Here is a 72,089-nt window from a genome sequence, read left to right as displayed (position 1 = left end):
TTGACGAGTCTATGTTTGTGGAATGAAATACTCTCTGTTGTTCTTTCCAGGTTAGCGCATAATTTGCTCTTTGTGACGCTAAAATAATAATCTGTATATATGGTTTTTGCAGATATGGAGAGAAGGAAGGAAAATAGCTGATTTGTTTTTTTAAAAGTTCGTTTGTGCAGGCCACGTGCTCGATGAAATTTGTAAAGGTGACATGTTTGAAAGTGGAGGGTGAAGGGTTGCGTGGAATGTTTAGTGCACCGATGCTTTTTGTTGCAGCCTACTCAGCGGTAACCGGAGCTGTATGCTGTAACCTGGTGTCGCGGAGCTGTATGCTGTAACCTGGTGTCGCGGAGCTGTATGCTGTAACCTGGTGTCGCGGTGCTGTATGCTGTTGCTGCTGCTGGGATAACCGGTGAGGCCGTCACAGTCTGCAGGGGTCCTCCGGCAGGCAGTGACGTCACCTACACGACCACCCGTTGTCTTCAGCAGCTGAGTGAGGCACCTGATTCCCCCACGATTCCCTGTTTCGTTCCACGCCAGCCGGCACTCCAATTATGAACGAAGCAGTAGTGGGGAAGGACTATTTACGGGTCGCCCACTCCGTAACTAAAAGCTAAGTGTACCGTGCCATTGCGCCCTTTTACCACCAAGTCATCTTTTACTGTTTGTGATTATATTTGAGTGGTGACGACTTCTTCTTTCTTCTTCTGCGTTCGTGGACTGAAACTCCCACGTACACTCGTGTTTTTGCACGAGTGGAATTTTACGTGTATGGCCGTTTTTACCCCGCCATTAAGGCAGCCATACGCCGCTTTCGGAGGAAGCATGCTGGGTATTTTCGTGTTTCTATAACCCACCGAACTCTGACATGGATTACAGGATCTTTTCCGTGCGCACTTGGTCTTGTGCTTGCGTGTACACACGAAGGGGGATAAGCCACTAGCAGGTCTGCACATAAGTTGACCTGGGAGATCGGAAAAATCTCCACACTTAACCCACCAGGCGGCAGCGACCGGGATTCGAACCCTCGACCTTCCGATTAAGAGGCCGACGTCTTACCACCACGCCACAGCGCCCGTCAGTGGTGACGACGTGGGTTGTGACAACTACATTTAACCAGCGCTTTTACAGACAGCTATCTTTCCTGTCTTTACACAAGATCAGCGTGTTATTATCATTTTCTAAACTTTAACTGGCATTTTTGTCAGTGACCCTTTTTTACATTTAGTCAAGTTTTGACTAAATGTTTTAACATAGAGGGGGGAATCGAGACGAGGGTCGTGGTGTATGTGTGTCTGTCTGTCTGTCTGTGTGTCTGTCTGTCTGTGTGTGTAGAGCGATTCAGACTAAACTACTAGACCGATTTTTATGAAAAAACCATCCTTTGGAGTGAAGTCTCGAGGGAGGTGGCGAGATAGTATATAAACAGGCGTCTGAAACTTATACTTTTGTTGATTCTATCTATTTGTATGACTGCGAGAGTGGATCGTGGTGTGGTTAGTTAGTTAGCAGTAACTAACCGTTCATAATCACCTTCTGTGATCTATTGAAACGTGACAGACGTCAAAGGTAACTCCTTCGTGGCTTTTTTTTTCAGTCTAAAAATGTACAGAGCTGCCATCATATTTGCGAGTTCCGTAGGTTTTTGGCATATTCCTTTTTTTTAAAGTTTTGTTTATGACTTTTCGTCCTGCATTTGCGATTACAGAGATAAGTTACAAATCGACCATGAGTCACCGCGGTAATTATCAACATTGATTGGGTCTTTGAGAGTGAATGCTTACAATTGTTGTCCTCGGAAACACGAATCCAAAGCCGCGATGGTTCCACACATCAAACAATCAGCCTGATTGGGTTTTACTTTGACTATGAACGTTTCGCCTGAAAGCTCAAACCCATTTACCACCTCGATTTGTTACATCATTTTGGAACATTGATATTTTTTTCCAGCTCGTTATGAATGAAAACTCGTGAAAATGATGACAATATAGTTCGTTTGACCCATTGGCATCCAAGTTGACAGGATTGATATTGGGCTGGTCAAGACAAAAAAATGTGTACTCAGACACTTGAGTGACCTGATTTCTGACACGATGACATCATAGCATGATGTCATCTCCACTAGTCTAGCTAAGACTGAAACACCCAAGACACAAAGCTGCGACCTCAAATCAAACAAATACATTACCTGCTATTCAGACTTGGTCGTGTGACAGACGTTTTCTTCCACACGAGATTACGTTGATTGTCTAACAAAGCCGTCAGGCGTATGTGTGTGTGTCGTCTGGGATGCCGTTCTCAGTATTCTCAGCGTTGAAGAATTTGTAAAGAGAAGAAACGATAACAGCAGGAGAAATAAAAGTCGTGTGTGCATTTTGGGGCTTTTGGAGGGACGATTTCGAGTTTGAATCTGTTCTTGCACATGCTCCAAAGCGTGTAACATACATTATTCCCCCCTCTGCTTCTTTACCTCTGTAAACTTGTAGAGCTAGTTATTTTTCGATAATGACCCAGCAACCAAACAAATAACGAGCCAGCAACAGCCTGAATCCTCGATAGTGCAATGGGTTGAGAAGCTGTTCTGTTTCGGTACTACTTTTGCGACTGAAAAGTTCCGAACGCTCTATACGTACGAAGTATACATCTCTGGAGCAAACAATACAAACATACCGCATTTAAATTAACAACTACAGGCCTGAACACATGAATCTCCATATAAAATCCATGAGTTCGGTTGTTTTCTGAATCTAGATCTGCCGTGCACAAACCGTTCATCACAAGCGAATTCCCAAGGCAAGTAACTCATACTCTAGCGACAAGAGTAGTTCCCCTTCTTTTAACGCAGTATCTTCGACAACACTGACTGCAATCCGACGGTCAGTTTTCAACAATATTTCATTTTATAAACAGATCACACGCAACCAAATGCACACATCTCATCAATTTAAACAACATAAAGCGGTTTCATACACTAGTTTCCCCAGAAAACTGAACTTCATACAGTAATTAACGTTGGAACACGGGTGCAAAAGTTCGTCTGCTAGTCCCATTTGACGAAAGAACATTATCCTAAGATAATACTAAAACATAAACAGAACACACAATATCTGCCTTTACCGCCATAGCAGAATAACAGCATATCTGTGTACTTTATTTTAGTCCAAAACAGGGAAACTGACAAGAAGTGTTAACAGAATGGAATGATTTGCACGGAACTATACAACCGCGCATTAATCGATCGCCTGCGCAGGTTGACTGGTTGAGTGATTCGGATTCGATCAAACTTTCGCACAAAAACTCCTGTTTTCTTTGAATAACTGAAGAAAGGAGGAATAAAGAGGTTACACACCTCGTCTCAGTGATTATTAAAAATAATGGTCTCAGTTCGCGGTCATGAAAAAGCTCGCTGAAGCTCGCATTTTTCATGATCCGCTAACTTCGACCATTATTTTTAATAATCACTGAGACTCGGCATGTAACCTCTACATCTTGCACACGTTTGCTTTAGTAGTGGCAAAGAAGGAAAGCGTGTGACATCATTATGATAATGTGAGGACGTATTTTCTTGACAGCTCAGTGAATATTTTTAGCAGTGATAGATCTTCTCCAGCAAACATTTTCATGCTGTGATCTAATTTGACCAACACCAGCCAGATGCGTGTCATGTTTCACGGTGTGTCAACTGATTCCGTTCATCCACCGGATGTTTCCGTTCATCCGCAGGATGTGTCCGTTCATACAGCCCCATTTTCGTCACTTGCTTCGGGAAAAACGTTGTGGTAAGTCGTGTGGGCAGCGCGCTTGTGTGATATTAAAAGAATAAGGTAGCGAAATGGTTGGGCTATGTATACGATAAGTACAAAGGTGCTAGTGAATCCTAATGATAACACACGGGGGCCGAACGTGGCAAAATTGCCTGATTTTTTAACATTTTCTTGTTTTTCTCGCTCTGTTATCGAATCTGACCCTTGATTTGCACATGATCACCAAAACCATTGCCTGTTACGACATTTCGCTTGAACAGAAGTTTATAGAAACCCATGGCTTTTGTACAATCACTTGTCTTTTGAAAACATACAGATTCCGTTCATACCCCATGTTTCCGTTCGTACAAAAATGCATGTTTCCCTTCGTACGAAAAGCGTTTCCGTTCATACACATTCGTTAGATCAGAGTGAAACAGGCCCCCACTACAAGTTCTGTGTATTCCAATCGTTTTCAAATAGCACAAAGTACGAATGCGTGTGATATTGGACCTATGTGAACCATAAGACGAATTGAATTTGCAAAAAACAGTTTTGTGTCCGTTCGTACTGATTTTGACGGGAAAATGTGTCCGTTCGTACCACTTTCATCAAATTGTTTCCCTTCGTACCCTTTTCACTGTACTGATGTGTTCAGTGACGGAGCTTTCTGTGTGTTTTGATAAGAACGAAGATTGATTTGTGCAGTTGTGCTTGCTTTGCAGCACTGCAACTAAGACTGAACTAAGTAACATGTACATTTGTATGTTACTCCTATCATGCCATTTGCTTCACCTGTGATAATCATGAGCAGAATTTAGACAAATCAAGAAAAAACATTATCCAGGCTCTATCAGTCCTTTTTACATTTAGTCAAGTTTTGACTTAATGTTTGAACATAAATGGGGAATCGAAACGAGGATCGTGGTTTATGTGTGTGTGTGTGTGTGTGTGTGTGTGTGAGTTGTGTCTGTGTGTGTGTGTGTGTGTGTGTGTGTGTGTGTGTGTGTGTGTGTGTGTGCGTGCGTGTAGAGCGAAACTACTGGACCGATCTTTATGAAATTTTACTGAATGAGAGTTACTGGGATTGATATCCCCGGACGTGTTTTTCTTTTTTTCGATAAATATTTTTGATGACGTCATATCCGGCTTTTTGTAAAAGTTGAGGCGGCACTGTCACACCCTCATTTTTCAATCAAATTGATTGAAATTTTGGCCAAGCAATCTTCGACGAAGGCCGGACTTCGGTATTGCATTTCAGATTGGTGGCTTAAAAATTAATTAATGACTTTGGTCATTAAAAATCGGAAAATTGTAAAAAAAAAAAAACCAATTTTATAAAACGATCTAAATTTACGTTCATCTTATTCCTCATCATTTTCTCATTCTAAAAACATATAAATATGTTATATTTGGATTAAAAACAAGCTCTGAAAATTAAAAATATACAAATTATTATCAAAATTAAATTGTCGAAATCAAATTAAAAACACTTTCATCTAATTCCTTGTCGGTTCCTGATTCCAAAAACATATAGATATGATATGTTTGGATTAAAAACACGCTCAGAAAGTTAAAACGAAGATGGTACAGAAAAGCGTGCTATCCTTCTCAGCGCTACTACTACCCCGCTCTTCTTGTCAATTTCACTGCCTTTGTCATGAGCGGTGGACTGACGATGCTACGAGTATACGGTCTTGCTGAAAAATTGCATTGCCTTCAGTTTCATTCTGACAGCTTGACTAAATGTTGTATTTTCGTCTTACGCGACTTGTTTTATAAATGTCTTTGATGACGTCATATCCGACTTTTTGTAAAAGTTGAGGCCGCACTGTCACACCCTCATTTTTTTATCAAATTGATTTTAAAACTTTAGCCAGGCAACCCCCGTACTATGGGATTGCATTTCAGCTTCAAAGCTTAAAAAATGATAAAAAAAATTTGGTCATTAAAAATCTGAAAATGCTAAAAGACTGAATGTCTAGGTTTAGCTTGCAGAAAGCATATTTTGAACAGGTTTCAGATAAGTTTAGATCTTTGAAATGACATTGTGTAAGGAAACTGGAAGAAGACACACTTATCAAAATGTTTGCTCTTCAGTAAGATTTTAAACAGGGATGGTATTGCACCAGAAAAGCCACAGTCGCGGGTTGTTGCACTCATGAACAACATGCATTATGGGTTATACATAAGTCGAATTACGGGTATTAAAATGCTAATTGCACAAGCTTTCTACCAAAAATCACAAACGTCATGAAAAGCGTACGAAGGGAAACATGATGAAAGTGGTACGAACAGACACATTTTCCCGTCAAAATCAGTACGAACGGACACAAAACTGTTTTTTGCAAATTCAATTCATCTTATGGTTCACATAGGTCTAATATCACACGCATTCGTACTTTGTGCTATTTGAAGACGATTGGAATACACAGAACTTGTAGTGGGGGCCTGTTTCACTCTGATCTAACGAATGTGTATGAACGGAAACGATTTTCGTACGAAGGGAAACATGCACTTTTGTACGAACGGAAACATGGGGTATGAACGGAATCTGTATGTTTTCAAAAGACAAGTGATTGTACAAAAGCCATGGGTTTCTATAAACTTCTGTTCAAGCGAAATGTCGTAACAGGCAATGGTTTTGGTGATCATGTGCAAATCAGGGGTCAGATTCGATAACAGAGCGAGAAAAACAAGAAAATGTTAAAAAATCAGGCAATTTTGCCACGTTCGGCCCGCGTGTGTTATTATTAGGATTCACTAGCACCTTGGTACTTATCGTACACATAGCCCAACCATTTCGCTACCTTATTCTTTCAATATCACACAAGCGCGCTGCCCACACGACTTACTACAACGTTTTTCCCGAAGCAAGTGACAAAAATGGGGCTGTATGAACGGACACATCCTGCGGATGAACGGAAACATCCGGTGGATGAACGGAATCAGTTGACACACCGTGATGTTTGAAGATCATCAAAACCTAGAAGTGTGTGAAATTTGGTGACTTTAGCTCAAAAGAACATCAGAGAAATCCTCAATGTTAAGATTGTTTGAACAAAACATGACCCCGCTGTGACCCCAACATTGGACGAGGGTCAACTAAACTTGGGTCATGTCTGGAGATCATCAAACTATGGAAGTGTGCTAAGTTTCAAAGCACTAGCTTCAAGATAAACACAACGTTAAGTTTTGTCTAAGGACGGCCGGTGTCACGAACTGAAAACTGCTGAACAATCCCTCTCAATGCGGTCAATGCGCATGCGTCAATCTTGGACTTAAAAAATGCGACCCTTTGACCGAATGAACTATGGGTTAGGGTAAGGGTTAGGGTTAGGTTGTTCACCACCTGATTAATCTCCCCATGTTAGCGCATGCGCATTGACCGCATTGAGTGGGATTGTTCAGGCAGTTTTCAGTTCGTGACATCGGCATAACGTTAACACTGCTCATCCCTAAGACTCTGCTGATCACTCAGTGGAGTCAAACACCGGTTAATCATCATCTGCCGAAAATGTTATGCACGTTAATCGAAAGTGTGTTGCGCAACTAACGACACTCCCCCCCCCCCCCCCCCCCCCAACCGCTGTAACCAACAGGCTAAAGTTGACTGAAAGCCAATAACAGCTGACCTGAAATTTTAAGCGGGTTGCACGTGTCATAGGCAATGGTGACGTCCTTGTGACGTCTAGGGTTGTGTGTGCAGCCCACCACACATCTCAGGCCTGCCCCTCTGTGTCTGGTGCTGTCCACCGTGAACCTGGAACAAACTGGTGTGTCACAGATCAAGGCGCGAGTGTGTGTGTGTGTCTGTCTGTCTGTCTGTCTGCGTGCGTGCGTGCGTGCGTGTGTGTGTGTGCGTGTGTGCGCGCGTGTGTGTGTCTGTGTGTGTGTTCAAGTTGAGATTTTTCCAATGTTCATTGTACATGATTTATTGTGAGTTGTGCATCCATTGCATGGTATTGTCCATAAGTCTTTCTTTATTTGGTGTTTAACGTCGTTTTCAACCGTTCAAGGTTATATCACGACGGATTGTCCATAAGTGGATAATGTGTTGCTGAAAACTTATTGTTAAGTTATTTTGTTAGAATGTTTATGTTTTTGATGCTTAAATAGTATGGTTTTACTCATAGTTAATATGTGAAGCGCGGAGAGCATAGCCGGTTTACTGTGGTTCGCGCTATATAAGCTGTCATTAGTATTCATATTATTATTAAACATCATTTGTTGTCAAGTTCATGGCTGCTTCAAGTAATGTCATCTATCACTAGTTGGCAAGTTAATGGCTGCTTCAAGTAATGTCATCTATCACTTGTTGGCAAGTTAATGGCTGCTTCAAGTAATGTCATCTATCACTTGTTGGCAAGTTAATGGCTGCTTCAAGTGATGTCATCTATCACTTCTTAATTGTCAAGTTAATGGCTGCTTTAAGTAATGTCATCTATCACTTGTTGTAAAGTTAATGGCTGCTTCGAGTAATGTCATCTCTGGTAAAAGTTACGGAACAGTCATCCGGGGAGAGCAGATTTTAAAACATTTCAAACTGAGCTCTTCTAATATCAGACACAAGCCAGAACCTCTTTATGTTAGACGACAACATGTGTATCGAGTGAAAATAACTTAGACGCAGTCAGCCACTTCCAAACGATGTTTTATCGACAGCTAAGCAACGTCGTATAAGCATTAATTCAAAGCAGTTTTTGAAAGTGCAAATGGTGAATGCGCTCAAATTCCGAGATGACATAGACATTGACATAGAACACTGTAAAATCACAAAAAGAGAAATTCAGGTGCCTACATATATCACAGCATCAGACAACATACATCATCATCATCATCATCATCATCATCATCATCATCATCATCATCAATCACAAAATACCTGACACACCTGTAAGTGTAAGTGGACACAGGAGCCCCGCTTTGACCAGTGGGGCGCTGAGGACATTGGACACTGCCGAACGAACGAACAAACGATAGAACGGACGAACGAACGAACTAAATAACTAACTGACCAACCAATCAACTTACTTGTACGTGTACGTGGACACAGGACCGCTGGCCTCGTACTGAGAACACTGGACACTATTGTTCCACTTGACCGCTGGGCCACAGCTTGACCCGTCCACCAGCAGATGCACCCCCTCCCACCCGGCAAAGGAGTCGGACATGCTGACCACCGCTTGGCGGTTAAGGAACTCGAACCTCACTGCGCGCTCGTTCAGGTTGTCTGTCGATTTCTTCGTGCTAGGAGAAACAAGATAAGCAAATGCTTACACGACTCGCCTTCGTTACCCCCACCTCCCCCCCCTCCCTCCCCCCCCCCCACCCCCAAAATAAAAAACCCAACACCTTACCCCAGAGAAGACTCCCTCCCTTTTAAGACCCCCAACCCCCGATAAGACATTTTCAAGACCCTGTTTTCTCAGATATTCTGTTCACAACCTCTGTAAGTTTACCCCCATTGTAAGACCTGATTTGCCCAAGGTTTTGTACATCTTAAAAGGAGGATTCCACCACATATGACCCCCCCCCCCCCCCCCCCATCCTGAACTCAGGTCAAAATGAGTTCGGCTCATTCTCTCCCTGACAGGATGCCTTGAGTTTTCTTGTCTGGCATGGAAACCGATTTTTTTTTTTTTTTTTTTACATATTTAGAGGTTTTTTTTAATGTATTAATGATACAAGCAGATTCGCGATCGTCGATAATGATTTTTCATGGTGTTTTGTAATTTTTAAATTACAAAGGAATTGATATGTGAGACAGTTTCAAGCGAGCTATTTTTCGCGGCTGTATTTACTGTGCAAACAACTCTAAATATGGCAAAAGTGTCACGTAATAATCAACCGTTTGGTTTCCGCGCTCACTGGAGCAGACGATTTTTGCTGTAACCAGTTGACAGTGACGAAACCATATATTACGGTCTCCTTGTTTTGACCTTAGAACGATGTCTTTAACATAACTGTGAAGAACAGAACGGAGATCACTGTCGAAGTCGGCCAATCTGCAATCATTTTCGTCTCGCAAACACTAATCTCGAGATCATTGCTCGCGAAAACCATATGGGAGATAACTCTGTATTTTTGTTTTGATAGATTCGCGTAGGACTATAGCGTCCGGTCAGGGAGAGAATGAGCCGAACTCATTTTGACCTGAGTTCAGGATGCCCCCCCCCCCCCCCCCCCCCCCCACAAAAAAAACCCACACACACACAAACAAACAACAACTGTTGAAGCTTATTAAAATAATGTTCAAGAGAATGTTCACGTCCGACAGATTGACACAAGAGTGGAGAGTCAAGTTTGTTTCGGAGACGGTTTCAAAGGGTGTCACTAAAACTCGAAAAGACGCGAAAAGACGCGAAAAGACACCTTCTTGTAACAATCACCTCCTTACTTTTCTTTTCTTTATTTGGTGTTTAACGTCGTTTTCAACCATTCAAGGTTATATCGCGACGGGGAAAGGGGGGAGATGGGATAGAGCCACTTGTCAATTGTTTCTTGTTCACAAAAGCACCAATCAAAAATTTGCTCCAGGGGCTTGCAACGGAATTCGCTATCTCTTAAATGAGGCTTTGATCTGAGCGCATCAAACATTCCCACACGAACGTGTTATCAGCGGCTACCCCGGGTAACTCATAAAAGTTACGCAACTGACCACACGCCAGCTGAGCTGGTATTCTATCCATCCGATCCGACAAAGGAATTAACATCTACTTGACAAAACGCCGATTCCCCCAACATACCCAGTCAAGCTGGCGGCACATTACATTACGACCACCTGGGGCCCAAGCGATCCGTTTATGGCGAGCTTTTCACAAATGACCGCCCACTTCAAACAGATAAAAACTTCCTTCACCCAAAGGAGACTGTTAATTCAGTGTGCAGCTGGCTGGACCCGGCTAGCGAATACCAACACACATCCACACACACACCCTCGTATATACACACACACGCACACACACTTACACACACTTACACACACACACACACACACACACACACACACACACATGCGAGAGAGAGAGAGAGAGAGGAAGAGAGAGAGAGAGGAAGAGAGAGAGAGAGTGTGTGTGCATGCTTTGATGATTGTTTATATTAAATCACCAATCTCGACTAAAAACAGTTACATGTACCAGGACTTTTCGCGTCTTTTCGCGTCTTTTCGTGTCTTTTCGCGTCTTTTCGCGTCTTTTCGCGTTTTAGTGACACCGGTTTCAAAGCACAATGCTTTTGTGTGAGTGACTTCGTCAAGTTAATCGGTTAGTGTGTTCTGGCTTGTCATTGCTTGCTTAGTTGTCCGTTCGGTTAGTTATTTCGTGAACCGGACGCCTTTCAGTAGCTAGTTCGTTAGTCAGTTAGTTAGTTACTAAGTAAGCCAATTAGTCAACTCACACATGGACAAACGCACGCACCAACGCATTTTCGCACACGCACACACACACACACACGCACGTACGCACGCACACACACACACACACACAAACACACACACACACACACGCACGTACGCACGCACACACACACAAACACACACACACACACACACACACACACACACACACACACACTACGAGTACCTAGTTAGTTACTTATTTAGTCAGCCAAGTCAACTCACACATGGACAAACACACACATGTACGCACACACACACACACACACACACACACGCACGAATGCATGCACGCACGCACAAACGCATGCATGCACGCACACACACACACACACACACACACACACACACACACACTAAGAGTACCTGGTGACTGGTGGACAAACGTAAGAATGAGCCTTTTGACCACTGATCAGACAGGTCACACCTACCACCTGTCCGTTTTCAAAACCTGTTTCGGAACAGGTCAAGGTCACGTCTGCTAAATCGGAAACTGTCAGAACCAAGAGAAACAGAAAATGGTATTGGACCGAAAAAGAATACAATTCCCACAAGCCTTTGTGTTCCTTATCTAAGGGCTAAGCGATGCCTTGTAGCCTAGCTTCGTTGCATGCAGTTAATTAATACGAAAACACACACACACACACACAAGCACACCGGCACGAACACACGCACGGACACTTGCCACACACACACACAGGAAGAATCAAAACCTGATAAAGATTACGGAATATGCCAATACTATTAGTACTATTGCATTTTTGTAAGTAGAAATTAGCTTCTTACAATTTACATACCACCGAGTCTTACTTCCGCAGGCCTTTCTTTGCAGAGTGTACACCTACTATCGATAAAACCGAATAATCAGAAGCAAACAAACAAGTATTTCGATCGTTCTCACGCAGGAACATAATATTTCACATAAAAGCAATACGTACCGTGGAAGAGGTTTTCAACTAGAATAATGATAAGCAACCTGCAACGACCATGACACGGAAGTTCCAGCATAATTGTTGTGGGGTTTTTTTTTTTGTCATCTCACACCGGTGCCTTCTTCACACTGTTTCAACTGTTATCAGTTTTCCTAAGCTTCAATATAATGCAAACCAAAAAAGGTTTCATAACCTTTACAGAAGGCATGACAATCACGAAGAAAAATCTCCACCAAATCACATGGAGATAATAAAAGACTTCTAATAACTTGAAGAAAGGCATGTGACGTAATCGTCTTTGACGTAATCAACCAATCAATCAATCAATGACGCTTATATCGCGCATATTCCGTGGGTACAGTTCTAGGCGCTCTGCAGTGATGCCGTGTGAGATGAAATTTTATACGGCCAGTAGATTGCAGCCATTTCGGCGCATATTTACCTTTCACGGCCTATTATTCCAAGTCACACGGGTATAGGTAGACAATTATTAACTGTGCCTAAGCAATTTTGCCAGGAAAGACCCTTTTGTCAATCGTGGGATCTTTAACGTGCACACCCAATGTAGTGTACACGGGGGGAGGGTTCGGACACCGAAGAGAGTCTGCACACAAAGTTGACTCTGAAATAAATTTCCGCCGAACCTGGGATCGAACTCACGCTGACAAATCCAGCGCGCTACCAACTGAGCTATATCCCCGCCCCGTAAGAAGCATGGCTGACCAATCGATGTCGAGGACTATTTAAAATTTATACTTTTTGTGTTGCACTCAAAAGTCGTGGTCAACAGACCACTTCGATGACGGGAAACATAGTGTCGACCAGCCCATGCCGACCACGACTGAAACTGAGGAACCGTGCTGTACGGAACTTGCAAATTCTTGACCACTGCAATCGGATTTGGCCGTCCGAAGCTACGGGGAACTTGACTATAACGTGTTTTGTTTTGTTTAACTTTGTAACAATTTGAACGTTCCATGAACGTACCCTCCTTGCCTTTTGTTTTGCTGGGTTTTGTTTGGTTTATCATTTGTGTTGTTTGAAAATGAACAATCTTGAGTTCATAATTCTTCTCCGTCGACCGATTGCTTATTTGTTCCTGTGTTTGTTGTTGACTCACGTTCCATCAACAGTAAGTGTAGCCTATGCGATGATAAACTTTGTCTGTCTGTGCGTGCGTGCGTGCGTGCGTGCGTGCGTGTGTGTGTGATAGAAACTTTAACATTTCCGAGTCTATGGATAAAGCTCGCATAAGAAGATTACGTCTCGGTCAAAAGTGTTTGACGTGTGTGATAGAAACTATTTGAAGACGTCACATTATGGCGTAAGAGGGTTAGACGTCACGCGAAGGAATTACTGAAAGTCTCGGTCATTGTTATCTTGATTTTGAGCGGGCCGAGACTAGTTGGCAGTCGTGTCGTAGGTATAGTACAGCGCACCTATGATTGCTGCTTACTTGATGCTCACAATAATGACCATAGATTTGATTTTAATTGTATTACACTCCTCAGTGTCTCTAGTTTATGCTGTAAAAAGTCCCAAGGAATCTTCGGATAGATAGTATTGTTTTTTTGCCTGTTTTGTTGGGCCTACGTCTCGGTGAGCGGACGCTCTTGTGCGGCGGAGATCGGAATGCGGTCGCATAGTTTTACTGCAACGCGCGTGCAGCCGGGAGTTGAGTATTTTTATCCTCCGTCCCATAACACCATTTCTGGCAAACAATAGGGCTTTGTTTCCACTTCTTTCACACTGTGAAGATATCTAACACCATGTATGGGCTAAACAACACGTTTGGCGATTGATTGCTGTATAGATCTAGTTGATTAGCTCAGTGTAGTGATTTGATTTGACTAGACGACTCCAAAACAAAGATGGCTGCCGAATCTTCGAGCAGCACATTTGTTGAGTCATCGACGAACAAAACAGAGGTAAGTGAGCACATTTTACGATTAATAGTGCATTACAGTAACAATTGAAGCAAAGTATGTAGAAAAACTAACATGCATACGCCGTAAGAAGTTTTCCGTGCTTCGTACTGTACTGTTCAAAGTGATTCTGAAACTGAAAGTGAAAGACGAACACAGCACACTCATGTGTACACGCTTTCTCGCCCTGTTACAGACACCCATCTAAATTAATATCTAAGAAATGGTATGGTATGGTATGGTATATATTTATAGTCACGGCAGAGTTCTCTGCGTGAAATTCGGGCTGCTCTTCCCAGTGATAGCGCGTCGCCATAGTACGGTGTCACGATTTCATCTTTCGCCTGTGTACATATTTCCCCCTCGATATATACTCAAGACTGAAATGTTGTTTCCTAGTAAAATTAAGAAGTGAAATTATGTATGGACGAAAGGCATGTCAGTTTCTTGCATTTGAAGAAAATTGGTGGTGAAATTTAATAGATTTCATCCCCAAAATCGATTTCTTCGAAAACGTGTACCGAGTGGTTACGTCCCTTGAGTAAGAAGGGAAACATTGTGGGATGAATCAAATTTCTAAGTTAAATAAAACAAATTGGTTGGACAAATTTGGCCCCATGAATGTAAGGTACACAAGGTCGCTCATCAGTACTATCGAAGGGTGGTTTTTTGTTCAGTGTAGAGTTTATACTAGATCAACGAGGCCGAGAATCGAAATACAGATCAACACGGCGAAAGATGAAAACGTCACACCGGCACCACCCCCTTTTTTTTCCCTGTGTGCATTGTGTATTTGTTTACCTATTAGGTTGGGTTTTCTACAGAATTTTGCCAGGGACAATTTTCTTGTTGCCGTGGGTTCTTTTACGTGCGCTGAATGCGTGTTGCACACGGGACCTCGGTTTATCGTCTCATCCGAAAGACTAGCACCCAGACCACACCACATCTGGTCTAGTGGATGGGGGAAAGGTATAGGCTCCAAACAAGATTCGAACCCATGACCCCTCAATTTCTAGCTGGGTGCATTACCACTAGACCACTATGCCACCACTTTCAGGGAATGGAGTCAGCACAAATGTTAACTCCGGGAAAATATCCCCCTAGGCAGATTCGAACTCTCGTCGTCAGATTACAAATCCTGCGCACTACTGACTGAGCCCCCCCCCCCCCCCCCCTGTATGTAAATATAACTGTGTATATTTAAAATCTGAGTAACAGGCGCTCAGTTTCGACTCATCTATTCGTCAAGCGTCCAGCATACTGCTGATCATTATTGATTTCATTTTTCCCCTTGTTGCAGAACATTCCGTTGAACCTGGACTGTGCGATCTGTGAACAAGCGACAAAACCAGGGGATCATGTGAAATTGACTGAAAAGGGCTGCTCTGGGATAAACTCTGCTAGCATAGAACGAGGGGACAACCTCCAGGTCAAAGCAGGACAGCTGGTTCACGCAAAATGCCGCAAGGACTACACTCATCACAATTCCATTGCAGCATTGAAACGGAGTGTGAGAGAAGGGACCCCCTCCCCAGTTAAGAAGAGGAGAAGCCTCCGGTCTCATCATAATTTCGACTTCAAGGCTTAGTGTCTCTTCTGCTGCCAAAGCACAGAGCCTTTGAGGAACAGAAAAGTTGAGAAACTAATTCCAGTAAGAACAGACTGTTTTCAGGAATCTATTGTGAAAGTGTGTGGGGTGAGGGGGGATGATGACAAATGGGCCAATGAAGTCAACAGTCGCCTGGCATTTGCGTCTGACTGTTGTGCCTATGATGTAGTCTACCACAACGTGTGCAGCACTAATTTTCGAAAAGGATCTGGAATTCCTCAGTCTTTCTCTGGTGAAGCAAAGGGGAAGAAGCCAAAAGGTCGTCCTGAAAACCCAGTGATAAATCGTGCTTTTCAAGATGTTGTCAAGGTTCTGGAATTTGGAGATTATGAAGGTCTCCGTGATGCAGCAATCCCTTGATCAAGTTCATTCTTCTTCTGTTTCATGTCAAGTCAGACATGAAGGATGTGTTCTTCTCCTCAAGCAGGGCAAGTACAACAAGACTTTGGGACATCAGATCAACGCAGAGCCGTCTTGGCCCCAATGTGTGCAAGAATATCTTATTTGCGCATGCATTTAGTGGCTGTGACACAACTTCTCGGCCTTTCAGTGTCGGAAAATGTGTCCCAGTGAAGAAACTGCAAAAAAAGAACAAACTGTTTGAAAATAGTGCCAAGGTTTTCCTGCAGACTAATTCGGATCACCAGATGATTGCAGAGACAGGAGAGAAACTGTTAGTCGACATCTACAAAGGAAATGATGGTGACACTCTTGACAAGCTTCGGCTGGTAAAGTACCACGAGAAAGTGTTCACCGGCTCTAAGCAAGTTCAGCCAAAAGTCCTGCCTCCTACTTCAGCTGCAGCCACAGGGTCTTTTACCAGGTTCAGGAGTGGGCTTGTTTGGGTACCAGTCTGGAGCTCATGCCTGAAGAATGGGGGTTTCAGCTTCAGCGGGGACAGCTGCTTCCTGTTCACACTGACATTCCTCCAGCCCCTGAGGAGTTAATGAACATCATCAGATGTGGTTGCACTACTGACTGTTCCTCACAACGCTGTAGTTGCCGGAAGGTCAGCCTTAGCTGCACAACTGCCTGTGGACAGTGCCGTGGAATAAGTTGCCTCAATTCGATGCTTCCCATGGATGAAGAGGAGGAGGAGACTAATATTTGAGGTAGGAGTCACTAGGACTGTAGAAATAGAGTCAGATAGGTATCTAGGTTGAATTATGCATCATGTAAGGGATTTTCTTTGTTATGAAGCTTTTCGTCATCAGGTATGATCACCGTTACCGCGGGAAATAAAGTTCTTACTAAATATTTCATCAGCATTTGACCGGAAATGGATTTTATTTTAATATTCTTGTTATTCAGCTCAAGCCCTTTCATTTGATATGCAGCATGATAGGGTTCTCATTTTTTTCCAAGAAATTGCTAATTTATTTTTTTTAAATATCGAAAAAGCCCGAAAAAAAATTAATTGTTCCAGTTTCTCACCGGGACTTTTCATATGTGGTTTTTCTTGGTTGGTACTATGTATTGTGATATAAATCAATTCTATGGTCATTATTGTGAGGTGAAATCATAAGTGGCCTGGACTATTCTTGCACAGTTTCACCTATGCTTACTGTGTGTGTGTGTGTGTGTGTGTGTGTGTGTGTGTGTGTGTGTATGTGTGACGAAGTGATTGAGTTTGTGTTACTGTTTGTCGATTTCTTACGTGAGCCTTGAAGGCTTCGCCTCTTGTTTGTTTTATTTTGTTTTGTTTGGGGGCCCGGGTAGCTCAGGTGGTAGAGCACTGGACTTGTAATCGAGAGGTCGCTGGTTCGAATCCGGGCCGGGACGGACACGGGTCAACTTTATGTGCAGACCCAGAGACGGTATCCATCTCCCACCCCCGTGTCACCACAATGGCACGTTAAAGATCTTGGTCATTCTGCCATAAGTGCAGGTGGCTGAATACACCTAAACACGCAGACACCTGGGTAGCGCGACTCCGTTGCTGCTAGCTTTCCACTGGGAGGAAGCGACCCGAATTTCCCAGCGATGGGACAATAAAGTAATGAAAAAAAAAATGGAAAAAAAATGAGGAAAAAAAAAGAAAAAAAAATGGAAAAAAAAATGAAATGAAATATTTTTGATTGTGTATGTTTTTTGTTATTCTGTCAAAACACACACACGCACACACACACACCCTCACACACACACACACACTAGCGCATGCGCACACGCTTTAAAGACTGCAAACCCTTTCGAAATATCAGCTTCTTTATATTTTTAGAAAACAACACCAGTCTTAACAAACCCGGACGACGGCGACATGCAGTTTAAATCCTGAGTGTGAGTGTATGCCTCTCGGCTTGCCTGTCTGTGTATGTATGCATGTCTCTGTGTATGTACATGCGTATGCGTACATGGAATGACATTGCGGGTTACCTGAACATTGACAATGACGAAAGAAAGATTGTGTGTGAGTGTGTGCGCGCGCGTGTGTGTGTGTGTGTGTGCATGTGTGTGTGCGTGCGTGTGTGGGTGTGTGTGACCATGTTTGAATTTATTCGGATTTAGTTCTCTTTCCTTGTTTGTATTATGATTGTGTAAGTGTAAAGCGCTCTGGGCTCGTCACCACGAGGTTTACGCGCTATATAAGTAATCGTTATTATTATTATTATTATGTGTGATTGTTTCTGTGCATGTTTTCCAAGTCAATATCTCTGCTGCACAAAAACTAAATAAATAAATCTGCCGAAAAGAAGGTTGCTACAGTACAGCACCACATGTTCTGACTGAGTAAAACTTATAACACGTGCTATGGGAAAAATGAGTCAGAATTAAACGTGCTCAGGTATTTGCCTGTGTCTACATGTCATACATTGTCTTTGTCGCACAAAATCCAGATAACTTACACCGTCTGAGGAAGAAAAATGTCTTTGATCAGGTGTTTGAATGTTTGAATGTTTTTCCTGTGTTAGTATGCTTGCAGCTTGTATTGATGTAGTGTTTTGTTGTTCACTTGTGTGCTGAATGCTGCTGCACATGCTTTTTTTTTGGTGCATTGCTTTGTATGTTTTTATGTATTTTTTTGTCATTGTAAAGCGCGTAGAGAACGTAAAGCGCTCTATAAATCTCCCATATTATTATTGTGACAGGGGAGGCTACCGCTCCTTTCACAGCAGACTCTGCACCCGAGTTGTTGGCCTTTAAGTCAACACCCGTGGTTTGTGGAAATCTGTTTGTGATGAGGTCTGGTGGTTTCCGATTGTCTGTATGTTCATGGAAACCTTCGGGTTTGCATAACAGTTTTTATAGGGCTAAGAAATTAGCCCTAATATTTTCAAACCTGTTTGATTGCACTTCGCTTCCCGAGGTGATCGTAGTGTTTCGGCACACGGTTACATTATTATTATTATTATTATTATTCCATAGGAAGCGTGTTATAGCGGCACATTTTCTGAGTAAACATCATCATAGACACCGTACACAGCCTTCATGAAACTGATTCGAACAGAATGACACGAATTTCGGATGAGACGAAAAACCGAGGTCCCTTCGTGTACACTACATTGGGGTGTGCACGTTAAAGATCCCACGATTGACAAAAGGGTCTTTCCTGGCAAAATTGTATAGGCATAGATAAAAAAAAAAATGTCTACCAAAATACCCGTGTGACTTGGAATAATAGGCCGTGAAAAGTAGGATATATGCGCCGAAATGGCTGCGATCTGCTGGCCGATGTGAATCATTTGCGTGATGTATTGTGTACAAAAAAATTCCATCTCACACGGCATAAATAAATCCCTGCGCCTTGAATATGTGCGCGATATAAATTGCATAAAAATAAACAATATAAAAAAAATAAAAAATCCCTGCGCCTAGAACTGTACCCACGGAATACGCGCGATATAAGCCTCATATTGATTGGTTGATTGAATTTCGGAAATAACTCTGTCGGGTTTGTATGGGTTTTGAAAGAGTGAATACTCTTGCTCGTAGTGAGGCCGGTGTCACGATTTCATCTTTCGCCTGTGTACATATTTCGCCCTCGACATATACTCAAGACTGAAATGTTGTTTCCTGGTAAAATTAAGAAGTGAAATTATTTATGGACGAAAAGCATGTCAGTTTCTTGCATGTGAAGAAAATTGGTGGTAAAATTTAATAGATTTCACCCCCAAAATCGAATTCTTCGAAAATGTTTACTGAATGGTTACGTCCCTTGAGTAAGAAGGAAAACATTTTAGGATGAATCAAATTTCTAAGTTAAATAAAACAAATTGGTTGGACAAATTTGGCCTCATGAATGTAAGGTACACAAGGTCGCTCATCAGTACTATCGAAGGGTGTTTTTTTGTTCAGTGTAGAGTTTATACTAGATCAACGAGGCCGAGAAGCGAAATGATCAACACGGCGAAAGATGAAAACGTCACACCGGAAAGCTTTCTACACGTGCTCCTTGTCACGCCACGTGTTTCAGACACACCCTTCGTGATAACTGCCGGGATAATAATTTCACGTCGGGAAGTTTGAACGTCAGAGCCAAGCAAATAGACGATAGTGTGTGTGTGTGTGTGTGTGTGTGTGTGTGTGTGTGTGTGTGTGTGTTTGTGTGTGTTTGTGTGTGTGTGCGCGCGCGAGCGCGAGCCCTTTTATTTGTTGCACACTTTTACGCGCCAGATATCAAGTACCGCATGATTGAGTTGTCGAACAGGAAAATATAAACTAAAGGGTGATAACGAATGGGTCACAAATGCGTACTGCAGTTGCTTCCCTTGAACCGAGAAACGCCACTCGCGAAGTCACTGACTTGGTCAGTCTTCAGTTCCTTTCAAGCATGAAATTAGTGAGGGAATAAAACGTTATTGGTAACCAACATGACGAGCTTTCATTTTGTTGATTCTACTGCACAGAAAGACTTTTGAAAACTAGTACGGCAGTAGGCCTGCTGTTCGCGCGTGCAAAAACTTCAACTTCAAGTGTAGGCTCCTACTACAATCTACAGTATACGTTCGGGAAGGCTACAAAGGCTACTACATATTTCTCTCGTTCGGATTGAGAATTAACAAAACTCTATTTATTTTCATGGTGAACATTCAACAATCGCAACAACAATATTCAAGTCAACACTGATTCAGCTCCCCATGAAAAGAGCTTTCAAGATTGAGAAATATGCCATTTAGTAAGCACGATTTCTTCAGGCGGTTCGGTAGTGTAGTGGTTATCACGCTCGCCTCACACGCGAGAGGTCCTGGGTTCGATCCCCAGCCGAACCAAGTTTTTTTCTTCATGATTTGTTTTTGTTTATTTATTCTTTTATTTATGATTCAGATATATTTTTTGTGCATGTTGCTGATTTTAAATGCAAGTGAATAATTAAAACTAGAGACTGATGAATATATTTTACACTCATCATGAGTGAAAAAGAATGAAGAGGTGAATAGTAGCTGAACGATCGAGGTAAGAATTTTGGAGATTTATGTTACTGTTCCTTTTTGAGCACGGTCAAACAGATCCAGTGGAAGTTTAAAGAAAAAAAAGTCTCGTAAAGCGAAATTATTACATTTACAGAATGAAACTGAATGTAATGCGTGTTTGTTTTACCAAGACTTGTTAGCTGAGAAAGCGCAAGACGGGTCACGCTCGTCTCCGCGAAGCATGCGAACGTAGTGCCTAACTAATCTATATTATTTAATTGTGAGCACATTTTTAGAGAAAACATAACATATATATTTTTGGACTCGGAATTTGATAAGAAATACAATCTGTTCTGAACATTCGATTTAACGATTAAACTAGTTATGTAATTTTTGAAGCTTTCGAGCTGAAATAAAGTCCCATCGTCCGGACTGAGTTAAAGATGGCTTCACCAAAATGTCAATCGATTTGGTAGAAAAATGAGTGCATGGCATGCAGTGCCGACTCAACTTACATTAGAAGCCGGTTATGACGTCATCAAAGACATTAACGAAAAAATGGTACATATGGGGATCTCATTTTGAAGACAAAATCCACAGGAGCTTGTATCAAATCGCCGGTCGATCATTATTTACAGTCCACTACTACGACATACTACTAGTACTATATACTACAAGGAATATAACGCAGAGTGCTCCGCACTGCCGACTCGCTCCGTTTCAAGCTTTCTACATCACTTTCTGCACCCCCTTCCCGAACGCACGAAACTCACACACAAACAAAAATGATTAAGCTTTCACTTCATGCAACAAACTCGAAATAACCATTCACCAACTTCGAGAAGTTTGTCAAGAACGGGCTCGGTGTCCACACCACTCCATGAGAGGAACCTGGAGCCTCGACAAATCGAAAGTGCAACTCGCGCCGATGTTTTCCGCTTTTCGTACGCTCTCAAGGGTGTACAACATTCTAGCGGCCTGCAATTAGTCCACTACAACTGACGAGTTACACAGCAGCCCCCAAACACGTGAAATGATACACAAAACATTCTCTTTGAGCTTAATATTGAGACTCAGCCGTTTCCTTCGGACGAATACAGAAGGTCATTTCCGCCAGCAATCGGCAGTCAAAAAGCGCGTGACGTTTCGATTGGTTAAAAAGAATAATAGAAAGCTTTTTTTGATTGGTTGTAAATAAATCGAAAGGAAAAATTATTCGTGAATGGCCATTACTTTTGATCATCAAGTTATCATCGAAGCAAGGATGAAGTTATTAACATGGCAAGTACTTATGTTAATGATTATGATGTGTGTGTGTGTGTGTGTGATCGAGTGTGAGTGTGTGTGTGTGTGTAGCATGGGGCAACCATATTTTTCTTTGGAATTTTTTCGAACTTTTTATATGTAACTACATTCTCCAAAGAATTGTAAAGCAGTTTAAATTTTGAAGATCAGTACATATTTGATTTTTTTTTAAATTGCGATTTTAGGGCTGCTGAAAAATTCTGCTGAAAAAATGACCGGCACCCTTTACAACCTGTCCTGCACACAATTTCAGCTAAATCCTGTTGTAATTGATTTAAAGGGCTTTCTTGTCATAAATACTATACAACAGAAATACAAACAAGTACACAAACAAAAATCAGGTATTTTTACATGATTTAGTAAAGTTTTGATTTCTATTGCCATGAGTTATCTTTTTTAATGTAAGTCTCCATTTGGCTTAAATAATCTTAATTTGTAATGTTGTTTCATTTTTTAATTATATGAAGATATGTTGAGGCGTGTGCTAAGTTAAAACATCTAGGCTATTTCATTTTTCAAATAATGAAGATTTCTATGTCTAAGTGTTTTATAATTACACATTAATTAACATGCTTTCATTTGGAATTTCGAGGTTGTCATCGTGGATTGACGCCCGACCAAAGTTAATTGAAGCCCGACGGAGCGATTATGTTGTAATTCAATCTGACGACGATCTCTTTCCTGCTTTCATGCGATGGTAAACAGACAGAATTGGTTCTGTTCTGTTCACACACTACTTTCAGTCCACCTACCTGCAACTGCAAGGGTCAAGTCCCAAGAAGTATGTATCTGTATTCCTATCTTATCACTCTGCTCCTCTTTTGTTTTCTTTCACATACATTTTCCCTTCTTTTTCGACGGGTTTCTGGACAGCTAACTCAAAACAAATTCTTTTGATCACAAAAGCGATCTTTGGAACTGACTGATGTAGTCCGGAAGAATTCATGCATCAACTTAAGGCACGTATTTGACATCATCACTTTGCATACCTTATGGTCTCGGTATTTCGCTGGCCTTCATATAGTTGAGGCTGTATCAATGCGCCTCGCCAGCAGATAGCTAATGGCTTTTTTAGCAAGTGGCTATCGACAAATAGTGACCGGTAATTTTGAATGAGTTGTGGCATTCTGACCAATCACAGGATCTGTTTTATTAAAACGCAAACTTGATTGAATTACAATCTTCTTTAATACTTTACCACAAAGTTAATTATATTTGTTCCAATTAAAACACAAAACACAATTCGTCCAACCATTCATTTAGACAAGACACATGTAATGTTGTTTCTGTAGCTGAATTTAATTTTTGCTTCAGCAAAGGAAATGAATTTTAGAATATTTTGAATAACAAACTAACAAAATAAAACATTTCTTATCAAAGCAAGGCAGATAATCCTTTCACACAATGTAACTTCACCACTTACTACTTGCATATTTCCTAACATTCTAGAACCCCTGGAGCAATTTTTTGATTAATGCTTTTGTGAACAAGAAACAATTAACAAGTGGTTCTATCCCATCCCCCCCCCCCCCCCCATACAGACCATAAAATAATGCAGCATAGTCCCTACACTGTAGAGACCTTATGTTATTTCAACATAACAATAACAATAAAAACACTTTATTGTCCATTAAAATGTTACATAAAAATGGAAAATGTTCTTACTGTTAACAAATAAACAAGATTAATAAATGGTCTTTATCAATATCATCATTAACAGCTATTGATTTTGCAGCGTAGCAATAGCTAGGTTCCAATATTTAGACGAGTCAAAGATGAGTCACATTATACTTGTTCGAGTCTAAATATATATTAGACCTTATTGTTATGTTGGAAACACAATAGCGTTTATATTGCTATTCTGCCATTGTATTCTGTGTTGAAAACATGTTTTTGTCAGCAACAACTACCAGAATGGACCATGTTGCCTTTTGTGGACAACAACATGTGCATGTATCCACGGAAATCACTGAACATTGAAACACTCATGGACATGTATCATGGAGAAGACAAGAGAAGCTCTGAATGTTTGGCATTATAAGTCAATATGCCTGGTTTCATGCTTGCTTACTTATTATCTATAAATTGTTCAAAAGTCTGACTTTTGCAAGGTTTGTTCTTGTTAAAGAACTAGATTTTTTTCCATCTGCTCTTTTTTTTATTTCCTTTATATACACATAAACATAGTATAGCAGACATCATACACCGAGTTTATCAACAAAGCGCATACACACGTACATACCTAGACAAGACACAGACATAGACAGTAGGGTGGGTTGTTGAAAAGACAGGGGATATGGAAGGGGGGGGGGGGGGGGTAACTGAGGTTGTTGGGGGGGGGGGGGAGTAACTGAGGTTGGGGGGGGGGGGGGGAGGGGGGGTAGGTGGGGACGGTGGTCACAATTTAGCCTCCAAGTATACATGGGGTTTAATTATCGGCATAAAAGTACTGTATAACCTGTTGTGAGTAAATGGGTCAGGGGGTATCACATTCAAAAATGTTCATACGAAATCAATCAATACAATTATCCTATAGCATCAATGAAAAAAGTGTCTATATAAACACCACTCTTTTTCAAATTTACCATAATAATTATTTACACTAGCATTATACTTTTCGATCAAAAACCTTTGTTTAACAATTTTCACAAAAACATTTAATGTTGGGACTGTTTGTTTGTTTATTTGTTGCTTAACGTCCAGCCGACTACGCAGAGCCATATCAGGACGAGGAAGGGGGGGATGAAGGGGGCCACTTGTCAAGTGATTCCTGTTTACAAATGCACTGACCCATTACTTGTGTCCCAGCAGGCTTTAGTAAAACTAAATTAATACCTACTGGAAGATTACCAGTTTCCAGTATGTTAAAATAGGCTTAACCTATCTACTGCTGGACTTACATCAGAACACTAACAGATTAAACTATACATGAATCGCGAGACAAGCGGCAAGAGAAGAGATTTTTGGAAAAAATACAGGTGAATGAGCAAGAAGGCAGAAAAAAGAAAAGAATTCATGAAGAAAAAGAGAGCATGACAGGAAAGAGGAACCAAAAATCTACCTAACAGCAAACTAGAAAGCTCCTGCGGTTCCAAAAACAGGAGGGGCCTTTAATTTCATAACCGCAGTGCCCCACTGCGGGATTGTTGGGACTGACTTATTTAATTTGGCTCCAAATATACTTTGTTTGGCAAGGAGAATAAACAAATCAAAAACAGCATCCGTATGAAAGTTGTCTAAATACCCTAAAATGACAAGCTCTTTTGACAAATTCAAATCCGGGAACGTAGAAGAAGAAGAAGACAAATTCAAATTACTGCAATGTGTGAAATTTTGACATAACAATTCTGTGAAATCAGACCAAAAAAGCTTAACTCTTGTGCACTCCCAAAACAAATGTTCTAAGGTTTCCTCTTCCTGTGTACAAAAGCTACATAGTGATGTGTCAGAAATTTTCATCAAAAATAACAGGCGTTGAGTGGGAAAAATTCTATGTAGTATTCTATATTGGAACCACCTTAGGTATGTGTCTTGTGTAGTTCGCCTTATTGTCAGAAATACCTTTCCAACATTTACATCAAAATTTAATAAATCAGCCCATTTTTCCATGCACTGTAAATTGCCATCATTTTTCACAAGATGGGTATATTTATGTTTTACTCCACCTTTAGCTATTTGTTTCCATACAACATCATCACCAATATGAAAAACATTGTTTAAAACTGCATCTAACTTTAGTCTTTTATGAAAATTCTTAACTGAGCGCATAACGCCCTCGAAAAAAACAAAATTCAGTTGTAAATTTGGATGTTTCAATTTAAAATCGTTATATGACAAAAAACCCATCGGCTCTCATCAAGTGACCGACTGTAATAAATAATGCCGTTTTCCATCCAATTCCTGTTAAAAATAACCTTTTTATCTATGCAAATATGTACATTATAATACAGACGCTCTGAAGCAAAATCACTCAAGGAGATGGGGACACATTTGCATGCAAAATGTTTATAATGTTTGAAAACATCTCTCCAGAAAGAATTTTGAACTCTTTGCATCACTCACCAAACTCACCTCCTCTCTTGTGAATGTTATGTACAAGTGGACACAGAGCTTGTAGAAGTTTAGTTACTTTTCCTTCACTACAAAGGACTCGCTGTGACAATGATATCTTCAGAGCTGACAAAAAGCATTTCAAATCCACCATTTTAAGCCCCCCCCCCCCCCCCCCTCTTCAAACGACTGATATGCTGTGTTCTCTTTATTCTATCTTTCTTACCATTCCATAGAAATGAAAAAAATAACCTATTCAAATCAAACAAAAACTTATCATCAGGGTCTGGTAAACTTATAAACAGATGAGTTAACTTAGACAGCGCCAAACTCTTGATAATAAGAACTAGATTTTACACAGAATGTATTTCACCTACAGTAAGAAACAAAATGTGCAAATTGCATCGTCTGTCGACCAGCCACAGAAGCAAACCTGGCCATGTATACGTGTACCTAATACACATCCAACAACCCAGAAACATGCGTCTTTGTTTTTTAGAATGTGAAAAGGATATTGAGCAATTTCCTGCGGAATATGGCCCATTATGATTGCAGTAGGGCTGTTTGAGCCAACCCTATCACAACCCCCGAATCCCCCACGTGCCTACCAGAATAGCAATATATAAACATACCTATTATTAAGTACAAAACTTTAAAATATTACATAATAATTGAAAAATTCTGAATTCAATATGGTACACATGTAACAGAGCAAAAATCACTAAGAACATCTAGCATGAATACAAATTAACAAGAAGAGCAAACGCTCGATCGAGTCACTTTCGCAGTTCTGAATATTATACGAGGCATCAGATGGACAGGAAGAAATTGCTATTCACAACACAATGAGTCACGTTCACATAAAATTTGAGCCCGGTCACTTTTATAGTTTCCGAGAAAAGCCCAACGTTAAGTTGTGTGTTGCCGAACAGAAAAGGCTAGTTATCTCCCTTGTTTTTCTGATAACGTTCGTAAAAGGCTACAGATGTAAATACTTTGATGTAAAGAATAATCCTACAAAGTTTCAATCACATCCGATGAACTTTGTCAAAGATATAAAATGTCTAATTTTTCCTTTGACGCTGACCTGTGACCTTGAAAAAGGTCAAAGGTCAACGAAACCATCGTTAAAGTGTAGAGGTCATTGGAGGTCACGACTAAACAAAATATGAGCCCGATCGCTTTGATAGTTTCCGAGAAAAGTCCAACGTTAAGGTGGTGTCTACGGACGGCCGGCCGGCCGGACGGCCGGCCGGACAGACTAACACTGACCGATTACATAGAGTCACTTTTTCTCAAGTGACTCAAAAAATGATTATACAGTTAACTGCAAAATCATAAGAACATTATAATTAGAAGTAGTGTTGACGGAGCAAATGAAGGGGGATAGGAAATTGTAGATAATATACCCGTGGAAACATCTAAATAGCAATTCACATGGTAGTAAGTACAGCAGATTATAACAAACAATCCTCGATTTCAAATTGTTCAACTAGCACAGGAAAGAAGCTGCACACAGCCAAAATTCATAATCAGCAGTTCAGGGATGTCGTTAGGCATCGGACATCGGACAGACCGATTCAGAGGCTCAAATGTCTGATTCACAGCCGCATGGCGGTCACATGTCCTATCTTTTTGAACTGAGCGCTGACATTGTCCGATAAGAACTCAATTCCTTCGGACAGCGCGATACTCGTTAATGTTCCTTTCAAGATACACATTTTCAAAAAGCGACCAAGCACTCTCGCGTATAGGTGCACTAAAGTTGTGCAATGCGGATGTTGCGTTTGGGTGACACCTTTCTGCAGCACATTAAAGTTAGGAGTATGGAAGACAACTCCAACTGACTTAGTCTTGCGTCTGCTTTTGCTTCAGTTCGAGACATTTTGACGAAGCGCACTTAGTTATGCCACCGAAAAATAGAAATAAAACCTGCCAAAGTTCAACAAAAGCTGAACACGTTTGGCTATTCAACGGCATCCTGTGCTACATTAGGGTAACACGGCGAGCGTCATTCTTGAAAATGAAACAATTCTGATGTCCTATTGAAATTTCTGAAAGCGGTCAAATGTCCTATTGATGCTGAAGAGCTAGGAAATTTGTCCTATAGGGATGAATATGTAGCAACATCCCTGGCAGTCTACCACGACCAATGAAAATTGACGCTCTCATTAACTTGATTAAGACTAAGTACAATTTTTCACGCAACTCAAAAGTTATGAAATATTCTCTTAATTTCTCTCAAACGTTGTTGCTGTTCATTATTAAGATTATTTAGCTTTTTTCACCTGCACAAAAAGGTGTTTACTTCACTGTAAGCAAGTTAATTTTCTTGAGACAAAAGTTAGTCGCCAAGTGAAATTTTGTAACGCTCCTTTCTTAAGTTCTGACAACATTTTGTGCCCGACTCCAAATGGGTTTTCAGTTTGTAGTTTATCAACCTTGAGTATGCATCACTTTTGTCACCCCTCTGTTAATAGCATGCAATACCAAATATAATGTAAAATGATGACATTTCATAATAAGTGACACTACAAAGGGGAACATCAAATATGTACTGTACAAACAATTTCAAATACTCTGAGCAAGCTTTTTTGTGATGCAGAGTATTGAACACTCACATCTAAAACCATCAGATATTCTCAATATCTATATTTTCAATTTTCATTCAAAATATTTTTGCAGCACAGTTCGATCATCATGCAATGCAAATATTTTATGCATTTTATGCATGTAGTTATGACTTCATCACCTTCAAAGTGTCTTTGCACTTCAGTTATAGTATCACTCATTTGCACTATAGACTTTAACAGAAAGACAAAGTTATATAGAACAGTTTCAAGTCCAGATATATATCTAAGCTCTTGAATTGGGGCTACACCTGAAAGAAACGGAGCAAGCTTGACATACTACAGGATGCCTGCAGTATCACAGTTTTTGCAGTACCATTTTGCCCCTTGTTCGCAGTAATGTGACCAGTCTGTGCTTTTCCCCATACCAGCACATTTTCTGTGAAACCATGCACGACAAGAATCACAAGTGATCCAGTGCTGTCGTTTCTTGTACTGGCCCTTGCACAGATGACACTTTGAGGGACTTGATGAAGGCATAACTGTTTGAATCCCTGAACCTATGTCGATTGCACTCTCACTCTCAGTTCCGGATGTACTTGGCATGGAAGGACCAGCACATGCCATACCTTCAGCTACAGGTTGAGTGCAAAAGTCCTTCAGCTGTTGCATGAGATCGTCTTTCTTCATTCGCATTGATGATCTAACTTTGTAGAAATCACAAATTGTGACCAATTGATTCTTGGTAAAGTGGTCGCAGCTGCCCCCTGACTGCAACACTGCCTGCAGTCGATGCAGAAAGACAATCTTCCCATGGGAAGCATCCTCATCAAAGTAATAATATGATAGTTGCGCTTCTTGCTTTGTTTTCATTTTCTTTATTTTTATTTGAATTCTGTGTGCAGCTTCTTTTTGCACCTGCAGCTGATGTAAGAAATCTTTTCGAAATTGGTTATTCAAAATGTTTAAAGAAATGTGTACAATGTCCCTGAACAGCCCTGTGAGACATTCAACTCTGTCAACCACCCTCTTCAAGACACCTTCTATGGAGTTTTCATTATCTCCAAGTCTTGAAGATGGTGGGGCAGAAAAAATGTGTGTCCACAGACTGAACAGGTGTACATCATCAATCACTTTGTCAACTACAAAATGATAGAGGAGCTTCCCATGGTCATGAAGATTGTCTTCCGTTTGTAAGGACAAAATGGTTAAAACAAGACACTCAAAAAACACATACACAGTGTCGGTGACATGCGTCAGGCTCTGCCTCACATTCTGCTTGCGTGCAGTTTCGGACAAACTATCTGAATCTGACGTCAGAGCTGATGCCTCGGATTCAGTAAGACTTGCTTGTCCAAGGAGATCAAGTGCGTTGTCAGCGTCACAAAGTGCCTGCTCAGCTGCTTCACCTTTCTTAAATATATTATTCATGAGAGCTTTCCGCTTCCTTTCGCGCAGTTTCGCAATACAATATCCGGCTACGTGGCGCACCTTGGCCCTGCAGTCTGGTGCATCGGAGAGGTCTGGTTGTAGTCTGATGTTCGACTTCTCTGCAGTGCCAGGAACGTTTGGTTGTCTTCTTCTGGCTTCTTGGTGGACGACGAGTTGTCGGACTTTCAACACCAGTGCGTGAGCAACCAAGAAGTTCGCATCGGTAACAGCAGCTTCACAACCAAACAAGAAACGGCAGAGGACAAAGTATTGCCTGGAAGAAAGAAAAGCATGACACTCTGAATAAAATATGGTTATCAGTCTGCTGTCAACTTTCTCTGCGGATGAGAGGGCCAGAATCTTTCGCAGCATGAAGCCATAGACTTTCCTGAGGAACTCATCAACCAGTACAGGTGTCATAAGCAGCTGTTTAGCAGCTTGGGAAACTGATTTTTGTTGTGGCGTCACCTGTTTATTTGTGAGATCCACAAGAACTGCCTTGAACTCCAGTGGAGTGCAGTCCAGATCAACATCTGGGTCGTCGTCTAGGGGTTCCTGATCCATCCCTTCCAGTGGAACGTCTTCTTCACGTGGCTCATTGGCTGTGTCCTCAGCATATGTAGTTTGGAACCTGAAAGACACGAGAAAAATATATACTCGACCTGATCAAGCCTTTTTGAATACCCCGATTTAATATAAGTACACACCTGTCATTAACAGCAAAAATTAATATGGTTTTATGTGATCATTATCATTGTTTTATGATTGCTTTATGAATACAAATTTGGTTGCAAGAAAAAATGTTTGCTGTCTTTTGCTGGAGAGCATACTGGGTGGTGCCATAAGTAATGCATATTGGAAGACGTAAATTTAGAGTGGTCCATTTTGATCGTCCAAAAGAAACAGTAAGAAAAAGTTTATTTGCCTCAAACCTTTGGACTTCTGGTATTTTGTTGATTGTCCTTTGCTCATTATAACTGAATCTTATTTGCAAGAAAGCAACACATACATATTATTCAACTGAGAGATAACTCCTGGGACAAAAAGGTCACATCCTATGTGACATTTTGTGACACTCTGTTGTTTAGTTCCAACGAAGCTAAGTTTCACGCTACACTTTTAATTTCAGAGTGTAGTTTATCAACCTGGAGTATGCATCACTAATTTATCAACCCTTTGTACAAGAGTAGCATGATGATTGATGATAAAAATGTTTATGAGTGGCAACAGAGACAAGATAATGAACTTACCTTTTGTGCCTGCAACAGGTCAAATTTTCGTTGACTTCAGCGGAACCAACTTTGTAGTAGTCATGCACGGTAGAAGGTTGAGGAAGAACTTTTCTTGTGTCAAAGTTCACCACTCGCAAGCCTTCAATGCTTCTTGCTCGACCCAAGGCAACTCCAATTTGGCCAGGTTGGAAGACTTCTTCACAGTCAATCTCCACCCTTGAATGAAGAAACCAACCTTCTAGTTCTATTTATCACACAATCAAACATTTTTATTTACGATTTAAATGCGGTATGTTTGAATTGTTTGCTCCAATCACAAAAGTAGATCCCACAAAGTCTAGCTCCTAAACATGTATGTTGGGTAATAACATTTTTGTTGCTGGGTAAGTTGCCGAAAATGATTCCCCCCTCTGCTTCTTTCTCTTTGTAAACTTAAATTGTAGGGCTAGTTATTTTTCAGTAACTTACCCAACAACCAAAATCACAACGGGTCGGAATCCTTGATAGCTCATGGGTAGAGAATGTACACATTGTGGATCTACTTTTTGCGACTCAAAAGTTCAGAACACTCTAATGTACAAAATATACATTTCTGGAGCAAACAATACAACCATACAGCAACTACAGGCTTGAACATATGAATCTCAATATGAATTCCATGAGTTTGGTTGTTTTCTGAATTCAGATCTGCCGTGCACAATCATTTATAGCTAGCACGATTCCAAGGCAAGTAACTCTCATGTTTTGTCAAGCAACACGAGTAGTTCCCCTTTCAGATTTTAGCTGCATCGACAAGAGACTGCAATCCGACGGTAAGTTTTCAACAATATTTCATTTTATAAACAGATCACACCCAATCAAATGCAAACATCTAATCAATGTAAAGAACATGCAGCAGTTTCATACCCTATTTTGCCCCAGAAAACTGAACTTCATACAGTTTTTAACATTTTGAACATGGGTGTAAAACTTCGTCTGCTAGTCACATTCAAGGAAAGAACATTTCCTGAGCGATACCAAAACATGAACAGAACACACACTATCTGACTTTACCGCCACAGCAGAATAACAACATAACTGTGTAATTGATTTTAGTCAAGAACAGGAAATATCAAAAATAATGGTCTCAGTTCGCGGTCAGGCCTAAAAAAAAAAATAGGTGTGGTTACGGTAACCCGACCTACCCTAATTTTAGGGGCCGATCCTATAACTTTTTATTACATAAATTGTCAAAAAAAAAAAAAAAAAAAAACCAGTGCAGAAAACGCAATGAAAGCGAAAGCGCCCGAGTCGCACACTTATTTCCCTGTCAAGTAAGTTTAATTTGTACACATTAGAAAAAAAAGTTAAAAAAAAAAAAGTGATTGCCTACCTACCTACCCTATTTTTTTGGGCTATGTTACCGTAACCACACCTATTTTTTTTTTTTGGCCTCATGAAAAACATCGCATTTTTCATGATCCGCTAACTTCGACGATTATTTTTAATAATCACTGAGACTTGGCATGTAACCTCTACATAACTAGCCATACAAGTTTACAGAGAGAAAGAAGCAGAGGGGAAAAAAAAGAGAATAATACATGGTTTGCTGTGTCGTACCAGATTTGTTTAGTTAAAAAAAATATATATTGACCTGCAAGCGAAAGCACACAATTTTTGTAGGCCATGCAGTTAAAAAAAAAGCAATTGCAGAAAATAACCTATTAGTCATATGTGTATGTTGAGATCATGGGAGTTTGTGAAACATAGGTGCTCAGTTTTAACTGGTTGACCACATATTGGTATTGTTTGGCTCTCTGGAACCGGGCATCACTAAAGCGGGATGCAAGTCTCAAACACATGCAAATCCTGGTAGAGTTATTTCCAAACATTGTCTATTGCAAGCTACCTTTCAAGTGTCAGTCCTTGAGCTTTGTGGATGGTCAGTGCGAAGCTAGGAACTACTTGAAACTGATGCCTCACAGCGATGTCCTTCTTCTGTCGAGGATCATGGACTACAAACAAAATGAAAGTACAATCTTATCAATACATCTATACATATCAGGGATGGCCAAATCTCGAAATTTTAACTCACCAAACGGGTGAGTAACTTACAAGAAAGTTACTTACTTATGCCTTTGACCTCGTCCTGGGCATAGGCTGCCAACAAGAGTTTGCACACACACCGGCTGTGAATATGGTCGGCAGCCTCAAAAAAATTTGTTATCTTCCAGCCTCCGACCCCCTTCCTGGACACCTTGCACATGCATTGCTGAAATCCAAAGTGATTATCCACAAGACCATCCCTGACTCAGCGAACTCGCTAAGTCTTCGCACAAACGAATGACCGTACACCATGATATTTCCACACTTGCAGGATGACCCAGATTTCGCTGATCTAGCCATTGTTTTCGGAACGAAGACCTGGAGTTATGCTCAGCGCTAACTACACTGATCAACCACAGTTTTTCCCAAACAAATTGTGTCAGTGTGCACCCCTGCACCTTACGAGGTATAACTTGACCACATAAAAACATCAAATTCAGTACTTATTCCTTCGAACCAAGTCGAATCTCCCCTTCGATGAAAAAACTTGTCAGTGTTGTAGCGTCCCTTTTGAGAAGTGGCCTTGACCCTTGATAGCGAATCTATCATGACAAGAAAGGTGGACTAGGCCAGTGGACTCAAAATAAAGTGGGATCGGTCTTGGGACCTGTCACTAAACTCCTCAACTTAAATTTCATTTGTATTTTTGAACAAAATATGACATTTTACTCAGATCTTGACAGTCACTGTTCACCTCGACTGCTAGCGCGGTCTTGGAAGAACACTGACTGTCTCGATCTGTGTAAAATGTCATATTTTGGTAAAATATTCAAATAACGTGTAGTAAAGTCTAAAAAAGGATGAAGTCTTACATCAGGAAGCCTTTAAAGTTTGTATGTGTGCTGTACGTTGTACAGTAAGCTATAAGGCTGATTGTATGTGTGCTGTACGTAGTACAGTAAGCTATAAGGCTGATTGTATGTGTGCTGTACGTAGTACAGTAAGCTATAAGGCTGATTTTGCAGATTCTTTTTTCATAACCTCTCAAAATTCACATCTATTTTAAGACTCCTTCCTGTTCCAATACCTGTTTTTCTGAAAATGTTGAACATTTTAGAAGTCAGGTTCCATTTTGAAGATAAATCAGAGTACATTGTGTAATAATTAACAATATCAAATATTCCATCCACATAAACAATGTGAGATGAATGGTGGTTTCTTGCCCGACCAGCGTTTTAGCCTGTTTGAGGGAAGCATATTGTTGTTTGTTTCATCTTTATGAACTGAGGATGGTTGGTTTTTTTAATTTTACCCAGGTTGTTTTACAGTAGATTTTAGACCCCTCAATCTAAAACTTATTCCTCCATTTTAAGACCATGATTTCTCTTTAACCCTTACACTGGTGCAATTCTGTAACACATGTTACATAGCCACTGGTGAATTAACAGAGAGAAAAAGAACAAAAAACGGTCATATAGGTTTTCGCATCCATGGAAGGTAATCGGAACCGACCAAACAGACTGAGCCAGTAGCGCGACATATGTCGTGACAACCAGGTGACAGTATAGGTAAAGTAGCGCGACATATGTCGCGACAACCAGCCTAAGGGTTAATAATCTCTGTATATTTACCCTTCCTCTTTTCTTAAGACCTATAAATTGTGTCAGATTTTGAATTGTCTCAAAAAATTGGGGTGGCGGGTGCCCACTGTAAATGAAAATGATGACAAAATAAAATGTAAACTCAGTAAAAATTCAGGTAAACAAAAAAACACAGGCATACCTGAGAAAGCAATACGGCTCAACTCCACTGTCATGTTGGTCTTCTCGAAGTGGACAACCACTTTGTCATGGTGGAGGTCCACAACATGGCCAAGACTGCCGTTGACTAACTGGTCGCTTATGTTGCGGATCAGCATAACTGGACAATCTGTCTCTCTCACACTGTGTCGGCCATCCGCGATTCCTGACCAGCGGTGTAGAGTCATGGCTCCCACTGGTAGGCTCTGGCAAGCGATGCCAGTTGTTGCTGTCACTGCAACTTTTCGCCCGGATAACCGAAGACTGTGGCATAATTCTGCAACGAGTGTTGTTTTCCCAGTGCCTGTCAAACACACAAATAATTAAAGAGAATCGCAAGTACATTTTATAAGATCATGATTTTGGGGGTCAATTTCATAAAACCACTTGTAAATACTGTACTAATAATCAAAAACATTTTCAAAATTGATATACCTGTTAAACCTGTGATAAATATGTATATAATAAATATGTTTAAAATCAAAGAATTTACTCTTTTCTGAATGTGTGAGTTCTGTCGCGTGTTTCTTTCAGGTGAGATATTCTTTCGGCTAGCCACTCGCGAAGCTAGGAGGCGAGATTGTCTATGAAACGGTTTTGCGGCTAGCTACACAAGAATTAAACACCATTGGTTGATTCCGAAAAGGTCGTCTGCACTGGTCGGTAAAAAACCATGGACAGCCAATTGGATGGGCAGCTGAGTGACCGCCATATTTTCTCGCCAAGCGAGCAAGCCTAAAGCTACCTAGCGTTTGAGGCGAGAATTCTAGCGTCACTCGCGGTGAGATGTGCCCAAGAAACGGTACTTCCTCGCCCCACTCGCCTTTAAGAAACAGACTGGTGAGGTCTGTCTAAACTTGAAGTTAATTCATGACTCTTTGAATGTTTTAGAGAATAAATCATTTGTACTTGAACTCAACCACAGAAATAAAAAAAATTCTCTGGGCAAATTAATTTTGCATTTACAATTTCAATACAATGCACACATAATTTAGTTGACATAAAAAGCTACAACTTTCACCTTCCAGCACAGCTAGTTTATAAAAACAAGCAAACAACAATAAAACGCATTAAAACACATTTTTCCATGCAACAGTCTACAATATAATCTTTAAATCTAATAACAAACAAACAAACAAACAAACAAACAAAAACAAGTGACTGATGTCACCCAAAAACTAGCTGACTTGTCTTGATTCTTGAACTAACCACCACTACAACCCTCCAGTCAGAATCGTATGCTTGTCCATGAAAGTAGGTCAACTAAGCAGGGGGCTGCTACTCGATTCCTTCACCAATTCTTTTCTTAGCCATCTTGAATCTTGATTCTCGCTAACAAAGAGACGGAGAGGCGGGGCTAACAGTGGGAGGAGCCATAATCATAACGACCGCGTTTTACAAAGTGAAACGATCACTGCAGACAAACATTACGTTTTGGAAACCTATTGTGGTTCTTGAGTTTACCTGGGGGCATAATAAACCAGGAATGAACTACATTTTAAGTTACAGCTTGCTGTTTCTTCAACAACATCAACAACAGCCAACATTTCTTTAGGTCTTCATCAGTTCATGTTACGAAAACTGGTAAACCGTCAAAGTTCTCTTTTTATCTAAACTTCAAGTAAGTTTAAAGCCTATTCATCAACAAAAGTAAAGTTAAGAAGTGTACATACCTGCTTGTCCAAGAATAATGACGTTGTGTCCAAGCTCGACTAATTCACGTGCTTCTTCCATTTAGAGTGGACAAGTCGAAAGGGCGGTCGAAGAACGCCCAATGCCGGAGCAGACGGTTTTCTGAGCATGCGCTGTAAAACTTTTACTGCGGAACGCTCCGGATGTAACCTTTTGTGGCCTTTGAACCTGGTTAACTGCCGGTAGGATTCGATCTTCGCAATGTTAAGCTCAAAGAGAATGTTTTGTGTATCATTTCACGTGTTTGGGGGCTGCTGTGTAACTCGTCAGTTGTAGTGGACTAATTGCAGGCCGCTAGAATGCTGTACACCCTTGAGAGCGTACGAAAAGCGGAAAACATCGGCGCGAGTTGCACTTTCGATTTGTCGAGGCTCCAGGTTCCTCTCATGGGCCCGTATGCTTATGGGGGAAGTTCGCGACAACTCCCGAAGTTTTGAGTGACATCGGAAGTACTTGCCTCACTTTCGTATGCATGGGCCGGAAAAAGGGTTTACCTCGAAGCAAAGCGAGGAAGTAACTCAGGGTATTTTGCGACTACTTCTAAAGTTTTGAGTGACATCGGAAGTACATCCTCACTTTCGCATGCATGGGACGAAAAAAGAGTTTACTTTGGAAGCTAACGAGGAAGTAAATGAGGGTAAATGTACTACAGCCAGACCCAGTAGTAAACACGCTACTTCCACAGTTTCTCAGTGCAAAAAGGCAGGGCTTTTCTTCAGTTTTTCATGTCAAACCGAGCTGACGCTCCCAAAGAGAGAAAATAGAGGGAAAAGTCGTATCTTCTGCATGCATTTCGTGCAAATTTCCCTGAATACAAACCTGAGTTGCCAGCTTTGACTTTTGTTTGATCTGGGTCATTGGCCACCAACCACTCTTTCATTCCCGCTTATACGAGGGGGTTACTGTGTTTCTATGAAAATGGGCGTCGTTGTGTGCATGTGTGCGTGTGTGTGTGTGTGTGTGTGTGTTTGTGTGCGTGCGTGCGTGTGTTTGTGTGCGTGTGCGTGTGTGTGTGTGTGTGTGTGTGTTCGAGTGTTGAAGTGTAAGTTTCTGCTATTTTTTTTGTCATTGCTTTATCTGTGTGTGTGTGTGTGTGTGTGTGTGTATGTGCGTGTGTAGTTGTGTGTGTGTGTGTATGTATTTGTGCGAGTGCCTGTCTGCCTGTGTGTGCGTGCGTGCGGGTATGATTGTGCGTCTGTTCCTTCATACGTTTGTTTGCGTGTTCGCGCGTGCCGTGTGTGTGTGTGTGTGTGTGTTTGTGTGTGTGTGTGTGTGTTTGTGTGTGTGTGTGTTTGTGTGTGTGGGTTTGTGTGTGTGTTTGTGTGTGTGTGTGTGTGTGTGTGTGTGTGTGTGTGTGTGTGTTTTCGATGTTATGTGTGTGTTCGACGGTGTGTGTGTGTTCGACGGTGTGTGTGTGTGTGTGTGTGTGTGTGTGTGTGTGTGTGTGTGTTCGACGTTATGTGTGTGTTCGACAGTGTGTGTGTGTGTGTGTGTGTGTGTGTGTGTGTGTGTGTGTGTGAGTGTGTGTGTGTGTGCGTACCCACTCCCCACACTATGATGAGCTGACTATATTTGCGCCTTGATATTTTATTCCTGTTCTTACGTTTTATGCTGTTTATTGTGATTCACCACACCCGAGTTTATCGTAATTGAGATAATAAAGTGTTCTATGTCTATGTATTATGTCTAATACACATGCACACACGCACGTAGGCTACAAAAATCCAATCTTGACTTTGAACTTTATATAAACATACATCCTCTTCACAATTAACGAGGACAAACGTAATTTACAAACACCTAAGTGCAACAATTTTTCTGTTTTAAAAATTCGGACACACATTTTCTCAAATAATATGAAATTCGCTGAACTTATCTTCTTTTCACCACACCTTATATCTTGATTCCCAAAAAATGGAGTTCTGCCTTTTTAAATTTACCAGTAACACAAACATTCGCTCTGACCAAACTATTTTTGTCCAGCAGTTTTACCGATACACAATCATTAAAAAAAAACACTACAAAAAGAGTTTTAAGTTAACCGACTTCGCTACCACATAAACAACCTTTTTTTATTGTCCCCAACATTCTGGTCAACGAAATCATTATTATAGACAGTCATTCTATTTAAGGACAATTATCACAGCTTTCGTTCAACCAGTTAAAAACAACAATTATAGTAAAAGCTACAGCGCGATCAACGTTTGCCCATTTACGAACTCGCGATGAGATTTGTTTCTTCTGGTCACCAAGCCTACCGTTTACAAACGCATGCGCACTAATTGGGATTCCCCCAATTTTCTCGACCTTGACCTCAGAACTCTCGAAGCCACTACTTCGGCGTTCAATTTAGCTCGTGCATACCGAGTAGCTGGCAACTTTGCTTTCGAAGTTCCCACTTCCAATGTCAAGGGCCTCTCGCTTGACATAATTATACGACGATATCGCATCTCAATGGTCCTTACCCATCCAAAAGAAACCTCCAGCGCATACTACAATTGCAGGACATTCCGTTTTTAAAGGCAGCTCATTGGGAAATTATCTCAGACACAATATCGAAGACGTGAAATGCGTCAATCGAGCAACTGTCGTAACTTGGCTACAATGAGACGGTCTCCTACCTTGCACCATAGACACGGACTGTGACATTCTTGTTTAATTTAGGTGAAATGCTTAAAACAGAGTGACTCAAAAGCGACAGTTCGATCAGTTACTGACCGAAAAAAACGTGCTCGAGTCATTCGGCGAAGGTGGCGAGCTTTCAAACCAGCACGACTGAATAACTCAGAATGCCTTTTTTCATCATGCCTCTATTCTACACGAGTAACATAGTGCAGTGGTAACGGTTCCGGACTCTCGTTCATTTGCTCCGGGTTCAAGTTCCGCCGGGAGCTATATATTTTTTATTAATCTTTTCCTTTTTAAGCCTCCGCAATTGCATTCCGGCTGCAAAAACCGGGTTTTGCCTCTGTGTTAATTTTATTCATTTGCAAAAGAAACCTTCCTATGCTTTGAAAAAATCATATCATGTCTTGACTTTCAACTGTACGCGCGTGTGTATATGTGTGTCACTACGGTGAGTATGTGTGTGTGTGTGTGTGTGTGTGTGTGTGTGTGCGTGCATGTGTGTGTGTGACGTGTCACTTGTGTCATCATAGTTTCAGTGTGTGTATGAGTGTAGATTGACAATGACAATGACAATGACAATTCTTTATTTAACGAGGGTAGTAGATTAAGCAGTGGTCTGCTTTTTTACATCCAGCCCTCGCCCTAAAGAGGGACTAACTAAAAAAATGAAATAAAAAATACAAGATAAAAAATAGAAAATAGATAACTAAAATTCTACATTTTAACAGATAACTAAAGTGAAAACACATTATACAGAATGAGAGAAAGTGAGAGAGAGAGTGAGTGTGTGGTTATGTGTTTGTGACTGTGTGCGTGCGTGTATGGGTGCGTGTGTGTGTGTATATGTGTGCGCGCGAGCGCGCGCGTGTGTGTGTGTGTGTGTGCAGTGTGTGGTGTGTGTGTGTGTTTATGTGTGCCGTCAGTGTCACTTGTGTCATAGTGTCAGTATGTGCATGAGTGTACGTTTGTCTGTGTGTGCGTGTGTCGTAAGAGAGAGAGAGAGAGAGCGACACTTCTTTGGCAATTTTGGACCAGACAGCGTCTTTATGTTTAACAGTTAGACTGTTCTGAAATTTGGACAGAATAACCGTTCTTTCGTAAAACACTTCTGTCAAGAGTACAGCAATTTCACCATCTGAAAAAGGCGCAGAACGCCCCTCTGTGTCTACTTTCTTTTTGAGCGGCACACGTGCCTTGCCATTTTCGTTGACTGAAATGTTGATAGAAACGTGCGCATGCGTATTAGTAGGGATTCCCCCAATTTCCCCGACCTTGACCTTAATACTCTCGCTGTCACTACTTTGGCGTTCAAGTCAGTTCATGCATTGTGAACAGTTAGAAAGTTGACTTCGGGAGTTCCCACTTCGAAAAGAGGCCTCTACTTCCAGTGTTTCTTACTTCTAGTTCATGCATACGGGCCATGGAGTGGTGTGGACACCGAGCCCGTTCTTGACAAACTTCTCGAAGTTGGTGAATGGTTATTTCGAGTTTGTTGCATGAAGTGAAAGCTTAATCATTTTTGTTTGTGTGTGAGTTTCGTGCGTTCGGGAAGGGGGTGCAGAAAGTGATGTAGAAAGCTTGAAACGGAGCGAGTCGGCAGTGCGGAGCACTCTGCGTTATATTCCTTGTAGTATATAGTACTAGTAGTATGTCGTAGTAGTGGACTGTAAATAATGATCGACCGGCGATTTGATACAAGCTCCTGTGACAAAATCCAACAAGAGGCGAAGCCATCAAGGCTCACGTAAGAAATCGACAAACAGTAACACAAACTCAATCACACACACACACACACACACACACACACACACACACACACACACACACACACACACACACACACACACACACACACACACACACACACACACACACAGAAAGAGCATAGGTGAAACTGTGCAAGAAAGCGAGACACTAGATCTAGATCTGTCTGTCTGCATGTAGCCTACTTACAAGGACACGACTGCCAACTAGTCTCGGCGCGCTCAAAATAATAATGACCGAGACTGTCAGTACTTCCTTCGCGTGACGTCTAACCCTCTTACGTCATAATGTGACGTCAATGTAATGTGACGTCTTCAAATGTTAGAGTTTCTACCACAGACATACACACGCACAGACGCACGCACGCACGCACGCACGCACGCACGCACAGACAGACAAAGTTACGATCGCATAGGCTACACTTACGTGAGCCAAAAACAAAGAGACTGCCAACGTTCCAAAATTCAGAATAAAACAAGTCGCGTAAGGCGAAAATACAACATTTAGTCAAGTAGCTGTCGAACTCACAGAATGAAACTGAACGCAACGCAACGCAGCAAGACCGTATACTCGTAGCATCGTCACTCCACCGCCCGTGGCAAAGGCAGTGCCAGTGGAATTGACAAGAAGAGCGGGGTATTCGTTGCGCTGAGAAGGATAGCACGCTTTTCTGTACCTCTCTTCGTTTTAACTTTCTGAGCGTGTTTTTAATCCAAACATATCATATATATATGTTTTTGGAATCAGGAACCGACAAGGAATAAGATGAAAGTGTTTTTAAATTGATTTCGAAAAAAAAATTTTGATAATAATTTTTATATATTTAATTTTTAGAGCTTGTTGTTAATCCAAATATAACATATTTATATGTTTTTGAAATCAACAAATGATGGAGAATAAGATGAACGTAAATTTGGATCGTTTTATAAAAAAAAATATTTTTTTTACAATTTTCAGATTTTTAATGACCAAAGTCATCAATTAATTTTTAAGCCACCAAGCTGAAATGCAATACCGAAGTCCGGGCTTCGTCGAAGATTACTTGACCAAAATTTCAACCAATTTGGTTCAAAAATGAGAGCGTGACAGTGCCGCCTCAACTTTCACGAAAAGCCGGATATGACGTCATTAGAGACATTTATCGAAAAAATGAAAAAAACGTCTGGGGATTTCATACCCAGGAACTCTCATGTCAAATTTCATAAAGATCGGTCCAGTAGTTTAGTCTGAATCGCTCTACACACACACACAGACACACAGACATACATACACCACGACCCTCGTCTCGATTCCCCCCTCTACGTTAAAACATTTAGTCAAAACTTGACTAAATGTAAAAACAAGAAAGGTAGGTTGTTGGAACGTCGTTATTGACAAAATACGTTACAATCTATATATATCTCTACGACTTGTGTCTGTGTGTGTGTGTGTGTGTGTGTGTATTCGCGATGCACGGCCAAAGTTCTCCATGGATCTGCTTCAAATTTGGTGGGCATATTCAGGTAGACTCCGGACACAACCTGGTCGATGAGAATTTTCAACACGTGCTCTCAGCGCGCAGCGCTGAACCGATTTTGGTTTTTCTGTTCATCTTCCCAGATCCATTCCCAGTAACTCTTCCTTATCTTCTCCAGTGTTTTGCGTTTACCTCCCTTCCTTCGTGTGGCGTCAATCCATATTCCCGTTACTATTTTTAGTCCACAACGCTCAATCCATATTCCCGTTACTATTTTTCAATCAATCAATCAATATGAGGCTTATATCGCGCGTATTCCGTGGGTACAGTTCTAAGCGCAGGGATTTTTTTTTTATGCAATTTATATCGCGCACATATTCAAGGCGCAGGGATTTATTTATGCCGTGTGAGATGGAATTTTTTTTAAACAATACATCACGCATTCACATCGGCCAGCAGATCGCAGCCATTTCGGCGCATATCCCACTTTTCACGGCCTATTATTCCAAGTCACACGGGTATTTTGGTGGACTTTTTTTTTTTATCTATGCCTATACAATTTTGCCAGGAAAGACCCTTTTGTCAATCGTGGGATCTTTAATGTGCACACCCCAATGTAGTGTACAACGAAGGTACCTCGGTTTTTCGTCTCATCCGAAAGACTAGCACTTGAACCCACCACCTAGGTTAGGAAAGGGGGGAGAAAATTGCTAACGCCCTGACCCAGGGTCGAACTCGCAATCTCTCGCTTCCGAGCGCAAGTGCGTTACCACTCGGCCACCCAGTCCTTTTAGTAGGTCACTGTCCACAACTCTTCTTTATCTTCTCCAGTGTTTTGCGCGTTTATCTCCCTTCCTTCGTGCGCCGGCGAAGCCGGCGTACACCCGGCAAAGTCGGGTCCCCGGCGCAGCCGGGTATTCGGCTCTACTTCTTCCCGGCGAGGCCGCTACCCGGCGAAGCGGGTAATCATCTAGTCACAAATGTATCGACCGCCAACGGTCTTTTAAGTGAACAGACAAACAATGATTCATTCGCTCGGTTTCCTGGCGAGCGGACGAAATTTCGATCAAGCTAAGTTTGTTTGTGACTAACTGTTTGTCTCTTCACTAAAAAGACCGTTGGGTCGGTATATTTGTAATTGTAACGTATTTTGTCAATAACAACGTTCCAACAACTTACCTTTCTTTGTTTTAAAAAAAATTCATTTTGAAGAACTTGTGTGTAATTTCATGACGATCTGCCCAGTACTTTTCTGGGGACCGTTCTACATACACACACACACACACACGCATGCACGCACACACACACACACACGCACGCCGCACGCACACACACCACAACGCTCGTCTCGACTTTGCGAAACGAAACGATTTGCCAATCTTAATACCAAGCATTTGTCCAAAAGAAACGATTCTGCAAGGGGGATGACATTCGAGGGCGAAGTTTTCCCAAACACCGCGTTTCTTTTTACAGGGGTACAGGTTCCCTCCCAGCACACCGCTGGGGACGGTTTAATCCTGCCAGAAAAAGGCGATTTTGCACGTGATTTATGTGCAATTTTGTTTAACCCTCCAGCAAACTTGACAACATTTTATCACCCGCTTGTGCTTCAGTCAAGCAACAACTGTATAACTTGTAAGCAGACGACATTCGACATCCACAATGACAGTGCTAACTCAGTGTTTTCGGGATAAGTTGTGTTCAAGAAACTGAAGTCACCCAGCCGAGATTTTACGAGGCTGTTCGAAGACACCAAACTTTGCTGACGGAGAGAGCCGCGGCCATGTGTCGAAACCAAGACAACATCGTGGTGTAAAACGAAAATTTTGACTGAAAATTAGATTCCATGTTCAACGGGCTGGCAGACTGTTGACGGAGACAGTTAATTTTGGATAATGTTCTTGACTTTTTGAACTGTGGTCAAGATTCCAACGTCGTAAATGAACGGACACTCATTTCTACACGGGGTACAGTGAATCACAAGTTCTTTCTGTGGACGACAAAGCAGTGACTGTGACTGTGGTAAGTTAATTAATTTTACGATAAATATTATTTGGCTTGATAACAGGGACTTGTAGACTATCAAAAATAAGTCAAAAATGCCACTGGATTGTGAGCTATAAATTTACAACGCTAAATTTCAAGATTACCGTTTACACAACACATGTTTGCGTTACACGTTTTATACGTTAAACTTAAAGGCTGACATATAGTCCTATTTAATTAGTTTAATTACTTCCAGGGCTTTTCCCATCGTTGCGGGGATGTATAAATTAAGCTTCCTGCAAAGTTTTAGGTTTGAAGTCCTTACCAATTACGAGAAATAATTAATTCTTTATTGCATTGTTTAGCAACAGTTCTCCAGGACTTGGGCTATTTTTAGACCCTCAACACAGACCGTTGACGTTTCGTAAACCAAAGATGGCGTCGGCGACAGCCAAAGTGCGGTTGCGTACAATGGCAAAAAAGATAGAAGTAAACCCGTCTAAAGCTGTCAAGGCCACTAAATCTGCTGAGAAGAGAAAGTGGACTCCTTGCTTCATCAAGTCGCGCAAGGCGAAATTACTACATTTAGTCAAGCTGTCAAACTGACGGAATGAAACTGAACGCGCGCACTGCATTTTTTCACCAAGACAGTACAGCTTCGTCAATCCCTGCGTGAAGGAAATCGCTCACCTTCCACGTGCAAAACGTAGTGATATTGACACGCCAGATTACACGCGGTAGCGTATTGTGCTTAGTAGGAAAGCGCGCTTTTCTGTATTCTTGTTAAATTCGCAATTTCCGGAAAACATCCACTTTTACTTTGAGACTGTTCTGTTTGCATTCGACACTATCAAAACCACTTTGCAATACTGAAATAATTTTTTCTGTGTTCGAAAGCTACAGCCAATCGTTATTATATCCCCTTAGGTACAGTTTTATAACATTATTGGCACATGTAAACAATATGAATTAATTAATGAACGCTACGAATATGGCAGCCTTTAAAGTTCAACATTACCCTAATTTAATCTTAGGTTGTTTCATCTCTCAAGTAGTTGGCAGGGCCGGACTAGGCTAAGAGGAGGGGGGGGGGGGGGGTTGTCAGTGGTGGTCCAGGGGGATGTTCCCCCTGGCGGGGTCAAGGGGCAGAACCCTTTGAAGCTGATAGGTAGGTCATATTCTGAGATAGGAAAATGGTCGCTCCTTGCATGAAACGGCATAAAATAAACAATAATAAAAAATGTTTTGAATAAGTGAGGTACATGTTTAGGCTAGGGGGAGGGGGGGGGGGGTTGCGCAACCCCCATAACCCCCCCCCCCCCGGTAGTCCGGCCCTGGTTGGCGTTAATTAGGTCTTCATGATGTCCTGTTAAAATTACTAACATGTGTTTCCTTTACTGGGCCTCCGAACCAGTTGTGTGATATATATATATATGCACATGCAGGTCAAACTCGTGCCTTTTCTGTGTTATGTAATAGTCTCTTTTACACCAAGGCTATTCTAGGCGACCTTGACCTTAGCCAGCTGTGCCTCGGGCAAAGTCAGCCGTTTTTACGCGTTGTTTGAATGGTGGAGCTGTACGATGGTGCACAAACATTGCTGTTATGGCGTGTTTGTTTGTTTGTTTGCTTAACGCCCAGCCGACCACGAAGGGCCATATCAGGGCGGTGCTGCTTTGACATATAACGTGCGCCACACACAAGACAGAAGTCGCAGCACAGGCTTCATATGTCTCACCCAGTCACATTATTCTGACACCGGACCAACCAGTCCTAGCACTAACCCCATAATGCCAGACGCCAGGCGGAGCAGCCACTAGATTGCCAATTTTAAAGTCTTAGGTATGACCCGGCCGGGGTTCGAACCCACGACCTTCCGTTCACGGGGCGGACGCCTTACCACTAGGGTTATGGCGTGTGTGGAAGTGATTTAAGACACCGTGAGAGATCACACATGGTCGGTGTTGGATGGGTACCGTTTTCCAAACCCTCTAGAGATTTAGAAAAGTGCCGAAAATGGATTAAACTATGTGGAAGAACGATCGAGAGGTTCAACATCGAAAAAGTCAACAAAGACACATACATTTGCACAAAACACTTCGTCGGGGGGCACTTGAAAATGACATGCTGCTTTTCTTCATAAGTATAAATGGAACAAAAAAGATTGTACCATGCTTTGACTTTATGTGCTGAGAGAGGAAGAAATGGTTTGAATGTAGCTTTTTCATATCCGCCTCCTAAACCAAAGTGTGATACTGCAGCTAGTTAGCAAAACAATTTCACTGAAAAACTAGACAGCAAGTGACACAGTAGTCTACAAACCAATGAACACGAAGGCATTTAAGAAACAGGATCATTCTTTTAATCTTGTCTAAAATTTTGAACATAAATCTCACTGCAAAAACACAATCTGACAGAACTGGCAGAAAAACAAAACTACTTCAGCATACAAATGGCCCAAAGAATATGGTCTGAAATCAGACAAAAAGCATGACAGCTCGGTGCTTGCAGTTGCATACCACAAGAACACAAACATGAAAAAAAATGGTCAAACTGAACTATGTGTCGTTCAAAGGAAAAATGGTTTGCCTCAAGAAAAAAGACTGAGAGACATCACATAACTGTACAAGCTCACAAGAACTATTGGTTGTAATCATGAGTACGACTAGACTGAAATGATAAATAATGTGCATCACAGTACTATTCAAGCACTAAAAAGTGCCTCCCACTAGCTTGTCACCAAATAAAAAAAGTAGGTTGTAACAAAATTGCAGATTAATAAAAAAAAAATAGTTCAATCAATAGTATAGGATGAGACGAAAAACCGAGGTCCCTTCGTGTACACTACATTGGGGTGTGCACGTTAAAGATCCCACGATTGACAAAAGGGTCTTTCCTGGCAAAATTGTATAGGCATAGATAAAAATGTCCACCAAATTTGTTTGTTTGTTTGTTTATTTGTTGCTTAACGTCCAGCCGACTACGCAGAGCCATATCAGGACGAGGAAGGGGGGGATGAAGGGGGCCACTTGTCAAGCGATTCCTGTTTACAAATGCACTAACCCATTACTTGTGTCCCAGCAGGCTTTAGTAAAACTAAATTAATACCTACTGGAAGATTACCAGTTTCCAGTATGTTAAAATAGGCTTAACCTATCTACTGCTGGACTTACATCTGAACACTAACAGATTAAACTATACATGAATCGCGAGACAAGCGGCAAGAGAAGAGATTTTTGGAAAAAATACAGGTGAATGAGCAAGAAGGCAAAAAAAAAGAAAAGAATTCATGAAGAAAAAGAGAGCATGACAGGAAAGAGGAACCAAAAATCTACCTAACAGCAAACTAGAAAGCTCCTGCGGTTCCAAAAACAGGAGGGGCCTTTAATTTCATAACCGCAGTGCCCCACTGCGGGAATGTCCACCAAATACCCGTTTGACTTGGAATAATAGGCCGTGAAAGGTGAATGCTCGCTTAATAGGCTTGAGGTTTGCTGGTCGATGTGAATGCGTTATAATATTGTGTGTAAAAATGTCTGTTTGTCTGTCTGTAAAAAAATTCCACTTCAAACGGCAGAAATTAATATGTAAAGCGCGGAGAGCACAGTTGTGGTTCGCGCTATATAAGCTCCCCATAATAATAATAATAATAATAATATGTCACACCTGACATTAAACTAGTAATTTCCATCACTATCCTTTTCAGGCATTAAAAATAGTTCAAAGCAGCTAGCCCCACATAGAAGTAAGAGGCTCATTCACAAGCGAGTTAAAAGCTTTTCATTCTTTTGTTTTTCTCAAAAGAAAATTCATAGTATCACAACAGTATTCACAGCAGGCAGTTTTAAATCACGCAAGGGCATTCTCCAGGTGTGTTCACGAAATACATTTTAATTTTAAACAGAGACAATTTTCAGTTCACGCGTGAAGATGATTTTACTGACCAAGTTTCTCCCCATATATTTCATAACCCTGCAGGTGAAAATGGGAATACCAGCACAGAATGATTGTCAGTGAACATTTAATACCAACACTTCAAACTACATCACTCATCATAAAACAGAAACTGTGACTTGGATTTAAATGAAAATCAAAAAGTGGAAAAACTCATACTCTGATGATTGTTATCACTCATCATAAAACAGAAGCTGTGACTTGGATTTAAATGAAAATCAAAACGCGGAAAAACTCATACTCTGATAATTGTTGTCTAAGTGTTTGTGTGGTTAAAAAAAACCAAATGTACCTGATCATGAATGAAATCAGAGCAACCCATATGATCATTAACCATTCACTGCCACTGGTCCATACGTATACTCTTTTCTCTGTCCCAAGATAGGCCAAATGGTTCTAAGAGGACGTTATTTATCATCAACTCTTTTCAAAAAGGAGATGGGTATGGAAGAGGCAGTGCTACTGTTAGTGATTCAAAGTGCCATACATCCCATCCTAGTGCTGTGAAATGGATATATTCAATATTTCATGGAAGCTTACTAATATAATTTGCATGTATGTGTTCTGCGCGTTCTTAGAATCCGGTTTCATTCTAGAATGGACCGGGTCCAGGTTGGAATTCTAACCCTGCGCAAGTACAGGGGTGCCATTCTAGAATGAAACCCTTGTTGCTGGTCCATTCTAGAATCGGCCGTGCGCAAGGTTGGAATTTGGGTCCAAGTTGGAATAGTCATTTCAGTTAGACTATCACACAGCCAAAGCCACAAATGTGGATTTTCTGTTTGTTTTTGTTTTTTGTGTGTTTGGTTGGTTGTTTTTTTCGGGTTTTTTACACTTTACTCAAAGACATCGTGAATTGGGATTGTGATGTTCTGAAAGTGATTACGATTTTGAGAGACACTCAGCACTGATCGCTACGAACGGAAATTTCCGGACTGACAGTGTTTAGCCGATCTCGCTTGTAACTGGATTTTCTGTTTGTTTTTGTTTTTTGTGTGTTTGGTTGGGGTTTTTTCCTGGTTTTTTACACTGTACTCAAAGACATCGTGAATTGGGATTGTGATGTTCTGAAAGTGATTACGATTTTGAGAGACACTCAGCACTGATCGCTACGAACGGAAATTTCCGGACTGACAGTGTTTTGCCGATCTCGCTTGTAACTTTTAATCTTATTCATATACAGGGGCGGACGAGGGGGGGGGGGGCACAGGGGGCACGTGCCCCCCCCCCCTCCCCCGAAAAAAAAAAAAAAAAGAAGAAAAAAAAAGATTTTTCTATGCTGATTCTATGACCATTCCTAAGTTCAAATGGCACCAGATGGCACCATTTTGCTTTTTTGGGAAAAATTTTTTTCCGGGGGAGCATGCCCCCGGACCCCCCTAGCAAATTCGGGCGCTTCGCGCCCATCACATTCACTTTCGATTTAAAGTGCCCCCCCCCTTACAAAGCAACTGATCCGCCCCTGATATACATGAAGAGTTTGAAACGTGGGCATATCACAGTTGGGAAGGTAGGGATTCTGATAGATTAAATAAAAACTGTCAAACTTTTAGGCATGGAATTCCCCTTTGAGAGTATTTGTTGTGGTAGTACTACTACTATGAATTGCTTTCAATGTTTTCCCATAATATTATAAAACCAGACAAAAGTTGTTGTTGATTTCTGTTTTTGTTAATGTCAACTTTTTTTTAAACCTGTGACAACAGCTCTATAACTCACTCTGTCCTTCTGTTGGTCTGTCTGTCGGTTAGTCGGTCTGACCGTCTGTCTGTCTGTCAAAAAAATTGTCAAAAAACCGGACATTTCCGAGAGGGAGACAGCGCTGACATTGCAAGCGGCCGCAACCGGCTCTCATCACAAAAACAACTGCCCTGCAAACATTACCGCCCTGGTAGTCCCCCTTGCTATGGTCTGCCTTTGTTTATTGCGTACTCAGGAGTGTCAACTTTCTTGACATGACATGACATCGCAAGATCGCCAAAGGATTTTTTTCAGGGGTAGACAAATCAGCCCCATTTTATCAAAGGGAAGGTGCAGGTGGAGATAATTCAAGGGAAGACAACTCTGTCTTACCTACAAACATTACGGCCCCCTTTATTCACTCTCGCGATGCTTCACGCATGTCAACTTTCCTCACATGACGTGGTTTCATTCTAGAATGGCACCCCTGTACTTGCGCAGGGTTAGAATTCCAACCTGGACCCGGTCCATTCTAGAATGAAACCGGATTCTAACTTCGCGCAGAACATATGCATGCAAACATACTGTGACAGTACTAATACAGTAAAAGCATTATTGAGGGTGAACAGCCTGCTTTACTTGGTTTCAGTGAGGAGTAACAATACTAACAATAACATGCCTAAGTTGTGAAATGTAAGTACGTGCCCCCCCCCCCCCCCCCCCGGACACTGGCAAAATCCCAGCAGAATGTCCCCATCTTCGCTGACGATTATCCACAGTTTATATGAGGAAGTGTGCAGGTAGGTTGTCTGCCTCTGGTCGGTTTTACCTCCGCGGTGTAGACGAAAAACTTTTCCACTTCTGCACATCTCAAGTTGAGCAGAATGCCGGACGTTTCGGCCCTAAGACGGTTCGGGCCTAAGACGTTTCGGCCCCATTTGGGACGTTTCGGCTCTAAAATTCAGGATGTTTCGGCCCATTTCAGGATGTTTCGGCCCTAAGACGTTTCGGCCCCGATTTTTTTCCTCAAATATCATATTATAAATATAACCTATATATAATAATATAGCGCCCTTGATGCGTGTACAGCTCATATTCAATCCAGATTACCAGAGTCGCCTTGTGGCGAGATATGTGCGCGTTACAAATTATTGTATTATTAAAGACATTCCAACAAATTGACAGTGTCCTTGTCTGGCTGTGTGAATGGGTATCGTGTGAATGAATACATGTCTACCTCTCTCTCCCTCACACGACACGTGTTGTACGCGCACTCAGTCCCCTTCAATAGTTGTGAGAAAAGTACGCACTCAGTCACCTTCAATAGTTGTACGACGAGTATTTGTATCGTGTAAAACATGTGACCTGTCTAAATTTCATGCATGGCTGTGTGATGAAGGTGAACTGTTAATTGTGAGTGAAACTCATTGTTGGGGTGTATAAGAGAAGAGTGTTGCCTGCCCAGTGGGGTCAGTTGTCCAACACAAATTGGGGTGACAGAATGGATTGTGCTCACCCTGTGACAGGTTGACAACATGCACTTCAGTGTGACACCTGTGATGTGTGGCAACATCGTCTTTGCAAGACCGGTAAGCGATAATTTTTCCTCTGTAGCTGTTTGGATATGTAGTGTGCGAGAATATGTAAAACAATTTTATTTGGTATTTTAATACACAGAAAACAGATTCCATACAGTCAATTTATTAACGGAACAGTTAACAGTTTGAAGTTTTTATTCACCAAAAAAGATTGAACCACATATTGAAAAACAATGAAAGATGGCAAGACAAGAGAAAGGTTATTCAAATAAAAACCGCAAAGCAATGATTTTATTCACAAAAAAGGATTGAACCACATTGAACAACAATATACAAAATGAAACGTTGCAGGCAGGGGAGATAACCATATTTACAGCTTTTCATGATATATATTTGAAATCCTAAATTGCTAATTGTGCAGGGATCAAGTTAAAGGAGTATAGAGCTCTGGCAAAGGGCACCTTGTGCATGACATCCACCTGCCACAAGTGCCAGACACTGGAGCAACGTGAAGAGCTGTAAGTTAACAAGCATCAGTTGGTATTTTAAGTTACGGTCACACTTTAAAAGATGATTTGGAATTTAAATTGGATCAGTTAAATGTTATTGTTTTTCTATTGTAAAAATAATTGGTTGTAGATGTGTGTTGTGTTACCATCACATTTTCAAAGAAGTTTTTATTCTAACAGACAACATGAAGAGGCCACCCCACTGGAGCCACCAGTAAGCAAAGAGAAAGAGCTGTAAGTTAACAAGCATCAGCGGTTGGTATTTTAAGTTAGTCACACTTTAAAAGATTATTTGGAATTTAAATTGGATCAGTTAAATGTTATTGTTTTTCTATTGTAAAAATAATTGGTTGTAGATGTGTGTTGTGTTACCATCACGAGAAAATGTAAGTTTTACGCCCTCACGGCAAAGCCATTAGGGGCATGTTACACGGGAAAACCCGGCTTTGTATGAAAATAAAAAGTTACCATCACATTTTCAAAGACGTTTTTATTCTAACAGACAACATGAAGAGGCCACCCCACTGGAGCCACCAGTAAGCAAAGAGAAAGAGCTGTAAGTTAACAAGCATCAGCGGTTGGTATTTTAAGTTAGTCACACTTTAAAAGATGATTTGGAATTTAAATTGGATCAGTTAAATGTTATTGTTTTCCTGTTGTAAAAATAATCGGTTGTAGATGTGTGTTGTGTTACCATCACATTTTTATTCTAACAGGCAACATGAAGAGGCCACCCCACTGGAGCCACCAGTAAGCAAAGAGAAAGAACTGTAAGTTAACAAGCATCAGCGGTTGGTATTTTAAGTTACAGTCACACTTTAAAAGATGATTTGGAATTTAGATTGGATCAGTTAAATGTTATTGTTTTTCAATCACATTTTTAAAGACGTTTTTATTTTACGTGACAGGCAACTTGAAGAGGCCACCCCATTGGAGCCACCAGTGAGCAAAGAGGGTGCCTCGGCTAACTTTAGTTTTGGATTGAACGAGTGGTAAGTTCACCAGCATCAATCATTATCACCTTCTGAAAAGCAAATGCAAAATCGTAAATTGATGTGAACTCAGTTAACATGTTATGTGTTACAACCATGTTATCAATGGTTTTGAGGTATGTGTTTTTTATAACAGGTGGAACGAGGATATAGAAAGTTTCCAGCCACCAATGTCATCAACACAACTCGAGGGAGACGAGGAAACCAAAGCCGAAGCCGATACACTTCCTTACCTGGAAGTTTTACATCCAGGTATCAACGTGCGAGAAACCGTGCTTCCGGTGCTTCTATAGCAGAAGAAATATTCAAGGTATAGCGCTGCTCTTGTTTAATATCATTTAAGATGTAACACAGACTGTGGGGTAACAAAGTAAACAACTAACAACAGGCATACTGTATTATAATACTACATTAGGACTTTTAAACCCAATACATATTAAAACATCGAATTCAATTCATCATACAATGCAGGCATTACTACTGTAACCAATCATAATAGTAATAAATATACATTTTATACATGTTTGCAGGTCCTCCCAACAGGATCCAAAAGGGGAGAACCACTGTTGCTGGGACCGGGGGGGTATAGCTACAACGTAAAGAGGACGATGAAAAACTCCAGGAACTGGCGCTGTAGCGTCCGCCCAGGCAAGCATCCGTGCCCGGCGACAGTTGTGGAGAAGGGGGTGAGTTCACTCCGGGAAAACAACCCCATAATCATATTGGTAAGCAACATAAGATTATTATAACTGATTTGGCCTATATGGTCCGCTTCATATCAACCCATTAAAATGTTTCATTATTTTATTTTTTAGGAAAGCCAAACTTGCTGCTTCAAAAAGAAATTAGATGCCAGCTGCAAGCCGAGGTGTCCGAACCTCTCCATAAGCATAAGTCGGCTCCACAGGTTGTCGAGGAAGTCATGCTCAACCTCCCGCTAACAGGGAGTGAACAATTGCCCTCATTTGCTGCTGAGGTCAGAGCCGCCAACCGGAAGAGAGCAGGCCATCAACCGAAGCATCCACAGACAATTGACTTCGAGGTAAACCTTCACCGTGTTTCGTGGGTCGTGGACGACCCAGAGCCTCACAAAATCGTCTTTATCGGATGGCGTGGGTCGTGTACGACCCATACTTTTTACGTTGAATCGTTGAATAATAATTATACAGATGATGAGACACACTTCCCTGGCATTATTTTATATTCTTTTCAGCTCAACAATGACCACATTCCAAGACTTTCTTTTGGATGACATTAAGGTGGAAGGTGCCAGACATCTGATATTTACATCAGCTTTCCAGCGTCAGCTGTTGGAAAGAGCTGACGAGGTGTTTGTGGACGCCACCTTTAATTAAGCTTGTGCGCAAGCCATGGACTCAGCTATTCTCCATCGAGTCATGTGTTTGTGAAACACAGGACAGCCACAAACAAGTACCGCTGGTATATGCACTGATGAGTCGCCGGACTACAAAAGATTACATTGAGGTGAAGTACATTAATATTATTATACGATTATACAGGGGTGTTGCTACAAATTCATACCTATAGGACAAATGTCAGTCCTGAGTTCTTCAGCATCAATAGGACATTTGACCGCTTTCAGAAAGTGTAATAAGACATTATGAATTTGCGCCAAACAGCTTATAACACATTCCATGGAATTGTTCCAAAGTCATGCGCCCACACACACACACACACCCACGCGCGCGCGCTGTAGAACACACACATAATATAGTAAATACATCAACACAGTGTGCGTATAATGTTTTATTCCCCCCTCTGCTTCTTTACCTCTGTAAACTTGTAGGGGTAGTTATTTTTCGATAATGACCCAGCAACCAAACAAATAACGACCCAGCAACAGCCTGAATCCTCGATAGTGCAATGGGTTGAGAAGCTGTTCTGTTTCGGTACTACTTTTTGCGACTGAAAAGTTCCGAACGCTCTAATGTACGAAGTATACATCTCTGGAGCAAACAATACAAACATACCGCATTTAAATTAACAACTACAGGCCTGAACACATGAATCTCCATATAAAATCCATGAGTTCGGTTGTTTTCTGAATCTAGATCAGACGTTCATCACAAGCAATTTCCCAAGGCAAGTAACTCATACTTTGTCTAGCGACAAGAGTAGTTCCCCTTCTTTTCACTCAGTTTCTTCGACAACAGACTGCAATCCGACGGTCAGTTTTCAACAATATTTCATTTAATAAACAGATCACACGCAACCAAATGCACACATCTCATCAATTTAAACAACATAAAGCGGTTTCATACACTATTTTCCCCAGAAAACTTAACTTCATACAGTTTTTAACGTTGGAACACGGGTGCAAAAGTTCGTCTGCTAGTCCCATTTGACGAAAGAACATTATCCTAACCGATACCAAAACATATACAGAACACACAATATCTGCCTTTGCCGCCACAGCAGAATAACAGCATATCTGTGTACTTGATTTTAGTCCAAAATAGGAAAACTGACAAGAAGTGTTAACAGAATGGAATGATTTGCACGGAACTATACAACCGCGCATTAATCGATCGCCTGCGCAGGTTGACTGGTTGAGTGAATAGGATTCGATCAAACTTTCGCAAAAAACCTCCTCTTTTCTTTGAATAACTGAAGAAAAAAGGAATAAAGAGGTTACACACCTCGTCTCAGTGATTATCAAAAATAATGGTCTCAGTTCGCGGTCATGAAAAAGCTCGCTAAAGCTCGCATTTTTCATGATCCGCTAACTTCGACCATTATTTTTGATAATCACTGAGACTCGGCATGTAACCTCTACGTATTTGTTTAGTTTCAAAGAAACCACAAAAAAGAAACTAACATGAACAACTTCATAGCTCTTACTTTGATTACAAACTGCATGATTTGGATAAAAGTTGAAAAACAAAATGATCGGTTTGATCTAATGCTGATCTTTTGCAGGCTTTAGTTTTTTTTTCAGCGGCATAATTCAGTGCTTCGTCTCGTATCGAAAACAAAAGCAGACGACAAATTTAGTCAGTTGGAGTTGTCTTCCGTACTCCTGTAGCATGCACTGATCTAAAAATAATCCACTATTTTTAGATCAGTGCGCTGCACCGAGACGGTTAAACCCAAACGGCGCATACCGCAAACGGTTCGGGAATTCGGCCCGACAAAAGAAAAGATCCGCACGCGGCACTGGCAACTTCAGTGTCAGCTGAACACAAGAGCGTTTGGTCTTTTAGAAGATTTGTATCTTGAAATGAAAATCAACGAATATCGCGCTGTCCGCGAAGGAATGGAGTACATATCGGACAATGACCACGCTCAGGCTAAACCGATAGGACATATGACCGACATGCGGCAATGTGAATCGGACATTTGGGGATTTTCATCGTTTTTGTCCAATGTCCGACGCCTAACGACATCCCGGTTATACAAGAATTTATATCCTCATATATCTCACCACACAAGGCGACAATATATCACGTGCACACCCCACCTTTTAATACATTAAATCAAATTTAAACAAAAGATATAAAGGGCTCTGTTGTGTTATTGAAGAGCTCAAGTAATGTGGTTTACTCTGTTCCAGGTCCTGGAGTCCATTCTGAAGAATTGTCCAGAATTTTCGCCAGAAAAAATCACACTCGACTTTGAGGCAGCAATGTGGTCGGCCATAACGGAAAAGCTACCCACAACTGTGTTACACGGGTGTTCATTCCACTGGAGCCAGGTGGGACTTAAAAAACTTCTTATTGACAACTAAGATTAAATTTGATTTTACAGAAAAATTCAATCCTATTTATCTAGCTGAAAGTAATGATAATAAATTATTTTATAGCGCTGTTCACCGCCAAATGGCAGTCTCATGGCGCTTTACATTAGACATTAAATGCAACACTTTGCCTATAAAAAGTGTTCTCGTAAAAAAATAACATACAAGCATTTCAAAAATTAAACCTGTGGGATTGCAAAGACACTTAAAAACTTATTGACAACTAAGATAGAATAGTTTGATACCCAGAAAAATTGAGGTGTTTTTAACAGTGCGTTTTCAGAAAAATTAAAGCTGTGGGACTGCACGGAGAATTCTTGCAACATGGGGCAACTCATGAGATCCTGAAAAGGTTACTGGCCCTTCCACTGCTTCCCAGGTCAGAGATAAAAAAAAATGCTGGATGAAGCTGAAGTTGAGAAGCACCGGGGCTCAAATGGATTAAGTTTTCAGCTATGTCGAGGAACAATGGTACATTTTAAAATATTACGGGTTCTTATTATGCACAATGTAAACAGAAACAGACAATTTATTTTTGCCTCGAGTGCATTTCCTTTTTTAAAACACCATGTCTAATAATCATGAATATATTCAATGTCATTTACGCCCCGAATGTTAACCCTTTTCAGGTTCACAAGTCAATACCCGATAGCCTCCTGGTGCTCCTTCGGTCTGATCATCAGATCAAACAACGACGTTGAGGGCTACCACAACCGGATTAACACCATATTTGGCACCAACAGATCCATGTATGCCTTGATCGATGCTCTAGCTTATGAAGCACAGGTATATTTACAGTATGTTCATATATACCTTTATCTACAAAGCACTAGAGAACATAACATAACCATTTAAAGGGGAGGGCGAGTGGAGGGAGGGGGAGGGGGGGGACACAATTGGGTACTCATCACTCATTGATACTCATTACGATGTATAAATGGTTAGCCTGATAACAAATACAATTATATTAATGTTTTTGTGTACATTTCCAGGTGGTGGTCTAGACACAACTGGTTCGCTCACACGCCCTGTGTTCGAGGGCAAGGACAGCATTTCGACAAGACAGACTCTTCAAGGTGTGGTCGGCCTGGGAGGACGGGGAAATCAGCACTGACGAACTGCATGCTGGTCAAAGTCGCTGACCACCAGCCTTTCTGAAACCGAAGACAAGCAAAGAACTTTCAATGGCTGCGGAATGACATTTATTTAACATAACATAACATAACATAACATAAGCGACCTGATAGGCTTTTCAGTCTTTTGCCTGCTATGTATTTCAACTAGTGACATCGTTTGTATTTGTGCACTGCGTACGTCCTAGGACGATCTCAATTGTGTTAAATTTGTAGAACATAAATTGTCTCTCCAGTAAGTTTTTGAATGTGTTTAGTGTTCCAGCTGTCACAATGTTGGGTTAAATTTTAAGTTTTTTTGTGTTGATTTTAAAGTGATGACCTCTTGTGCTCGAACCCTCATGCAACAGGAGTAGCGAGTTAGTAGCGCGTATATCATAGACTATGTAAGGTTTTATAGGTCTCGATCATATCGCGGGTGATAATGAGCGTGACCATACCACATGTCTTTTGATTTGTATTTAATGTTATGGACTATCATGCCAGAGACTGTTACTGTTACCCCCCGCGGGTTAGGGGGAGTCCCATATTGGTTGGGACGAGAAAGAATTTACCCGATGCTAACCAGCATGTCGTAAGAGGCGACTAACGGATTCTGTTTCTCTTTTTACCCTTGTTAACTGTTTCTTGTATAGAATATAGTCCATTTTTGTAAAGATTTTAGTCAAGCAGTATGTAAGAAATGTTAAGTCCTTTGTACTGGAAACTTGCATTCTCCCAGTAAGGTAATACATTGTACTACGTTGCAAGCCCCTGGAGCAAATTTTTGATTAGTGCTTTTGTGAACAAGAAACAATTGACAAGTGGCTCTATCCCATCTCCCCCCTTTCCCCGTCGCGAAATAACCTTCGTGGTTGAAAACGACGTTAAACACCAAATAAAGAAAGTGCGCGCGCTGTGTGTGTGTGTGTGTGTGTGTGTGTGTGTGTGTTCCCTTCAACAAGTTATTGTTGGAATACCCTCCTGGAATATTCTGATACAAACAGACAATTCATAGCCCACTATGCTTGATCACAATGTGTTATGAGTACAACGGGGCTTTGGGGCCTTTGGACCCTCGGAAAAAACCTCTAAAATTCAACTGAGGGGCTCTATGAACCCTCCAAAAAATAAAAGTGGGGGTTCCGGTGTAACACGAGAAAACTACTCCCACGAGATTTTTACTCCGGAGTAAACATTTCGTACGAAAAAGTTACTCCCTTTACGAAAAAAAGCACTCCCCCATTGCACGAGAAAATTACTCCCCAAGACAGGTGAGTTCCGAGTAAACATTTCGTACACAAATGTTACTCCCCTCACGAATAAATAACGAATAAATTACTTCACCCCAACACGAGCAATTTAACTTCCCATGCCAGGTGTACGAAATTTTTACTCCCTTGTCCCCTGTTAGTCTTGGTGGTGGAAGGAGGGTAGCGCGACATTCGTGTGCGCGAGATGACTTATTGGCATTATCCCTTCGCCCGCATCCCATTTTTGCGTACGATATTTTTACTGGAAGTAAAATAAAATAGGGAGTAAAAATTTCGTGGAGGGAATAATTTTTTCGTGCCTTGGGGAGTTCTTTTCTCGTACGAAAAGTGTACTCGGAGTAAGAATTTCGTACGAAATATTTACTCCAGAGTAAATTTTTCGTGGAGTAAAAATTTCGTGTTACACCGGGACCGTCTAGGAGGGTTGTCATAAGAGAGCCCTGCGTAAGTTACACATGGACACCAAATGCTGAAAAATGAACACAGTCCGCATCTGTTGAAAAGTGTGCCATACTAATTGAATGATCTCTTATTTTATTGTTGCTGATTATACAATTTTATTTGTTGTGAAAGGACGACTGGAAAACGATGTTTTTATGCACGTAGCACACAAATTTCATGAGGATTTTAGACACCAAACGTAGCTTACGCGACGTGGATTTCGGGTCCCCGCTAACAATTATGAGTGCTTTAAAAAGGCATAAGGCCAAACAAAAAAATAGGTGTGGTTAAGGTAACATAGCCACAAAAGAATTGGGTAGGAAGGTTGGCAATCACTTTTTTTTATTTTTACTTTTTTTTCTAATGTATACAAATTAAACCTACTTGACAGGGAAATAAGTGTGCGACTATGGATATTCTTTTGAACAATTTTGAACTTACCTTTATAAAAAAAAAAAAAAAAAAAGCACTCGTTTTCTTGTTTTCATTTTTTTTGGGACAAAAAAAGTTATAGGGTCGGCCCCTAAAAATAGGGTAGGTCGGGTTACCGTAACCACACTTTTTTTTTTAGGCCTAATAAGTCCTCGCACATCTTGAATGGTATCTTCTGCAATGAAGCCAGTTTTTGTTGGCCCTGTAGACTTTTGTAATACCTGCCTGTTAGTTCTTCGAAGACGGCACCCACTGCATGTCCTCGATTTGGCCGCCATAACAACCAAGTTTTGTACACACACAACAATAATTGCAAATAAGATGACTCAAATGAAATGTTCACAGCTCCTGTCAACGGAATGTTCATCATCTGGCCAACATTTAACCATACATTTTAAGGTGTAAAGTTTTGTATTTTGTTGTCAAAATTAACCTTGAAAGAGCATACTCCTTCAGCCGCCATGTTTGGCCCAGTATTGAGCATCGCTAGTATTTAATTTTGTTGTTGTTTTTGTGTAATGGTTAATGTGATATTGCATCCACCAGAAGCTGGATTGTATGTCGAACATACCGCAGAATATTCTGTTCCGTTTACCATGCTTTTGCAAAGAAGCAAGCTACAGTTTTAGTGAAGTTGCTCCTACTGCTCTTCTGTGTGTGTGTGTGTGTGTTTTAGGGGATGGGGGTTGCTCCTACTTCTCTTGTGTGTCTGTGTATGGTATGTGTGTGTGAGTGTGTGTTAGGGGGATGGGGTTCTGACTGATTGTTATTACAAGAACGATTTTAGACGAGGTTTTGCTTAAAATAAAAAAAAGAGATGCAAGGTTAGTTAGGATAGTTATTCATATTCGTCACACACACACACGCACGCACGCAGAGGGAGGGGGGCAGAGAGAGAGAGAGAGAGAGACAGAGACAGAGACAGAGAGAGCGAGCTCTGATTGCACACACACACACACACAACACACACACACACAACACACACGCGCGCGGTTTCCTCACCATCACTGCACACCAAACCCGTTGGTCATCTTCATTATCATTTTTTTTATTGTTTATAATACACCATCAGAGTATTTACATACATTGTAATATTATGTGACAATATTCATCAAACCCTCCCTCTCAAATATTGCAGGTGGCTCCTCGGTTACCAGGAACTGAAGTAGAAAAAAACAAACAGAACAAAAAATCTATGGCATATAATCTTTGACAGACAATACAAATCCACTTTTGAACTTTAAACATATACACGGACGCACAACTGTTCATGGCATCAAGAATCTCTGTATGCACCAATTATCCTTGTTTCATGAGCTCGTATAAAATAACAAGACAAATAATAATAAAAATAATACTTTATAATAATAAGTATCTGTTTGCGTCAGCTAATTTTACTGCTGTAGCAATTATGCAGAGTATTGAATCCACTCAAAAAAAGTGTACCAGTTATTTTTTTTCAAATTTTATATGAAGTGCAATTTGTTTTCGCTCGTTATTTTGGAGCTTAAAATAACCTTTTATGTCGACTGGAAGACTGCTTATTAACATGATTAACGAAAGCATTCCATTATCGGAAAACGCAAAAGAGTTTACAGACAAATGAAAGACTGAGTAATTCCCAGTTGTTTGTGTATACAGCAAATATTTCAGTTTACTTTGTAAAATTGGAAGACAAGAAAAATAATCTTATAAAGAACATGAAAGGAAGCACTTGATATAGACAACAAATATTTTGGAGAAAATGTTTCCATGTTATCCTCTCATAAATCTGAATAAACTCAAATAATTTGTTTTTTGAAAAACATTGGAAAACCGCATTCAGTTGAACTGAGGCATTTTGAGTGACATACAATTAAAAAAACCTAAATAAACTGGCAAATTAACAGTTTTTGAACGAAGAAAAACTGTATACGGATCACAAACGTTACATTTCACATTCGAGCACCATGAATTTTCATAATAATATTAATAACACTAACATGAATCGTTTACCACACGTTCATGCGCATATGTACGCACACATGCACGCACACACGCTCTCATCACTCACAGCGCTCGCTATCTACATGATAATTATCAACAAATGAATTTCACAACACAACACATTTTGCTATTTCCAAAATTACAACTTCCTGAGGTAGAACTGAATTGTTAATCGGCGTTTCTTCTGTACAGGCAGTATGTATTTAAACCAAAGGCAGCTAAGTAGAAGGTACTTCTTTTATTCAGAGCAGTTAGAATGATTAGTTTTCTCTATACTCACTCCAAGATCTGTAAATTGTAGTTGTATACAGTGTTGCATCTCATGCATACCTGAAGATATTTTGAAAAATAATAAATCGTAACATTGGTCACGACAGACTTATACACCTTAACATTAGCCACGACTGACTTGTAGATTGTAGTTAGCACTCGAATCTCTTGCCTGCATTAAATGTAAAGAATTACAAATCGTCATATTTACTTAAGTCTCGGTTATGAAATTTCGTTAACAGTTAGCCTCTTTTGCCACATCCTACAAATGATCAACGTCAGCAAAGAATGAGAGTGCGACGGAATTATTGCTTTGACAAAAAGCTTAGAACTGCTTTCCAATTTCTTTCAGTAGATTTTTTTCGGGCAGAAGTTGCCTGAATGAAAAATTACATTTGCTTTCGCTTTTTTTGTTCATCTGTGCTTTGAAAGAACGGCAAGATTTCGGAATTTCAAACGTGCACGAGTTTCATTTTGTGTATTTTCAGTATACCTAATGTGTACGACCAAATACTAATTCGAATTGTAATGAACAATCGTTCTTCTCCTTTTTTGAAGAAAAAAGGATTGGCGTAATAGTGCGATATATCTCTTGGATTATCAGTTGATGATATGGACTTTATCAGTATGGAAAAAAATTCTTTGTGAATTTAACGTTTTCGTGCGTTACACTGCGACAGTGAAAATAGTTGTAATCTGCTTACTACAAAATAGTGCTCTGTGTTAGTGTTAATCAAAGCGCAAGCCTTCTTCCAACAAAATCGTTGTCAGAAGATGACTTGCAGCAAAACTGTTATGCAAAATTCTGACGAAAGTACAAAATAAAATATCAGCAGGTGAATGGATTATGCAAATAGGGTTGTAAGACAATTGAGTATTTCAGTCTGCTGGACCTACGCAGTTTTACCAAGAAGACCGAATATAATAAGTACGATGGCTGAATCTCTGTTACAAAGCTGCATATTTTCAAAAACTGTTTGTAGAAAAAGGAGGGTTTGGACCATATTATAAGTTTGCTGTCAATTACAACGTTGAGGACACATGTTTGTAATTACGAACATAGAGGATATGAACTTGACAGTGAAAAGTAGTTCTCTCTCTCTCTCTCTCTCTCTCTCTCTCTCTCTCTCTCTCTCTCATGATTCATTCGTAACAATCCACTTATCACCTGTCAATGCAGAATAAAGCGCAGCTCTAACTAAACAACAATAGATACAATTGTCTAGAATGTTCGTTGTGATCTGGTTGACGAATAGTTGACTTTCAAGAATATAATTTTCCCTGGCGTAGTACACACACTTTAAAAACAATACAATAGTATCTATCTAATTGTACAGAAAATGATTTTCCTCGTTCCAAAACAAGAATAGTTTGTAAAATGAAAATGAGCAAAATAAAGATTTCTTCCTTCCTTTGTAAACGATTGTGTAAATCATCACAGATGTGTCCATAATGTGTATGAAATATGAGGGTACATTAACTACGGACCGGCACGGTGGCCTAGTGGTAAGGCGTCCGCCCTGTGATCGGGAGGTCGTGGGTTCGAACCCCGACCGGGTCATACCTAAGACTTTAAAATTGGCAATCTAGTGGCCTGGTGTCTGGTATTATGGGGTTAGTGCTAGGACTGGTTGGTCCGGTGTCAGAATAATGTGACTGGGTGAGACATGAAGCCTGTGCTGCGACTTCTGTCTTGTGTGTGGCGCACGTTATATGTCAAAGCAGCACCGCCCTGATATGGCCCTTCGTGGTCGGCTGGGCGTTAAGCAAGCAAACAAACAAACAAAAATGAACTACGGCACAGATACCAACAATCAACAGACTGGCTGCTTTCTGTGTAGAGTAAAACTTTTTTGCTGCATTAATTTTGCAGACTGACATAATTTCAGGAAACGGTCTCGGCGAAATTTCTTCCAAAGAACTTCAATGGCAAACGACACCAATTACACTAACCAAGACGTCGTTTTCTGACCCTCTCTTTAAAGGCGAGACCTCAAAAGCGAAACAAAGTTTGAGAAAATGTCACAATGACACAAATATTGTCACCTAAACAGCCTTTTACTTATTTTGCATTTCTCCCCAGAAAGTGACATTTGATTGAATTTCGAGAGCGCCGCAGAAAATCGCTTGTAAGGTCACCCGCTAGGCTGTGCGTACATCGGTATCATATATAATTAATTGTACCTGAAAACTCGGCAAATCAACTTTTCGTCAACAAGATCTCAGCGGACAATGTTAAAAGAACAGGTAAACCGCAATAACACGCACGTGCTCCTGGTAACAACAGTATACCGTTCAGTTATACTTCATTAATACTGCTCTGAGCAAGGCTTGCGTATTATGTACAGTTCAGACTCATAAGTTAATCGCAAGAAGTAGGAGTGAAATTCTCGTTTTCAGTATTTAAAGCCAGTTCTCTCGTGGAGCACGCGTGTAGGGCTGTTTAGGAATTACTGGATAACCGAGACTGGACATCAGTTTAAACAATTACAGAAATTGGACATGGTTATACTTAATAACAACAGAACAGTGGACACCCAGATATCTACAGGACATGCATTTAGACGCACACACAAGTTTTACCCTTTTTTGAGCAAAAGTAAAGAAAGGGCAATGTTACACAACGCACCAAAAACGGTCCAGACATTCACTTGTACCCTGCTTCTTTAAGACATACAAAGAACCAAGACACAAAAATACCCTTCCTTTAAAATTGTCTTACTCTATCTTTTATCTAAATGAAACAATTACCCTTTAACCATGTTACGAAATATATATATATATATTCTTTTTATAAAACATTTTCTGTTAATCATCTTAATCAAAAAGTGACCCTGTTCATTGGAAAGACATTCATAGTTTTGTAATTGTTTCCTTTGTCAATTTAGTTTGATTTTTAAAACATGAACAAGCCCTGATGAGATAAATTAAGTACGGTTATGAGTAGCAGGTAAAACTTTGTCGCAATTGTTCAAAGACTGCCTTGTAAAAAAATGTTATCACCATCTACCTTTCAATGATCTTCAAAGAAAAGGCAAAAGGACAAAATCGAATTTTTCATGCGTTTTAAATAAAGCATTACTTGAATTTTCAAAGTAATATTGCCCACGGCATAGATCGTGTTTCCTTCCGAAAAATAAGGGGCGAGGTGATTATTAGATTTTGGTACATGTATAATTTTATATGTGAACAAATCCTGCATTTCCTATGACAAGTGTCAATTCTGAACGGTCATTTCAGCTAACGTTTACAAATCGTCCATATAAATTACGGTTTAAACTTTTACATCGGCTTTACAGTGTGCTGCGAAAACGTTTTACCATACGTATATCTGTTCCTGGACATTTTATGATTTGAATTGTTAAGTGTTAAGGAACTACTAGCGTTCAATATAATTTTTTAAATGTTGGAAACTGCAAGATTTAGAAGGAATGGTTTCACTTTTGGAACATGTAAGTTACCAATCAGATTGTTTTTCATTATTACTGAATTCGCGATGACAGTTCTTCCTTTTTGGGTTAATGCATTAGCTTTAAGTATAGAAATAACGTTGGTCAAGTACCCGTAAGGGAATATGATGGTCATTTCCGGTCCGTGGGCAATATTGCTTTAATCTGTTCTCCCAACATATAAGATCGATTTTACCCTGTTCTCACAGTAGATAGCATTTACTGATTTTACAGTAGCGCTATTGTCAATAACGTCCACATGCCAAACAAAAATATATGTTGGTTTAGGGTAACGTGACCAAAAAAGAACAAAGGTCGTTAAAAAAAAAAAATTGTTTTTAAATGTAAAGAAGGTTACTTCCCTTAGTCTCGGTATGGTTCGCAAAACGTGCCAAAAGTTAGGGGTTTTTTTTAGAAGAAAAAAAAGAAGTTTTAGGGTCGGCGGGAAAATATAGGGTCGGTCGGGTTACCCTAAACCAACATATATTTCTATTTGGCCTTAATAAACAAGTCTAGTTTCCTGTTGCACCACACTATAAAGCAAAGGAACTGTAAGTAATAGATAACGATCACGGCACCGACTATTCAGTATGTAAACATGTTTCTCTTGTCTATTGTAAACTGCACCGATTTAAAATACAAGTTAAAATTATAGACATGCGCAAAATTCACGAACTCCTCCTAAACTGAACAAAATGAATAAAACAATTTGTCCTTATAGATATTTATTTCTGAGGTACCAACAAGTGTTTAATTATGACAATAAAATTATGTAGCATCAAAAACATTGTCATAATTTACTGCCTGGTACACAGACACACCCACACATTTAACGCACTCTCTCAGTTTCATCACGGCAACACATAACTCTTAACTTTATAATAGTTGTACCCCAACCTCTGGAAGGTCTTGCTGGACTTCTTCCGAGTGTATGCCCTGAACATCATACATAACCTGAACGAACAAATGCAACAGAAAACAACACACATACACACGCATTCAAACACATACATGCGAAATCATTATACATGTGGATACACACGCCGCATCGCAGCACCAGCATGAGAATATTGCCAAAGTTTTTGTTTTGTTCTTCTTGCCACCGATGAAACGGTTCACAAGGGATGAGATAATGTCTCACTTTGAAAAAGTTGCACCACCATGTCTTCTGTTTTTTTCTCCCCGATTTTGTGAATATCATATCACCATGTATAACATCTGTACACACCTCCCATGTCCGTGCCTTGTAGAGAGCTTTTAACGTTCACGTATGGAGACGAGCTGTTCGTGATCTGCTAACACACCATCTTCAGTGTTTCGTTACAGAAATATATTCCGTGCTTATTTGTGACCCTCCACCACGAAATGAGTCGCATGTCACCTCGCGCGGTTCTGCGCTAGGCTTAATATAAGTCCGGGGAGTGTCTGGTAACAGTGTGAGGGTCACCTTAGTCAGAGGCTTATAACTCAAACAAAGCAAGTTTTTGCTCTTTTCAAAAACGGGTTTCACCACTGGATAGAGCATAAAACACTCTTTAGGAAAATGTAAAAATATGAAAACCATGCAAAGGTGACATGCGACTCATTCCGTGGTAGAGGGTCACATTTCACGTTTTTCCGCAACATCGATGCCATTCCGTGAAAATGTCCTGGTTGCCTTGTAACACCATAGCTTTCGTTACGCAATACGAGTTCGTGAAGATTCTACCGGTCATATGTCACTGAATCACGTTTCATGTAGATCATACCGGTGTTTTTTTGTGTCACACAATCAAGTTCCAGGCACATTTTTCGTCGTTTGACGAATCACGATTTGTGATGTTTCCATGTCTCAGTAAGTGAAGGGTGGGAGCATGTTAGCTGCCAAGAGTAGCAGCATTCTAATTGGATGATTTTCTTCTTCCTCCTCCAGGGGAGGAGGTCTTGTCTTTTCACATGTTGCAAAAACGTTGAACACAATATTTTACCCATGTCAAGAACCACGCGAAAACGAAGAGGTAGATAACAAACACAGACTTTTCCACTGTGATGATGCGTTGGACAGTTTCAATGTCAATGGACCAATGCTTTAGTTTGAGTTCTGAGGATTGCGTTGGTCACTTTTTTTTAACGGTTCATCAGCATAAAAACAACAAATAAACAAAAGCAGAATTCAAATTCCCTGAAGACTTAGTAGTAGGGCATTTTGTCGAACTTACTCTCATAAAGCACACAAGGCTTAACCGAGCGCGTCCATTTATGGTGATAACAAAACCATGGCAATAAATAAGCAATTTCCTCGTGTCTTCATATTAATTTAAACAAGAAACCCGAACGTGTGTTCGTATATAACTCATATATTCCTGATCGCTGATGTGTACAACTTTATATCTGTCAGTGTTTGTTCGCTGTGTAACAAATGCCGTTGCAACTATCTTCCTGGAAGGTCATTGCGGCATAGAACAGACCTCACAATGAAAGCCACATCTTTTCAGTCTCCAATGAAAGCTTAAAGTCTTCATTTATGATGTATGCTTTCGGTTGAAAGACACATACATCAAACACTTCACGGACCGTTAGAAGTTCACAGAGAGATAACAGCGTCTATATATAACACATGATTGGCCATTAAAGGAAACTAATCCGAGGTCTCCTTTCAAGAGTGACGTCTATGGCGAAACACCGTTTTAAACCAATCAGAGGTCTCCTTCAAAAAGTGATGTCTCGTAGCACAGTAAACGAATCACAAGGCTCCTCCCAGAACAAGAACGAACCAGCAAGACAAACCGTTTGACAGAAACCGTTCAAGCTTTGAACACTTTGTCAAAAATTAGACAGCGTTTGTTCAGGCATGCTCCCACCCATAGAAAATCTCCTGTGCTCTTTCTCCATCCGTCGTAGCTCTCAACACAGCGCAGGCGACTGTACATATCTCCATCCGTGTCGTCAAAGCGCGAAGCAGCGTCCAGTAAATCTCGTTTTGAGGGTAACAAAAAGTTGTCTCTTTGATCACACAAACAACAGGCGGCGAAAGGGGGAGGGTAGGGGGGGGGGGGAGTTGGGGACGGGGAGGGTTTTTATCACAAGGACCTAACGGGTAGCACGACCACGGGGGGAGGGGCGTGCAACATGGAGACACCCGGGGTGCCGTTAGCTGTCCGTGTTTTAACGTCCATGGAGTTTGAACCCGTCGTGTTTGAACCCATGCTGTTGTCCGACCCGTTGGACAGCGAACTGGTGGGAGACTTGTTCAGCATGCCGAACTCTATCGTGCCCTCTGTGGAAGAAAACAGAACAAACGATTAGCCATGAGGATGTAAACGATAAAAAGTGTAGTCTCTCTTTCTCTCTCTCTCTCACACATACACGCGCGTGCAGACAATCAAATCAGTGAAGAAAATATTAAGTAACTTGAAATTGGATAATTTCGACCAAAGATACTACAGAAGTTGCGGGGATAACGACACGACGAGTCGTTTTTCTCGTCTGACTGCCAATGTAACATCACATTCGGTGATACCAGTTAGTCCGCCGTGGAGGGGTGGGGAGTTTGTTTGTTTGTTTGTTTGCCTAACGCCCAGCCGACCACGAAGGGCCATATCAGGGCGGTGGGTGGGGGGTTAGGGTGGGAGTAGAACTCATGTTGCACCCACTGAGTGCATTACAAGTTTAATACACTGTTTTGGACATCAATCTCCGCCCAAATCAACTGTTTGCAGTCGTCGCGATATAACCTTCGTGGTTGAAAACGACGTTAAACACCAAATGTGACCCTCCACCACGAAATTAGTCGCATGTCACCTCGCGCGGTTCTGCGCTAGGCTTAATATAAGTCCGGGGAGTGTCTGGTAACAGTGTGAGGGTCACCTTAGTCACAGGCGTATAACTCAAACAGTTTTCGCTCTTTTCAAAAACGGTTTTCACCACTGGATAGAGCATACAAAACTCTTTAGAAAAATGTAAAAATATGAAAATCATGCAAAGGTGACATGCGACTCATTCCGTGGTGGAGGGTCACAAATAAAGAAAGAAACTGTTTGCAGGTGGTGCAGTAGTGAATATGAAGATGTATAAATTTGAGCACTGACCCTCACCGTTACTACTGAGGTCCGTGTTGGTGGCCTGGTCCTTCGTGGCGTGCTCCCTGTCCCGCTCGCTGTGCGGACGTTTCCGCCGCCGCTTGTGCTTGCCCGTGTGTGACGAGGAGGAGGGGCAAGGGGAGGGGCCTGTTCCCGACCCCACCCCCGGCACCCAGGGGTGGTACCCGGGCACCCCCTCCTCTCCACCCACCCTGTAGCCGGACCCCGAGTCGTAGGTCCCTTCGTACCCGTAACACGGCCTGCGCTCATACAACCCGTCTCGCACATTGTCTCTGCTGTTGTGACGCATGTTGTGACCTCGGCCTGAGCTTGAGTAGGAGGGCGAGTCGCGGGCGTAACGAGGGCTTTCTCGCGCCAGAGGTTCTGTCTCATCCGGAGAGTCTTGCTCGTCTGACTGCGACAAGGACCCGCCGCGCCGCCGGTGGTGGGGATGGTGGGGTGGGGGGTTGTGGGTGAAGGAGGAGAGGGAGGTTCTCGAGTGGGAGGAGGGTGGGTAGGGTCTCGAGCTGTACCCTCCTCCTGTTCCCACCCCGGGTCCCATGCAGTTGACGCCGTTGGGTATCATCCCTGTGGAGAGAGAAAAAAAAGGTTTGCTTTTTTGTTTATTACTGTCTCAGGAACCCAGGGGGTCATTCAAGCCCGATTCAGCATAGATCTTAGTCTTTGTTTTTGTTCTAGGCCTACTGTAAAAATGACCTACACATGCAAATTGTTATGGTTTCAAGAAGACATATGAAGCTCTGATATTTTGTCGTCGCCACCACCACGAATATCATGAGTTGTGTGGTCGTACATAGTTTACTGTGTCAGCTTTTTTTGGCACACATGACGCAAAAGGAAGATTAATCCAATATCGGGGAACCTCTTCTTGCATGATGCTCTCAGAAAACTAAAATCATCAACAGTGATTGTCGACAGGCCTTTTTTTTCATTTCAATTAAACCAATGTAAGACAAGTGATTGGAAAGTTGTGTGGTTTACCTGTTCCTATGACGTCGTCGGTGCTGACCGTGTGACGGATGTTGTTGAAGTTGTTGTCACTGGTGTGGCCGTGACCGTAGCCTGGTAACGTTCCGTTGGGAATAATCCCGTTACCCTGGAATGGATGACAGAAATATTGCAGTTTACACAAAACCGTGACAAACAGTGGGTTTACAAATGCTCCACAAAGATACTTCTAGACAGCTGAATTCGGGAGGATTCATGTCATGTGTATAGTACTGGGTGGATTTTCTGTTTATTGTCAATGTCTCTTTGTTTGTTGTTGGTTCTTGTCTTGAGAAACCCAGGGGATCATACGAGACCAAGTCAGCATTAATCTTATTCTTTGTTTTGTTCTCGGCCTTTTGTTTTTCGCTTGTCTTCAAAGTGTTCTGATATCATACAAATCTCAAGAACTGTGGTGACTGCGCCTGATAAATAAAAATACCAACAAAATAATGATTGTTCTCACAATGATTTGTAAATCGTACAGTGTGTTCCGGTAATCTGTAGTTCTTTTTTCCTGTTCTATCGTCTGTCTTTTTATTTTGTGTGTTAAATTAATAATGTCCCTGAGGAAGACCCTAGTGGTCGAAATGTCACTATTGTTTGTTTCATCTTCTTCGTTCCCACGTGAGTACAGTATTTGTTGGTCTTTTTATTTATACAAATCTTATTCAGCGCATCTCCCCCATGCTACTCACATGGTGGTAGGGTTTCCCGGAGTACATCTCCCTCTGTCCAAGAGGCGGG

General features: G+C 41.1%; 3 protein-coding genes, 1 long non-coding RNA gene and 1 other non-coding gene across 6 annotated transcripts in view; 2 read left to right on the top strand and 3 right to left on the bottom strand.

Moving 5' to 3' along the window:
* The window catches only part of LOC138973685 (uncharacterized), a 6,176-nt gene extending 1,526 nt beyond the window's left edge, over positions 1-4,650 (top strand). Inside the window, exon 2 of the long non-coding RNA XR_011458098.1 lies at positions 268-4,650. This is a non-coding gene — a long non-coding RNA (uncharacterized lncRNA). The remainder of the gene's footprint in view (positions 1-267) is intronic.
* Positions 1-8,970, bottom strand: part of LOC138973676 (uncharacterized) — an 11,843-nt gene extending 2,873 nt beyond the window's left edge. The window contains exons 1-2 of the mRNA XM_070346411.1: positions 8,769-8,970; positions 7,370-7,497 (exon numbers count right to left, since the gene is read on the bottom strand). Coding sequence (XP_070202512.1) covers positions 7,370-7,497; positions 8,769-8,908 — 268 coding nt within the window. The 5' untranslated portion in view covers positions 8,909-8,970. The remainder of the gene's footprint in view (positions 1-7,369; positions 7,498-8,768) is intronic.
* An 11,760-nt stretch (positions 8,971-20,730) lies between these two features.
* Positions 20,731-20,803, top strand: Trnav-cac (transfer RNA valine (anticodon CAC)). Its single transcript has one exon. It is a non-coding gene; the product is annotated as a tRNA-Val (tRNA).
* A 7,496-nt stretch (positions 20,804-28,299) lies between these two features.
* Positions 28,300-37,426, bottom strand: LOC138973657 (uncharacterized). The gene is made up of 5 exons (XM_070346387.1): positions 37,030-37,426; positions 35,340-35,660; positions 33,421-33,526; positions 31,551-31,748; positions 28,300-30,931 (listed from the first exon to the last, which is right to left on the bottom strand). Exons 1-5 carry the CDS (start codon positions 37,088-37,090, stop codon positions 29,209-29,211), a joined length of 2,409 nt encoding a protein of 802 aa, XP_070202488.1. The 5' UTR covers positions 37,091-37,426; the 3' UTR covers positions 28,300-29,208.
* A 24,172-nt stretch (positions 37,427-61,598) lies between these two features.
* The window catches only part of LOC138973656 (interference hedgehog-like), a gene marked incomplete at its 5' end in the record, with an annotated part of 19,700 nt that continues 9,209 nt past the window's right edge, over positions 61,599-72,089 (bottom strand). Inside the window, 4 exon segments of one of the 2 annotated variants that reach the window (XM_070346384.1) lie at positions 61,599-69,532; positions 70,344-70,922; positions 71,337-71,451; positions 72,041-72,089. The exon segment at positions 72,041-72,089 is cut by the window's right edge and continues 235 nt beyond it. In XM_070346384.1, coding sequence (XP_070202485.1) covers positions 69,336-69,532; positions 70,344-70,922; positions 71,337-71,451; positions 72,041-72,089 — 940 coding nt within the window. 2 annotated transcript variants of the gene reach the window in all.

This window comes from Littorina saxatilis, linkage group LG8 (genome assembly GCF_037325665.1).
Source record: "Littorina saxatilis isolate snail1 linkage group LG8, US_GU_Lsax_2.0, whole genome shotgun sequence".
Taxonomy (NCBI): Eukaryota; Metazoa; Mollusca; class Gastropoda; order Littorinimorpha; family Littorinidae; genus Littorina; species Littorina saxatilis.
This window is presented reverse-complemented; position numbering and strand designations above follow the sequence as displayed.

Excerpts from the sequence above, each read along its gene's own strand:
- LOC138973657 (XM_070346387.1), bottom strand. The coding sequence starts at position 37,090 with ATGGAAGAAGCACGTGAATTAGTCGAGCTTGGACACAACGTCATTATT. Across the intron at positions 35,661-37,029 it reads CATTATTCTTGGACAAGCAG|GCACTGGGAAAACAACACTC; the intron begins GTATGTACACTT and ends TGTGTTTGACAG. Across the intron at positions 31,749-33,420 it reads CAAGGACTGACACTTGAAAG|GGTGGAGATTGACTGTGAAG; the intron begins GTAGCTTGCAAT and ends TCTTCATTCAAG.